This window comes from Lactuca serriola, chromosome 5, assembly GCF_051521515.1.
Source record: "Lactuca serriola cultivar US96UC23 chromosome 5, Lser_US96UC23_V15, whole genome shotgun sequence".
Classification (NCBI taxonomy): Eukaryota; Viridiplantae; Streptophyta; class Magnoliopsida; order Asterales; family Asteraceae; genus Lactuca; species Lactuca serriola.
In genome coordinates, this window is record NC_136412.1 from 267,148,487 (window position 1) to 267,220,575 (window position 72,089).

The following is a 72,089-nucleotide window of genomic DNA, read 5'->3' on the forward strand; positions in this document are numbered from 1 at the left end:
CAACAACCTTCATTTTTTCACTCAAATACTCCTTATTTTGTGAAAAAAATAGCTTCCTTCAATTCTCCATCCAACCCAAAAACTCCAAGAAGAAACAATATTATAAAAGCTCTAGCACTTGGTCGGATCGGTATGGGGGAATCTTTCAAATTTCTTCCTTTTTGAAATTATTGAAGGAGTCGAAAAAAATAGCAAAATATCCAAAATATCTGAAACTACTCATAGCCAATCGTCGGATGCACATGTCGGGATTGAAACACTGCCCTGTGAACTCCGCATGCGGAGCTAAGAGCCCATATTCAACAACGGTCTACCGATGAGAGAGAGTGCCAGTTTTCAAAATTCAAAAATTATACACGTTTTTTTCATTGAAAATTTAAAATTTTATCCATTTTTCAGACGTTATAAATACCAACAATTCTCTAATTTAAAAAAAAAAAAAAAAAAAAAAAAAAAAAACCAACAACAACCACCTTCATTTTTCACTCAAATACTCCTTATTTTGTGAAAAAATGGCTTCCCTCAATTCTCCAAAAACTCCAAGAAGAAACAATATTACAAAAAATTCTAGCACTTTGTCGGACCGATACAGGGGAACCTTTCAAATTTCTTCATTTTTGAAAATTATGAAAGAGTGAAGAAATGGCAAGATATTCAAACTTCGGAATCATTCGTCGGTGGTTCTAAAAGAAGCAAAATATATGAAACTAATCATAGCCAATCTTCAGATCATCGGATGCCCATGTCAAGATTAAAACATTGCCCTGTGAACTTTGCATGCGAAGCCTAGAGCCCAAAGGTCTACCAATGAGAGAGAGTGTGCCACTTATCAAAATTTAAAAATTATACACGTTTTTTTTCATTTAAATTTTAAAATTTTAACCCTGTTTCAACAGTTATAAATATCAACATTCTCTAATTTTTAACACAAAACAACTTTCATTTTTCACTCAAATACTCCTTATTTTGTGAAAAAAGTGGCTTCCTTCAATTCTCCATCCAACCCAAAAACCCCATTAAGAAACAATATTGAAAAAAGCTCTAACACTTTGCCGGACCGATACGAGGGAACCTTTCAAATTTTTTCATTTTTGAAAATTGTGGAGTCGAAAAAATAGCAAGATATCCAAATCACTGGTGGTTCTAAAAGAACCAAAATATCTGAAACTACTCATAGCCAATCATCGGATGCTCATGTCGGGATTAACCTTAACGAAGATGAGCCTATTGAGGTTCCAAAAGCTAGCCGTCCCATGGGAAGAGACCAAGAAAAACAAAAGAGTAAAGGAGTCGCAAGTAGTTCGAGTGACTTCAGAAAAATGACGATCGGGGTGGACAAATTGAAAACTATTTTTGAGCAATATTAGAGTGTTGCAAACGGGAGTGAAGAAAGTCGTGACATGAAAATCTTAATGAAAGATACTAGTAATCTTACCGGGCGTGGAAAAAAAAATTGACGTTAATGGCCAAAAACGTGGTTGCAAAAAGAATATAATATATAGATATATCTATGTTTGGTAGTTTTAGTATCTATGTTTTATTTTTCGTTTTTTAAGTATTCTTGTAATTTTCCTTTAAGTTGATGAAATTTTAATTTTTATACAAATAAGTAGTTTAATTTGATATTTTTAATATAAATTAATTTCTATTATAATTAATCCACCTTAATTATTATCATACAACAAATGAGCACGCAACCAAACAACCACTAATTTTTTCTTTTAAAAATTGATAAATGTGAAATGGGAAATTTATTGTGATAATAATGGCATCACTTTTCGCCTAATGCATAGAGTAACATCTTCGCCACGCGGTGCTAAATGTATCGAATAGGCTTAATAAGCGGTCAGTGTTAATTAAAATCGAAAATAACTCTAAAACTTAACAAGACGATTCTCATTTTTGCACGTGGTCTAGATATAGACTCTCAAAGTCTAACCTTTCCATTTTACTTCGTTGGATGAATTATTTTATCCTAAGGTTTAGGGTCATCCCCACCCCACCCTCCCCTTCTAGAAGGATGCTGCGTTGATCTCTAGTTATTATTGTCAAATTACCAAAATGCCTCTCCAATCTCTGTGAGCGGATGATCCTACATTGTTATGCTATGCTTGTAAATCTTAGAAAAATCTTTATATTTTTATTTTAAAATCCATCAAAATTTTATAACTTTTTTTCTTGCACTTAAGTACAAAAAGCTAATAATTTTTTATAATTAAGTCTCAAAAGTTGGCAACTCCTTACAATTAAGTCCCTAAAAATCGATAATTATTTATAATCTTAAGTTTTTTAACTTAAAACGGTAATTTTTGAGTTTTTATTCAAACAACTGGTCACCAATCTAATACTAGTGTTTTTTCACAAATATAATCAAAATTTAAGTTGGTACAAAACAAAATATGCATTTAGTTAGTTCAATATAAAAAGCACTAATATTCGGTTGATGATCGTTTGATCCGGGATATAAACTCAAAAATTATTGGGTAACGAACTAACGTTGCCAGTTTTGAAACTTAATTGTAAAAAACTGTCAATATTTTGGGTTTATTTGCAAGAAAAAATAAAATTAATCGATTACGAGACTAAAATATAAAAAAAATTTAAAATTTTTCGTATAATTTAATATGTCTTCAATCCAACTAGTTCAACCTTAAGATATTTATATTTAATCTTGCCTAAACTTTAATCGTAATGATAATTTGATTTGAGGTAAGTTAAATATATTTTTTAACCTACCAGTTAAATGTAACTCAATATTGATTTTGCCATAATCATCATTTCTTGTTAACTATTGGCTTTTATCATCTGATATTGTTAATTATAAAAACCAATGTTCTAAAAAGTTCGTCACGGCTTCGCCATGGCGCACCATGGCTCCAAGACTTGTACTTGCCGCCAAGATTTGACAAAATGTCGCCTTAAGCCACATATGTATATAAAAATAAATAATAGTAAAAAAAATATATATAATTATTAATTATATACAAAATTACCGCCTTAAGTCACGCTTTATAAACGACATGACTTGTCACGACTCAAAAAAGCTTGAGGTTTGACATTGCTGTCAAGTCATACCTTACGTTATTTAGAACCTTGATAAAAACCTATCACCAGTAATGCAATATATTTTTAAATTTTTTTAAAGAACATCAATCGCGTTCAAGGTTTTCATAGGCGAATTACCAAATCATGTAACGTTTAACTACGTTATATATTCTAAAAGAACTTAGTAGAGTATGATACATGTCAGAAAATGAAATTAGATAAAGCAACAAAAATTAAGCGTAGAATAAAAACATAGAATAAGAAGTGTTGAAAATGGGGATAATTTTATCATAAAAAAATAGAACAAAGAAACGTAAGTGTGCAATAAATGTTCCTATTGTCTTTTTCAAGTTGATCATGATGTGGAAGGTACTTGTTATCACTTGATAACGTCCTACTTTTTTCATTTAATAATAGGTGGATTAAAATATAGTTATGTTGTAAAAAAAACAAAACAAGGGTCATTAATGTTTTATAAAGTTTTTTTTTTTTTTTGGAACGACAAACTATCATACTTCTAATCTAATCTTAAACATTATTTATGTCTTCTAGTGAAACTTGAACTGATGACCTCTCATTTGAAAAAGTCACTCCTTAACGCTAGGTCAAAGACCATTTGGTTATAAATGGCTGTTAACATAAAAAGTCGTAACATTTATCAATTATTAACGATTTTATTCTAACGTCTTTTTTTACCGTTAGTTATTCCAAACTTGTTAGGCTCTTTTTAATATTAGAAGGTTTCCTTCTATGATTCTATTTATCGTTAATCATTGCTAGCGTGTATGTTGACATGGCCTTAAACACCCCCCCCACCACCACCACCACATTATCATTATTAGGACTCCACTTGTGTCCCACTTCTTCTGAATTGAAACGCGACCAACAAAAATTACAGCACTCTCACCCACTCCCCTTCTTGAATCGATGCTAGAAACCTGCTCTTTGTGACAAAAATGAAGAGAAGAAAGGCCACCTATCCCTTTTTGGAACTATTGAAAGATTGACGAAAACACACACATACAATATGTATGTTGTGTGCATTCAATTGTAAAGCAGAGAACTAGAAGAAATACAACATCGTTGGACCGAGAGAACTAATAGGGGTCGATGGGGCTAAAATGAGGATGACTTGAAACAATTATGTACGACCATTATTCCATGTTCCTTTTTTTCCATTCGTGGCCTGAATCAATTTATGACTATAACAGTTTGGATTGAAGAGGATCTACTGCCTCAAACGATATTACCAAATAGAAAAGGACAAAACTTCAAAAATGGTCTCTGTGGTTTCCGAAAATCTAAAGTTTAGTCCTTCATTTTTAAAACATCACATATGGTCCCTGTGGTTTCAAAACTTTTAACAAATGGTCCTTTTCGCTAACTCCGTTAGCTTTTGGCCGTTAAGTAAAGGGCATTTCTGTCATTTCACTACCATAGGGACCATTTATGAAGTTTTGCCTTATTGAAAAAAAAGAAAAAACATATATAATTATTTAATATAAAAGGGTCCCACCCACCCACCCTTTTCTCTCTCTTTCTCTCTCTCTCTCTCTCTCTCTCTCTCTCTCTCTCTCTCTCTCTCTCTCTCTCTCTTCTTTGGTCCATCATTTACAGTGATGAATCATGGTGAGTTTTTTGAGGAAACCCAGTCTTTATGTCTTTTTTCTACTGGTATACCCCCATCCACTTCTTCCCCAATTCGGATATGATGAACAAACATACACACTTCTTGCCTCTTCGATTTCATCTTCAAGTGTTTAGCTCTCGACGACAACACTCTCCCAGCAAAAGAATTACAGTCGAGGAACACAAAGCCATTAAGCTTCTAGCCGAAAAATCAAACGATATCCAAGTTCAAATCAAGCCACCCCGAAGCACCCCTCGTTTGTATTTCTCAGTCAATCGAACCCAAGTTCCAGTCCCCAACCTAATTCTGTTCATCAATGGGTCCGACCACCGTCATCTCCGTCGTTCTTGTCCTCAAACACATTCAACAACAAAGAAACATCATAACAGTGAGTTCATTCAAACCCACCTCCGAAGAGATTAATCAACCTGATTCCTTATTGAGCTCTTCTAATATGACTTTAAATCATTAAACTTTGATTTCGAAACAAAAGCAAGATTGATTTCCAAAGGTTTTGATTCTCTGGTGGAGCGTAGGTGATGGTTTAGTTGACAGGTGGTTCGATTGAAAAGTGCTTTTGAATTTAGGGAAAAAAACCCAGTAGGAGATGTGGATTTAGTGTATGTATGTTTGTTTTTCAATTGATTGGATGAAAGATGCACAAATGATTTGGATGAAGGTTTAGATGATTTAGTGTGTGTATGTGTGTGTGTTTGTTTTTAGTGGATTTCAAAATTGATGCTTCCTCTACGTCCCTCCATTAGGAATTGAGTTATGATTCAGACATCACTCCAGACCTTTAAATGCATCGACACTTCAGATTTAAATTCACGTCCAGATAACAGTTGATTTTCATGCATCACTTTAGTTCTTCAAGTGCATTGAAGCTTCAATCTTCAAATCCAAATCTATGTATAGATCAGACTTCTAATACCATGAAATGTTTGGTGGAGAGAGAGATAGAGAGATAAAGAGAGAGAGAGAGAGGGGTGGAACCCTTTAATATTAAATAATTATATATATTCTTTTTTTTCAATAAGGCAAAACTTCATAAATGATCCCTGTGGTAGTGAAATGGCATAAATGCCCTTCACTTAACGGCCAAAGCTAACGGAGTTAGCAAAAAGGACCATTTGTTAAAAGTTTTGAAACCACAGGAACCATCTGTGAGGTTTTTAAAAATTAGGGACTAAACTTCAGATTTTCGGAAACCACAGGGACCATTTTTGAAGTTTTGTCTAGAAAAAGGTTGTTCACCTAGTTAGTATGGGTTTGTAGGAAAAATTGGAGCAATTGTGTCAATGAATCAAGTTCCTAATATGTTCCTTACACAATCAAAACTGACACAAGTCTATCAGAGAATGAAATTCAGTCTCTCATAACTTTCCATCCAAAGACGAAACTGGCACTAGACTATTTAAGACTGAAATTTTGTCCCCAATATGTTTCTCACCAAACATAAACTAGCGCAAATAGGTTAGCGACTAAATTTTAGTCTTACGTTTTTTCAGCCTTTAATAATTCACACATTAAAATGAGTTCTAAATAATATATGATACTAATTCATCAATCCCATATACATGGTATCAAAGACTGGTTGATCGGTGTCTGATATTTTAGTCACAAATACATGTTTCCCCATAGCGAACTCTAACAACATCTACAACATAGTTATCTTATTTTACAAGCTTAGTAATCTCTACTTCTGCACCATGAATCTATTTTTCTTCCTCTTTTAGTTTTTTTAGTATCTTTGACTCATTCGTACATTTCTTTCAAATCTTCACACAGAACGTCTACATACTCATCAAATATTCAAGTGTTTTTTTAGTCCATTCAGTTGTGTCCTTCAATGACCATCATCGCTTCGAAAATGTAATATGGAATCTTTGCTGGTAGTGGTTCCTTTAGGCCTATATGAAACGGGTTAATATCATAATAAATATAACAATTTCCCTCTACACAATAACAAACATTATTTGCAGATGAACTCATTTTAAGTAAATAAGAAACTAGTATGATTATGAAACTTTATATAATGCTCAACTAAGGTGGTATGTGGAAACTAAATATTGTTGGGTGATTCTTAAAGTCATGGTAACTCGAAGGTGGTAGGGAAAGTAAACATTGAAGTGTTCATAAAACTCATGAGAACAACAAATCCAAATATAAATTATATTATTTCAAAGGAGATAACATGACCACCATGATTTACCAGTAATTGTAATCAATTTAAATAATCAACGTAAATATACATTACATGCATAAATGTTTAACTAAACCATTTATCGTGTTAAAATGGGGTTGATGTTCAAAAGATCCCTTAAAAAATAAGCCATCCTAAAACGATGTCACATCATATTCATTTGTTGTAGTTGGTATAATCAAATTATGAACCAACATTAATTGCTCCAATAACATAAAAAGAAAGACTCCATAATATCCTAAAGGTCATTTTTGTTGAGGTTTCCCAACAACCAACACTAAAGTCACACCATTTGAGGCTCTTTACGGACGTGAATGTTGATCACCGATTTGTTGGGCAGAAGTAGGTGACACCCAGCTAGCTAAGACACATGTGTGGGACACCTTGCTTACTGGCCCCGAGATCAAACACAAGACGACCGAGAAGATCGTCTAGATACAAGATAAAATGAAGACTTCACATGATTGTCAGAAAAGCTATGCTGACCGGAGAAGTAAGTGTTTGGAATTCCAAGTCGGAGACTGTGTTATGTTGAAAGTCTCTCCTTGGAAGGGTTTTATAAGATTCAAAAAACAAGGCAAGATAAACCCAAGATATATATATATATATATATATATATATATATATATATATATATATATATATATATATATATATATATATATATATATATATATGACCTTTCAAAATTCTTGCAAGGATTGGTTTTGTGGCCTATTGTCACACCCTGCTAAAGCGGAAACACGAGGTGCAACAGTTAGGATTTTGTAAGTGTATTTTAGCACTTTTGTAAGTGTTTTACAAGCTAAAAATTCAAAAACTAAATCAAATTAGTTCTAAAATTTTCCAAACTTTAGATTTCATTTTTTACTATAATCAAAGACCTCCATATAAATGTTCATGAATTTTTGATGTGTCTAGCTATTTTTCACCATTAAATCCTTTGAATAATCATAAAACCATGAAAAAAATAGTAAATATTCATGAAGAATTTTTAAACGTTTTATGTAACTGTTTTACAGTGTCTAGAAACTGGAAAAAATATTAAAAGCCATTTTTTATCAGTAAAGCCTGATTCCTATAATTAAAGTGTGTTTAATACCAAGAAATTCGAAATAAATAGTAAACAGTAAATAAAAATCATAAAACTATTTACTTTATTTAAATGTAATAGAGGGTCTCCTAGTAATTTCACATGATTTTTAGAATAACCTAGATAGTTTTCCCTTATTTACTCCCTTAAATAAGCATTAAATCGTGGAAAATTAGTAAACAGTACAGAAAAATTGTAAACATTTTTAAATTTGATCTAACTGTAATAAAGGATGTGTTAGTAAATTTTTATAAATTTTGGATATGTTTAGATATTTTTCCTCAATTTAATCCTTTAAATATACATTGAATCCTAGAAAAATAGTAAAAGCTTATGGAAAATTCTTTAAATTTGTATGTGAAGGTTACATAATATTTAAAAGCTACGAAAAATAGTATATGTGGTTTTTAAAACTCAGAATCCGATTTTGTAATAAAAATTACTCAAACTTTAGGAAAAGTGTTTATTTACTTTATAATTCATCTCAAAAGTTTTCTAGACTTTATTGACCTCTTCAAGTATTTTATGTGATTTATGCCCTCATTTTCTTGTAAACATTATAATAAATCAAGAAAAATTATTCAACACTTCAAAGTTTACAGATCATCATATTATATTATTAAGATTGTGGAGAAAATCGGATTTTAATGGAAAAGTAGTTTTAGATATTTTCGTGAAGAAAATCTTTATGAACATATTTGAAAGCTTTTAACAACAAACTTTGAACATCAATTATTTGAGATTGATTCCATCACATGCATTATGGTTTGAAGACCATGCATGGGTTTCATTTGTTAAAAATGGTGTTTTAGTAAGAAAATCGAATGCATGCTTTTTATGATCATTAAAACTTGTAAAAACTCAAGTTTTTTGGTTTGACATAGGTTTTGGTCATTGGATTTCACCATCAAACATCATGCATGATGTTTTTGGTGAAGTCCTGCCACCATCACCATCAAATCCTAAGTGTAGATGAACATGCAAATGGTTTTATCATGAAGAAAGATGAAAATGACAATACTTAACAAAAATTCGTAAAAGTTGTTATAGGTCTTAAAGAGATGTGTATCATTTACCTTTTCTGTGATTTGTGGCTTCAAAAACATCATTTAATATTGTTTTGTGGCTTTTGGGGCTGATTATTAGAGGAAGAGAATGGGGGTTTTAGGGAGAAGAAAAGAGAGAAAAGAGAGATTTTTCCTCTCTGGATATCCTATCTCTCTTGTCGTCTCGTTGGGGTATTACTCCACCAAAATCAGTCACCAAACTACTGGAATGTATCTTCACTCATGAAGAATGGTATGGCTAAATGTCTCCCATAAATTGTTCTTCTAAGTTCTTCATTTCTAGAGAGAAGGAAAAAAGAAGTTTTTAGAAAGAGAAGTAGAGAGGTGGAGTGTGGGAAATAAGGAAATGATTGAAGACTTGGGGAAGGGCTTTCTTGGGGAGAGAGGGCCGATTTTGGAGGATGAGAGAGGTTCTCTCTCTTTTATTTGTTTTAAATTCAAACTCTAGTTTTTGTAAACCCCCATTTATTTTTTATAAAATGTGCACAAGCCTAATTTTTATTTAATAAACTCTTGATTTTTATCTTAATAATCGGGGATAAATGTTGATAATTATTTTTTTTCCTCGAGAATATTTCCAAATTTTAATTATTTTAAATTGATATATAAGATTCATAATAATTTTTATAGCATTTTTATGTTAAATCTTATAAATTTGAGTTTTTAAGGCTTGTAGGGTTTTAAGGAATTTGTTAGTCTTTTGGAAACCAAAACAATTAAATTTTGAGAGTTCAAATTATTTTAGGGCTTCATAACTCTTTTCTAGTTAGAAATAATGTTTGTAGGTCGTTTTCGTCAGATTATTGGCATTCTATGTAGTGGTTTTGAGATTCAAGTGAAATTGAGGAATCAAGTATACTAGTCCTAGCTTCAACGTTGACTTAAGTTCCTACGAGACTCTAACCTAATTTATACTGCTAGGTCAAGTGCATGATGTGTCTACATGAATATACAAAGATGCTTGAGTCAAGGAATGACCTGAATTTGATAGTTGTTATAGTTAAAGTAGCTGTAGAATTTACGTATCAGTGTGAAATCTAAGTACACTATCCCTCGTTTCCAATTGTTTCCAAGTTTCTAGTAGGTTATAACTTAGCTTCTAGTTACTAAGTCTAGAATTTTTCATGCCTACATTTATTCAAATCTAAAACTGACTCAAATTTTGACGGTTGTCACACCTATCAACTCAAGTTGCCTCAAGAGCTCTCCAATGTACATGATACTTTTCATGTATCAAGCCTCAAGAAGTGTTTGTCTGGTGACACTCATGTTATCCATGTTGAAGAAATCCAAACCATTTCTAAACCCCACTTCACAAAAGAACCGTTGGAAATCATGGACTAGGAGATCAAAAGGTTAAAACAAAGTCGCATCCCCATAGTGAAAGTCCGATAGAACTCTAAATGAGGACCAGAGTTTACTTAGGAACGCAAGGATCAGATGAAAACAAAATACCTCCAACTATTCAGTAGTGCCCTAACTAAGAGAAATACAAGATATATAATGTGACAACTGTAAAAATTAGGTCAATGTTCGTCGATCACAATTGCTATGAACACACAATGTAATAAACCTAATGTAACATATTCCACTCATTTTAATGTAAATAAAGTTTTATACTTAGAAATCCATCTGAATATCATTTAAATCTCCGATTGGTGAAAATTGTTGACGAACAAACATTTTCATTATACATAAGTAATGATTTGATACATATGACTGAAATACATACATGTATTAGTTTTTATTATGCATAGATGACACACTAAACAAAAAGTACACGTAATTACGAAACTGTGGATGTAAAGAACGTCGAAAACGGAGTTCGTATGCAAAAGTTTCGACCTTCCAAAGAAAATGAATAGTCAAAAAAACAACCCGCGACACGTAAGTGTAAGAACGAAACTTCGAACGCTTAGTACGACACATTAAACTATCAATTTTCAATTCTAAACAATTTTACCTTAAATACAATTCAATCTAGTATTTGTGTAATGTCCCGAAAATTACAATGAGATTCTCATTAAAAATTAGATGAACCAATTAAAACCTTTAACTTAAAAAAAATAAGTGACATTTAGTTGTTTGAAACCATAGTTTTATCAGAGTCAATTTACAAAAGTAGCGGAAATCAATATCTTCAGTGTGTATGTATAGTCCAGTCGAGCTCTTCTCACAAACAACCTACACAACATTTTATCCACAACTGTAAGCATAAAGCTTAGTGAGTTACCCAATATACCACATATTCCATCATATATACAATGCATCCACACAACGTCCTCAGATCTAAAGCCAAACTACCTGCTCTCATAATCACAAGCATACACCATACATAACGGCCCCAACCCAAACACACAAAACGGGTCCAACCCAACGTGCATAACAAGTCAATGCCAAGGGCTAATGTTGTAGGATCCCAATGTAGATGACAAATGTGGAATTTAAGAATCAATACATAATCGATAAGACTCACTTTGAAGTTTAAGCACAGTTAGTATAGATAATGAGGAAAGTACAAAAGATGTAGAAGCATGTATTTGCTTACTCCATTACTCTCTCTCTCTCTCTAGAACAACTCTAGAAATCTATACAATTGGATCTCTCTCCAACCTATATATGAAAACTATACAAGTATATATAGGCAAGATCTACCCAAAAACCCATATCACAAGGGATAAGCCTGAGACACCATCCAATGGAGAGATTTTCACCCTAACACCCCCCCCCCCCTCAAAGCTTGGAATGGATGACCCAGATTCAATCTCAAAAAATGAGCAAAAAGCAAACAAGACCTCAAACGTGACAAATATAGAAGCACCAAACAAATCTTCAAGTCTTTAATGGTCTTCTAATCCGGGTTCTAGAATGTAAGACAATACAATCCAAAGCATCAAAAGGTAATTCGTGAGTCCTCGAGTATCTAAAAATCCAAGGATAACTACCCAATTTTGAGCCAAAAAAACACATCCCATGAATCTTCATTATGTCCAAACCCTTCATAGAAACAGAAAACCCGAAGCACTTCAGAATTTCCAATTTGAATCACTTCATAAACAATTTTTCTTCAAGGTCACATCAATCTTCAATAAAAAACGATCATTTGCCAAAAATGAATATCCAAAAACCTTTTGATTTTGAATACCCATTTCATATTATCTCCCCCTTTTTATAATCAAAATATGATTATAAAACTCCAAATGAAAATGAGAAAGTGCTCAATGTTAATTTGGCATTACAATCCTCCCTCTTGATACGAGACAAAAATGAAGCATCGAATCCGGAAAATTCAAAAAATATGTCAATTTTTTTGAAACTGGACTTCCCGGACACCTTTTCACCTCAAAAATGAACAAAATTGTTCATGTTGCTGGAAAAAATCTTAAAAAATAACACTCTTGAAATCCCTCAAAATATCTCCAAAATTTCGAATGATTCAAGTTTATGGGTAAAAAGTGCTATTTTTCTGAAACTTTAGGGACCAAATGTTAAACATTAAGAGTCTTCTTTCCCAAAATGGTTCTACATTGCAAGATGAATGAATGAACACAGCACAGTCGAAACCTCAACTTTCGACTCGAAACAAAAATCAACTTTCGACTCTCAAACCTTTGAACTTTTGTTCCCAAGCCTTTGTTCCAAAGTTTCACATACTCCAAGTCGAAACATAACTTTCGACTGTCAAACTCGATTTCAAACATTCATAGTCAAAATTTCAAGCTTTCGATCATAGACCTCAGCCCTTAAAGTTTCGTTTCTCTTCTTCTCAATCCATATTCGAAACCTATTCAACAACCTTCACTAATCAAGACTTCAAAATTCGTTAACATGATTTGTCATATACTTTTGACCTCAAAGCCTTTCAAAACCAAATTTCCATCGAAAATCAACTACTAAATATCCATACTCGTTATCATCCATTCACAATCAATTCTATCTTCCCATTCGATACCAAGACTCATCAATTTCATTATTAGCCCGAATTTTCACCTCAAACCTTCGCTTCGTCATTTTGACCATTCAACACCAAAGTCGATTCCAATCCCAAACTTGATGTCTATAACCCTTATCAAATAATTTCAATTCGAACACTCATCAACCAGTTTCGACTTTCAAATCACTGAATCGACAATTGAAAATCCGATTTTGACTTTTCGTGTTTAACTTTTCGATTGCAACAGTCAACAAACGCAAAAATCATGATTCTCAAATAGATTTTCAGATCAAACAAAAATTATTCAAGTTTTCTTCATCATCTTCAACTGTTCTTGTATTGTTCTTCACTAATCAATTACCAGATCTTAATTGATTTAACAATCGAATTTTATGAAGTATCGATAAACCACAATCATCAAAGTCATCAATCATTCATCAAACATTGATTTCCATATAATCATCTTCAAATCAATTTCCCAGACTATACCAACTTCCTTCTTCAAGGTTTTTCAGTAAAAATCATCAAACTTATCATCTTCTGAAATTTCTTACCAAATCGATTCAGGTGCAAGAATCAATTGACATATTACAACTTCAATTTGCTTTCAATCAACCACAAGAACAACGATTTAACAAAATTTCATCATCCTTTCTTCAAACAAATAAATTTTGAGTAGCAAATGATCAAAAGATGTGAGTTGAAAGTAACAATTTAAGATTATTCAATGAATAACACAAATCATTTGTGATAAAAACATGATCACAAGATGTGGATGAAAGTAACAATTGATTTATCGTTGACATAAGAATCCAAATCGAAAGAAGGCAAGAACATGATCTTGAAACTATGAGATTGATTCGAGATATGATGAATGTCCAGTAAAAATATGATCAAAAATTTGGGCTTTAGAAATGAACTATGAACATTATCAGACAATTGTTTGGGCTCAAAAATAAGGATTGAATCAATATTATAAGATTTGGGCTTCAAATTCTGATCAAATTTAATGATTGGTAAACAAATCTAATTTTGGGCTTTTGATGAACAATAGCAGATCATGAAATTGGGCTTGAAAATTGAAAAATAGCTGGATCAACAAGTTTTGGAATGAAAAGAAAATAGATCCAATGGAAACAAAATGATCAAAAATGATTTCAAAGACACAATTCCAAGAAATTTTTGATAGATTTTGAATAACAAAGATAATTGGATCAACAAATATATAACTGAAAGCAAAAAGATCCAATTGAGAGACTCACCAAAAATTCGAATCTTCAAGTTGATTACACACTAAAAATATTGCCATCAATGATCGTTTTCTTGAAAAAGTTGTTAAGCCTTCAAGATTAAGCTCTGATACCAATTGAAGGATCCTAATGAAGATGACAAATATGGAATTGAAGAATCAATGCATAATCGACAAGACCCGGTTTACAGTTTAAGCACATTTGTATATATAATGAGGAAAGTACAAGAGATGTAGAAGCATGTGCTTGCTTACTACATTACTCTCTTTCTCTCTCTCTTTGTCTCTCTCTCTAGAACTACTCTCTAGAAATGTATATAATAGGAGCTCTATCAAACCTAGACATGAAAACAATACAAGTATATATAGGAAAGTTCTACCCAAAAACCCATATCACAAGGGATAAGTGTAAGACACCATCCAATGGAGAGCTTTGCACCCTAACAAGTGTAACACCTGGATTCCATGTATGAATTATATTTCAATTGTCAAATTCTGATTGGTGAAGGGATCACCATGGCGTGGCATTTTGCCAAGATCGCGTTTCCCTTTTATGTGGCTGCCATGACGTGGCAACTCATTTTTGGGAAACCATAATATTTGGATTTTATGCACTATTTTAAGGGATGTGATGGCTAGGGTTTCATCCACCCTCATCCTTCATCACCTTCCAAAACACCCTTGTCAATCCCTAGCCTCACTTTGAAGTTTTTGGTTAACTTTTGGTGTTTTTGTGATCTTGGAAGGAAGAAGATGGAGTTTTCATGCATAAATCTTCAAGAAACTTGTTTCTCCTCCTTGCATACATCTTCTGAACTCATTGTAATTCCTCAAGTTTCCACCTTTTGGCTCTCTCTTCTTAGATCTAGGTTTTGCTTCATGTTTTGGCTCGTTTTAAGTTTGGATGGGTTATATGAGATAAAGTTTGCAAATTTATAGCTCATCGTGGTCCCTTGGTCACCATATATTCTAGATGTAGTAGTTGCTTGAGATTTGGATAATCTTGCATGAGTTTTAGGTCATTTTATCTCCATTTTGACCTAGTAAAATGAGGGGCATGCACAGATCATACATGTTCATAAAGTTTTCATTTATCTGAACTACTAAGGTCCTAAGAGGTATTCCGGAAAGTTGGAACTGAAGGATTAACAGATTGAGGGCTTAACCCAATAAGTTGCCTCTATGCAGTTTAATTGACGTGGCGATTGGTTGGCCACGATGTGGAGACTGTTCTGGTCACAACCGTTTTTTCTGGACTTTGCCACGACATGGTGGCCTGCCTGCCATGGCATGGAAGCGAATTTTGATCAGGAACAAGTAGGGTGGCCACAACGTGTCGATTGGTTGGCCACGACGTGGAGGTTAACTAGAGTTGACTTTGACCATTGACTTTTGACCTAGTTGGACTTATAGTCAAATGGAAAGCTTTAGAAGGTAGATTGAGAGTTTACGTGGTGTGGATATGTAGGAGGTATGTAGTACCCACTGTTCGACTGTGTATGAGCTTGTTAGCTATTGTATATTTTTGTGAGGTGAGTCTCTGTAACGCCTGCGTTTCCTAATAGACATTAATAAAGATGATGAAGTGGTTAGGGTCAACAATTGTAATCTTTTGAGATTAATAAAATAGGGTTATTTGAGTTTTACGTGGTATTTGTATGTGTATATATATATATATATATGTGTGTGTGTGTGTGTGTATACATTGTGTGTTTATAGCTAACTAATAAATTAGGGATAGAATTCGTGTCTAAATAGATTAAAGATTAGGACAAATAACCTGAGAGTGAGACGATGTAGTCATAATAAGGATTCCATAAGTATAAGGGCGCTCAAAACAGACTTATATCAGATGAGTTATAACCTGTTGAAATTTAACGTTTAAACTGGGACGGTTACAGTATCATAAATAGCAAATCAGAGTTAGGATGATTATTAACCTTAGTAATCTAAACATAAGTCATAGTAATCGTTAAAACCGAAAGCATATATACAGAGAACGTCCGATTCTGACTTCGTAAGAGTAAGTTAGGATCTTTAGAAGTTTCAGTGTAGTAGTATATGACTCAGAAACTAAAGTAGAAACCGGTTGATTGTTAGGAAAAACAATCTAAATGAGGGTTGAAGATATCGTCCATATGGTTTCGACGATATAAAGACGATCGAGAACGGATATCATATGAGGAAGTTATGAATTTTAAATGAAGTTTAACAGTCTAACCCTGTTAAAAATATAGCTTTAAAAATAAAGTCAAAATTAGCCGACAGAGTTCAAACGAAAGTTGTAGATCTCGTTAAGTGCTTTCTAGGGATATAAAGAACGGAGCTCGTATGAAAAAGATCTGATTTTCTAAAGTTTTTCGAGAAGCGCCACTTGTAGGTGGGTTGCGCGGCGCACACCTTCTAGAAGGTGGGGCAAGTACCACCATATTCGCGACATGTGGCAGAAAAATGGTAGGAGCGACGTCTCAGGTGTGCGCAACGCACACAATAGGCGCGACGTGCAGTTTCACTATAAATAGACTTCGAATGATCATTAGTTTCCTCACTACCCATCCTTCTCTCTCTCTCTCTCAAAATTCTCTCGATTTTAATCCATTTCCCTAAGTTTTAGCCTTCGTCAAAGCCCTGCAATCTCTGAAGAAGTAGTAACTAGTGAGTAGAAGCTCTGCCAGTTCAATTTCCTAACTTATGTTAGGAAGAACCTCTGTAAGTTAAGATACACAATAGTCTTTTCTGTGTAACTTATATTTACAGTCATAAGTCGTCATAATGAACATATAGATAAGATTTATCAGTAATTCCATGTCGTTATACTCATTGATCTACTTACGGGAGAGGTGTCTAAAATGATCATGTTGGCTTGGTTGTTGATTTCATAAAACCTATTATGCCGAAATGATCCTGCCTCCCAACTGTCCTGCCTAGTTGATCCTTACTTGATAGAATTGAGATTAGTGAGGATATAGACTATTCTTAGTCTCCAGAATCACTAGACTAAAACTTTGTAGTAATTATACTTAGGTCGCGTCAAGGAATATCTGAGGTGTTAGACGAAGCTCTGCCCAGATCACCAGTCACCCATTTTACAAAGTGATTACATAGTTACTTTCATCTTACATATAGACATAAAGTATTTAAGATGATTACATGATATATGTGCCTATTATCAATGTTCCTGATATCTATGCTAGATTAACGAATTATACATGTTTTACTCAATTTTAAAATGTATATGTATTTTATTACCTATAAATATGTTGCATAAAGATATGTAAATATAAGATGACATAGATGATGAGAGATGAAAGGTGATACATATGATGAGAGATGAAAGATTATGTAGATGATTAGAGGCCTTGACTTTAAAGATGATCTAGTTGTCTAGCGGAATATAGATAATGACCACGGACTATTCTAGACAGTCCAGTGGAACGCTAGTAGGCTTGTAACCTATAGGTGTTTTTGAACTTAGTGTTCACCAGGTGTACTCCATCCCCCCATGGTTTCCTTACTAACGTATTTTTCTATGGACTCCCCTAAGCGTTATTGTTTATCCTGATGATCCTTAGGATAGGTCCCTTGAAATTAGATGTTAGGGACAGAGAGTGAGGATAACTGGAAGGTGTAATCGGGTTGATGATTTGGTAATAATAAATAAAGATTTAATTATGTGGGTTGAAAAACCTATGTGCTTAACAGGCCCCCAAGCCTGACCCACTCAGTTTCTTATATTGTAGGAAGAGCATAGGTGTGATGATATGATGAGAGATTTATGGATGTTTATAGGCCATTAGTTTAGATAAACTAGTGAAAGGCATGTGTTATTTTGTTTATGAGCTCTAGCTAACTTTATGCATCACATTCTTTTCTTTTGAATAAAGTTCTTTTTATTTAAAATATTTTTTAAGATATTCAAATCCTTAGTATGAGTCTGGAATCACACGAGTATTCATCCAATTCTCTCAAACCAGGGATCTGATACCAACTTGTAACGTCCCGTTTTTTCATAGAAAATTTTCACTTTTATTATTCAATTAAATCATAAGATAATTAAATTATGTAGAAAACATGATGCCAATGTGCATGTGTGCAGTCAAGCCTTTCCCTTATCACGATCCATAAAAGTACCTGAAAATATTTATAATCAACTGGGTAAACACAAAGCTTAGTGAGTTCCCCAAAATAACATATACCACAATACATATACAATACATACACATAATGGCCTTTAGCATAAAGTTGGTCCGCCCATTGGCCTTTAGCATAAAGTTGGTCCGCCCCTTTGGCCTTCAACATAAGATTGGTCCGCCCGTTGGCCTTCAACATAAAGTTGGTCTTCCCGAATATATTAGCCTTCAGCAAGAAGTTGGTCCGTCCTCAACTCCTCACATAATATATCAACACACACACACACACACACATATATATATATATATAGCAGAAATACATACAACAATCCAATACAACATGCAACTAACTAAACTAATCCATTTGTCTAATAGTATACTATAGTGCAACTACATCCTAACATACAGAGGACACATACTGTAATATATAGTGTAATGAGAAACTTACCTAATTAAGGTGGAAGATCCTTGGGATGCTAGCCCCTGGGCTAACGTTTCAAATTTTCCCTTTTAAACAACCTAAGTATCCATATTATTATGCTTCGATAATTGTTTGTATTTATACTATTTCTTGGATTCCTAAACAATCCCAATGAATATATATAGAGATCTATCAAAAAAGGTACAACCAAGTAAGACCATATCATAGGTAGGGTCCTTTTGGTATATAGAGTATACTATTTGGAAATCTAAATTTAAACAGTTCACTAAATCTAACCCTAGACATCATTCCCGTAAGTATAATAATCGATATTATGACTAGAATCACTGATAGATTTTATTTATACATTCATAGTAACGACTATGAATATAAATATAAGTTACACTTAGATCATAGTAAGTGCAGCTTAAATTACATAAAATCTAGCGAAATTTTGGAAAGTTGCGGGCAGAATTTCGACCCAAAAGCTCTTTTTCGTTGGGCTCTTAGATACCTCAAAGCCTCGCTAAAGTATTCGAGAACAATGGAGTATCGGGGTTAGGGGTACATGAAGCTTTCCACAGGATTTGGGGTTGAATGTGTGAGCCAAAAGAGAAAAAATCATAACATATATATAGGTTGTATGTGAGGCATGTCGCGCCCTTAATTGACGTTGATCCATTGCCTTGTTGCCACGTGTCGTCGAATCGTTGGTCCATATAGATGTGTCGGCTACCATGTAAAACATCTCCATGTGTCATCATATCGTGGCACCATGTGTTACAACCTCGTGGTGCCACTTCATCATGTCGGTTGGAAGACTCGAATATCTCGGTTACATGGCACACTCTGGTGCTACTACGTCATCATAGCAGGTATTTCCCTAAAATCATCAAAAGGCCATAAATTTCGCATATGAGCTCCGTTTTTGACGTTCTTTATATCCCTAGAATACTCTCAATGAACAATACAACTTTGATTTAGGTATCATCAGCTAATTATCATATGATTTTAAATTCAGATTTTTTAGAGCTTACACTATTCCAATAGAATTCGATATAAACCGTTGTTTATAAAATTTTAAATAACAATATATTACTATTTAGCCAAAGTAATCATGATAAACACATAGAAAACATCAATATGATTTACGTAGATATATAAAACGCTAGAATCGGACTTCATATGAAGATGCTATGATTCTTTGAAGTTTTTGTGTCCTTCCTATACAACAAAGCGTGTCGTTAGATACAAATCAAACATATATTTCTTATTAGCCTACGTAATCTAAACAAAAATCGTAGTGATCATAAAATCAAACTCATGCATATAAAGAACGTCCAAATCTGACTTCGTATGAGGAAGTTAAGATTTTTCGAAGTTTCGGCGCAATTGTGTTAACACAAAAATCGAAATTCAAATCGGTTGCTTGTTAGCCAAAAGAATCTAAAAGAGAGTTGAAGATCCCGTGACTAGGAGTTTGTTGATATAAAGACATTCGAGAACGACGTATGAGTAACTTATGAATTTTACACTCCTTTGCAATGTAATCTTCGTAGAATGTTAAATTCAAAATGGAGCGAGAATTAGCCGACGGGATTAAAACCAAATTCGTGGTACTCAGAAATACCTACACTAGGATATACAGAATGTCAAAAAGGAGCTTGTATGAGCGAATACTTGGTCGATGCCATTTCTGACCCCCAACAATCCCCCCCCCCCCCTTAGAAATAGCTCCCTGAGAGAATCGAACCCTCGACACTGGCTCTGATACCTATTGTACGAAATCATATTTATGATATCTTCAACTCTCGTGTATTGTGTTTTGGCTAAAAATCACCCGATTTTAATTTCGATTTCCGTGTCACATATTGTTGTACTGAAACTTTGAAAATTCATAACTTTGTCATATGAAGTCAGATTTGGACGTTCTCTACATGTACGCTCTTGCTTTTACGATTACTACAAAAAAAATTAGATTAATTAGGCTAATGAGCAACCTATCCCCGATTCATGTTTTATGACGCACTTTTGCCGCCTATGGTTGGACGCAAAAACTAAGAACAATCATAACTTCTTCATACGAACTCAGATCCGAGTGTTCTATATACCAACAGAATCGTCATCACGACTACTAAAACTCTCATTAAGATTATTTATCCAAAATAATACTCTATTAAAAACATCAATTTATCGCTCGTAAAGCGTACAACGAATAATTATTACTTACTATATCTTAAAGGTCTAACCCAAATTTGCGGTCGTTACACATGAAAAAATAAACCTTTGCTTCCTCAGGGCACACACTAGCGTGAAAAGCACCTTCCATTTCGGCAATCCATCTCGCGCTAAACAACTGATTCCTATTATCACCAACTGCAGAAATTTGACCTGTCTTCGACCCAATACCAATGACGTCCCTAGATCTGGGATGCCCAGATCCTTTAGCTCCCTGTGCGAATGAACAATTTTCGATTGGTAGCACTGACAATTCTTCCTTAATCATTTCCATAATACTCAACATCACATCATGTATGTCCTATGAGGCCCTAGAAATAATTGCATTACATAATCCCAAATCATGCAAATCCTTTCTAGGGTCGCTTCCTCCTGGTCCCACAACCACCATGTTGAAGATATAATTCAAACATATCATTACCAACATAAGGATATCTTACATCATCCACACACTACGAATTCTAGTTATCTTCGTGGTAATCCTTGATCCAAATACGCATCATGTGCTTCCACTAGTACGGGCCCAATACTACCTTTCATACCTATCGGTATTTGTCCCAAGAATTGCCCCAAAGTTCCCAAGTCATTGAACACAACTAGCACCATGCGCCCAAACCAAATCATAAACTATCATGTACCAATATCCTTACTAGATCCTATCTGGGATCCTACTCGAGTACATGCCCTAACTAGCATATTCAAATGCATTTCCTAGGTCGCTAGGAATTCCACACCTACCTTTCTATCCCGCTATAAAGAAACTCCTATCAATATCAACCAATTATCATATGAATACTAACCACATGCAACTAGAATTAGGCAGTCCTTCAACTAAAAGATCCAACACTACACCGGTTGGACTCAAACAAGAGTTGCACAATAGGCCTAACCAAGCAACTTAGGACTATCTAACCTTAGGGGCAAGCAATCCAAAAGTACTCACATAATAGTTAACTAATATCAACACAGGGTTCAAATCATACAACACAATCAACAGTCGACAATCAATCTAACAAGCAATACCTAGGCTACATGGCATCTGAAATAACATGCAATTCTAACATGCAATTCCTGAAAGATCCATAGCATATGAACTAACATGCAGTTATAACACTTAACATATCAACAATATATATATATATATATATATATATATATATATATATATATATATATATATATATATGGGTATCTTGGGTAATAACTTTCTCTTGAGCTCTAGCTGAGTGTACACATCGATCCTTCCTTTTAAAATTATTTTATTTTTAGAAAATGTTGTGAAAATCTATTGCAGATCCATGGTTTGAGTCTGATATCCCACGAATATTCATCCAGATCCCTCAAACCAGGGCTCTAATACCAACGTGTAACGTTTCAAAAACCATAGTAAAAAATTTTCATTTTCAAAATAAATTTCAATAAAAATCATAAAGTATTCAATTCATTGTTTTAAAACATAGCCATACAATCATAGTATCGATAACGTCTCTCAAACATAAACCGCTAGGATGATGTGTACAATCATGCCTTCGCCTTCCTCCGATACTCTAAAGTATATGAAACATTTAAATCTACAACTGTAAGCCAAATCTTATTGAGTTCCCCCAAAATACCCCACACAATAATACACATAAAATGCATGCACATATGAGCCTACAATCTAACTGGACCACCTTGCAAGGCCTACAGTACACCTGGACCGCCTTGCAAGGCCTATAGTACATCGATCACCCGAGTATCTTAACCTACATCACAAAGTATGACCGCCTCAAGCTAACCATAATATCTCGACATGTGCAAACAATAAACAATAACGATCAAACACAAGTAATCATAACAGATCTACCAATCTAACAGATCACTACTACATAACAACATCCTACACACAAGGATACATACTACAATACAAAGTATATTGAGAAAAATCACCTCACATTCGAGTAGATAAACATTACAACTCACACGAATCCAAGAACTAGTACTACGAGTCACCTATACAAAAAACATGGGACAATCCTCAATCTATTGCCCAAAAACCCTTAAGTTGGCCAAAAGTCAAAGGACAACGGTCAAAAGTCTATCACCCGGGCACCACATCATGGCCAAGCATTTTCCACGTCGTCGTGACCTCACAACAAAATAGTTGCGAAGACTGCCTATCGCCACGTCATGGTGGCCAACCCACAACGTCGTGGAACCTATTATATCCAGCTTAATGCATTAAGCTCTTAATCCTTCAAGCTACTCATTAATACTTTCCAGAAGACTTTCTTACACCCCTAGCATCATAAAAATTATTGTTTTATAAACATGCATGTTCAGTGCATGTATTAAGCTCGAGTTAGGTCAAAATTGTAAAAATGAGGCCACAACCTCATTCAAGGAATTAAAACTCTATCAAACTTCAGATCTAGAACATATAACCACAAAGGGACCTCAAGGATCCATATACTTACCAACTTTATAGAATCAATCAACTCAAACTCTCCCAAACATTAAGAAAAGTGCATATAAGCCTAGATTTAGAAGCATAGCAGAAAAAAAATTAGATCTTGAGGACTTATAAAAGTCCAAAATGTGTGCAATAAGATGATGAGGTGATTTGCTTTTTGGTTCTATGCACCAAGGACACCTTCTGCTTCAATACACCAAAAACACCACCAAAAGCTCAGAAATGTCAGCAATGGAGGCTATGGTTGCTCTCGGTTAAAAAGGATGTGATGGAGGCTGAGAGTGTGCAAACTGTAGCCATCATCCCTTAAATAAGGCCCAAAACCCATAAAATTAGGTTTTGCACCCTGACGGCCACCATGTCGTGGCCAAACTCTTGCCACATCATGGTGCACATAAAAATGCACATTTTCTTTGGCTATGACCACGTCGTGGTGCATCCTTCAGCATATCGTGGTCTCCTCAAAATCCACAATTTATGCCTTTTATTGTCATAAAGTCAAGGGAATTATTTACCTGGAACTTGTGTTACAATAAACCTAAAACACTCATTCCCGGTTCCACATATAGTTCCAATAATAGCTTTGGGTGTCACATACAATTATGGATGGGGATTTATTATTTGTTATAGGTATGCTACATTGCTACGTTCTCTACAATCTTGTTTTGGATTTAGGTTCGTATGGAACTATACCTATATTTAATTGAAATGTTAATTAGTAATATTACAAGGTTCTAATATATATGAAAACAGTTAGTATGAGTACCCGAACGTACCCCGTGAAAAGACTGTCGCGGGCCTCTGTTATACTAGGAAATCTAAAAACAAATATTCTCCAGTTGGTACATCCATTGCTACAAACCCTTCACAACATCAGATCCTATAGGCGGGCGCGATGATCATCCTAATACATTACCACCTATCGTTGTACGTTCTTGTATACTTAAGGATGAGGGTCCCGAAGATGATTCGTCCTTGTCTTGGGTCTTAAACTTCTTCCGGTGTGATAGGGAATGCACGGAACAACGAACATAGCAATCGACACCAGCTAGAAAACGTATAAGATAAATATAATATGGTGAAGCCAGCTTTGACTCAACCGGTCTCAATTTTAATTTTGATGTATGCTTGTCATGAAATATTGTTATAGTCAGATACTTCACTTATAATATGTATTGTATATATAAAAAAATAACATTGTTACCAAATATACTTGCTCGTAATCTAGTACTTCACGTACTTCTCTCCACTTCATCTACTTAATCGCCTTCCAACTTTGGATGGGAAGTCATTCGTACACAACAATTTTTTGTCATACACAACAATTTATGCATTATAGAGTTGTACAATACAACACTTTAAAACATAAATTGTTGTGTACGGAGAAAAAATGTTGTGTACGAATCAATTCCCATTTTGGATATATGATATCAATCTAACTGGAAGATGGGTAATAAATCCTTGCCAACAGCCAGTGAAAATTTCCGAAATTTATATCTAAAAATATTAATAAAGAAATTAGTTTGGAATGCAAAAGCTAAAAACTAGTTGTCAATATATAAATCATACCTTGAATGGGAAATGAAAACCAGACACAATATATATGTAGATGTTGTTGAGGGTTCTCTAAACACAAGACAATTTCTATAAAAATATTAAAAAATTTGCGCATCTTACCATAAGTGTTCGACCACAAAAAACTCTTGGATTCATATCTACCATACATATAATTTAAGTAGAATTTATAAATAACAAATTTGTTAAACACATACAAATATATTGTAATTTTTATACCTATTCTGGGAGGGTGGGAGGGGTACCTATAAAATTTCTGTTCTTTCTCTAAATCCTCATTAATGTACGACATGCCACTGTAACTTTTTTTCTTCTTCTCCTTTCTTAAAACCCTTCACATGAAATGTGAAATAAACATTCTTTCACATCATCTCTATCTGATATGTGGAAATAATTCTCATTATGCATAAATCAATCCAAATAATCAACTGTCAACGAGCTATATATTTGCTATTGGAAACAACGTCGCCAAACATTGAATCAATGCGCTATAGTTCCTTATTAACATCTGAATGAAAACTGTCACGTATGAATTTGGTTAGTAAACAAAATTCTTTCCCTTCTGAACATCACCAATCGATCACCAAATAAAAATCGTATATGCTCCTATGTAATTAAATCAATGTCAAGTCCATTGACACATTTCATAGATGAGGGATATGATATAACATCCTATGTGTCAAAAGAAAATATTTTCATAGACAAAGTTTTTTTTTGTGGTTACACCTATGTGAAAATTGAGGACATTTTAGTACAATAGCTAACTTTTATTAAATCTTGAAAAATAGTTAATGCAATTGCACTTTTTAAATAGAGACTTAATCTATTTTCTACGGTTTTATTAAATATTTTTGACAAATCTACTATTTTAAAGGGAAATTAACTTATCATGGTAATTATCTTTTCGTTTTTTCACATTTAGGTAACTTTTTTTTATACATATCTAGTTAACAAACTTTTTGAAAGTATTTACATATAACCATTATAATCGGCTGTAGCAAATTACAACCGGTCATAATGGTCATATGTTAACACTTCAAAAAAAATAATTACCCTCATAAGTCAGTTTCTCTTTTTATTAAGACAATCGATCATAATGTTTACAATATTAATATATTTAATTCAAGTTCCTTAAAATAATATTTATGACCATTTATGAGCATTTAAATTGGTCACGACCAGGTTAGAGCCGTTTTTGATAGCATATATATATATATATATATATATATATATATATATATATATATATATATATATATATATATATATATATACACACGTTTAGGTTCATTTGAGATCATTCTAATTTTGTGAGACCGTGAGACCAAATCTAAAAATAATTTTAAAATGTAAAATAAATGGAAAAATATTTATCATTTATGTTAAATTAGAAGATTAAAATAAAAAAGAAGACAAATTGAATTATCAGGATAACAGGGGCGGATTTAGGGGGGTTCCGGGGTGGCACCGACAACCCCTAAATTTTCCTGCCGCAGTGGAAAAAATTTCGAAATTTTTTAAAATTTTTGTTTTTTCTACTATCGTGCAACCCCTAATCTTCCCGTGCAACCTCTACTATGAAATCCTGCGTCCGCCCCTGCAGGATAATTACCTTTTCGTTTTCTTTACATCTAGGTAACTTCGTTTTTTAGTATACATTTAAGTAACAAACTTGTTAGAAATGTTTTTATATAACAATTATGACCGGTTGTAACTTGTTAGAGCCGATCATAATGATTATATGTAGGGATTTTTCTTTGGACATACCAAGCTAATACACAATAGTCTGTTATATCTATTTAGTCAACATAATTATTATCATTAATAATTTTTTTGGTTACATTGTTTTCCGAAAAAATAAATTTTCTTTTCTCTTTATATATATATATATATATATATATATATATATATATATATATATATATATATATATATATATATATATATATTATGAGTAGCAGATTAGTTCTTTGAAATGTATTAACTACTTTGGCTTACATGTAACTATTTACATACAGTAAATGAACGATTTATACGATTGTAAATAAAAAGAATATAATATTTGTTCGACTTTTTAAATAGAACTCTTCAAATCTCCAAACAAATTTAGCAATTAGACCACTACAGTCTCTATTATACCCTAACTATTTCAAATTAAAAAATCTATTTTATAGCAAAAGTCAAGGAAAACGTGAATATATTTATTTTCAAATTCTAAAATTATAATAATTTTAAAAAAAATATATGAAATGTATATAGGTTTTTGGAAAGGAATGCCGTATCTTTCATAATTTGACCGATGTGAACTTTTTAGAATTCTTGATGGGTTAACGTTATCAAAGATATACTAAGATTTTTTAGGATTATATATTTAAAGAAGTGGATTTGTTTTTTCTTGGTGGAACAGTACTATGGGTGGGAGTCATGGAGTGCCTAAAGTTAATTATAAAGGAAAACAAATAGATTACTATGTTATGGTATATGCTAATACTTGATGAGTTTTTAGTTTATTTAAATGAATAACTATATAACATTTCTTTTTCTCTGTTTATATTATAGGTCATTATAGGTCATGGACATGTTGAGGCCTAGTTTGTGGGATGTTTGGAATTCTTATGGACAAACGTGAGTTCTCCATAAATCTATGGGATGTTTGGATTTGTGTTGTTTTTAAGGGTCCATAACTTTAATATTTTTACCTTGATAGTAAAATCAAGATTGACAGGTCAATTTTTTTTTAGAAAAGTAAATTTTGTAGCTGTCATATGGGAATATTTTAATAATTTGTATTAGACATAACATATATTTATAAAAAAAAAGGTTTTAAAAAGAAAATGTAAAGTACATTGCCAATAAATACAACACAATTATAAACATAGAAAAATAAAAGTAAGGGCACAATGGTCATTTCAATAAAATACTAACATCAATGAATTGTGAAATTCTATAAAGTTAATTAAACATAGTATTTGATACATAAATGATTATGGTCTGTCAAAAATTATTTATACCAAATATGATATCCATACTAATATATGCAGTTATAATTTAACACATGCGAATAAATATGAATACCGAATGTCCGGCCTACTTGACTATCTTTATACAAAATTAAAGATTAGAGCAATGTAAATTGAAAGTACAATGTTGTAATTAGGTCCACAGTAACAACAAAACAAAGAAAGCTTAAAAGCCAAATAAACAAAACATACTGGAATTGTTAAAGCTTTGGATATGAATCCGACTATTTTTTTTTACAAACATATCACTTATTTATATCATCGTTATTATAGCAATGTAAATTAAAAGTACAGTGATATAAATAGGTTCACAGTAACAACAAAATATTACAACCTTTTTGTCCTTTATTTAATTTTGGGTACATTTAAATCATTTTTTAGATGAACTTAATTATGAAAAATAAGACTCACGGCTATTAGGTTCCTATGAATAATAAATAAACTTGTAATTGCAAATAAGTAAATTTCATGTTTTGAAGGGTATCAACCTATTAGACGTAAGTTGTTAAAGCTTTGGATCTGAATTCGAATATTTTTTTTTAACAAAGATACATGTTATTGTTAATCATTTTTTCATGTTGCCATCGTGTTAATAACTAAAGAGGTAGAAGAAGAGGACGATTAAGAAGAATAAGAAAAAGAAGAAGAAGATTACTCATAATGTTAAATGTTAAATTAATACTACAAATAAATTTGAAACACTAACCTGATTTTTGTTTATGGAAGCGTTGCAGAATTAACAGGGAGGAAAACGATTTTCTAGTAAACTTGGTACCGACAAGAAGGATTTAAGAAAAACTCAAAAAGAATAACGTTTTGAAAGAATTTTATGGAGCAAAATCCTGAAAACTAAATAAGCGTATAAATGGTATAATTATATATATTTCGGAATTTGATAAATAGGGGCAGATTTTTTGGGATTTAATCACTGCAATTTATTTAATTTCTAATCACAATTAACAAACTGCCATATTAAACCGGGTTTTTCAAATTTGAAATTTGAAGAACCGATTTTTCATATTATTTTGAAATCTTTTATTAATTTTAATTGATTGGTTGCATATTTTGAATGCAGGTTTTTCCGGATTTTTGGGGATTTATTGCAATTGCAACTCGATCTTTTGATTTCAGTCTCTTAAAGGGCATTTACGTAATAGGGTTTCATAAAAAAAGCGGGAAAACTTATTGGTTGGGGTCTAAGAGACTGACATGTGGCATGATTGTACTTATTTATTAGAATACGGGATATATATATATATATATATATATATATATATATATATATATATATATATATATGACATCTATTGTGTGGACGTGGATAATGCTATTCTGTGAGAATTACAAAGAAAATATGTTTTTTGTTAATATGAATACGTTCAATCTTATATAATTATTTTAATTATCAAGCATTTTCATTAATTAAATCGTCTATAAGGTTATTATACACATGGGGGGCTTAGAAGGGGGGCAAAGTGGACAGCTGCACAGGGCCCAATTTTTTTCATTATATATTTTATTTAAAAATACAAAATTATAATAAAGATAAGGGCCCTTTTTTCTTGTTCGTCCTGGGCCTTTAAGAATATTTCATTTTTCAGGATCGGCTTATACAAGGAATGTTATCAGGATATTTATTGAGTTGTATTCTGTAAAAATTAAAATAAATAAAAAACAATGAATTATAACAAAAATGAATTAGAATTTGTGAGAATCCATTAAAATAAGAATAGTTCTGTGAGATTGAACGTATTCACATTACTAAACAAATATTCTCTTAGTAATTTTCATAAAATAACATTATACACACGTCTACACAATAGTTGTCCATCTATATTATAACCTAGCCCTATATATATATATATATATATATATATATATATATATATATATATATATATATATATATATATATATATATGGGTAAAGTGAATATACCTAACAACCTTATATAAGCTTAGGTACCTAACCACATTATACTACATTGTTTTGCATTATATTTTCATTGTAATCGTCTAAGGTTCTTAAACTTCAACCCTTAACTTGATTTACTTCCAACATTTTCAGACATTCACCATTATATTCCTCTTACATTATTTGATTTGTAACGGCAGTATATGAAGCCCACTAGGAGGTCTCCGATAGAAAGACATCATTTGAAGAAAGATAATGCTGAAAGTCCAAAGATTTTGGAAGCAATCAAGTTACGAGGTTGAATTTTAAGAACTTTGGGTGAATAAAATGTAAATATGATACAAAATTACGTAGTATGATGTTGTTTAGGTACCTAAGCTTATATAAGGTTGTTAGGTATATTCACTTTATCCTATATATATATATATATATATATATATATATATATATATATATATATATATATATATATATATATATATATATATATATATATATAATTCATCACGTCCTTAGGTTTTAGAGAAAAAAAAATCAAAACAGCCATAAACTTTTTTATTTTGAAAACCTTTACATATAACAATCTTTTTTGTTCGCAATATATTTTTCTATAATATTATTTATATTATTATGTAACCAAAGAAAATACTATTTTGTATTGTTTTAATTTGTCTTATTTTATAAACAAATAAATTAAAAAGTTAGTAATAATAAAATAACTAAAACTAATATTAAAAGAAGTAAAAATGATTAGGCTAAATGATATAGTAATAATGACCTAAAAGATAAAGTTGATGTGTGAGGATGGTATATAACTTAATATTAACAGGACTCTTATGTATAAATACTTAACAAGTTTGTTACACAAAAATTAGTTTTAAGATAAATAGGACGCATGTGATGTAGATTACAGGGATCAGTTTTGAAATTACAAAGACGAAAATTGTATGCCCTTGTAAAATTTAATCGAAAATCTTTCTAGATTATGATGTATTCACTTTATTATAATTGAATAACACGTAGCAAACTCGGACTGGATAATTAACACCACATGTCTCATTGTCTCTCCTTCCCCTAGCCCAGTAGCCCCTAGGTGACCTGCATCTCCTCCTTCCCTCTTTAGGCTCTATTAACTTTCTATTTCTATTTCAGTTGCGCTTTCACTGTGGCATTCAAAACCCAAGTTGTACTCTTACATATGCCTATCACCAAATAACTCTTCTCATTCGTCCACTTCTTTTGATCTTTTCTATAAAATATTTGTTCATTATTCAGAATCTCCACAATCAGCTTCCTCCTCTTTTTCTTCAAGAACTTCCCCTTCATGCTTTACTGGACTGGACTGATAAGTTTTTCGATTTTAGTACTCTCCTGCAGATACTTCAGCTCAAAAATTCATTTTAATGGTATCTTCAGAGGTGGGTCTCTCTCTCTCTCTCTCTCTCTCTCTCTCTCTCTCTCTCTCTCTCTCTGTGGGTGTGTGACTGTGTGTTTTTGTGCATGTCTTTTACCTGGGAGAAAAGATGGATAATCATGTTTTTTTGCTTGTATATAGAAATTTGTTGCACGTGAATTAAAGTTAGGGTTTTATTGGTTACGGAGGGTATGACAGAGCAAAGATGGATGATGATGATGGTGATGGTGAGGGCTTCATACCCAATCCAAATTGGAGTATTGAGTCATTGAGTTTAGATGGATTCTTGTTAAAAAGGCATAACTTTCTTGGATTACTGTCGATTTACCTGCAGTTTGAGGGCATCTTCATCCATTTTGTTGAATTTGTGGCTGTGATCGAGTAAAATTGTATGATAATGGTGAACTTTTTAAAAGCCAAATCGAATTTGGATTTCTCAGGGAAGATTGAAAATTTGAGATGGGTTCTTGTTTAAGGACATAATATTCTTGCAAGTTACTCCATGTTCGTAAAACTTAACCTTATACCATTTTGATGAACCCAGAAGTAAAAATGACTGAAAATGATTAATAGTTTTAAATCCGATTCGATTTGGGGTGATCTCCACAAAAAGATTAAAAAATTGAGATGGGTCCTTTTCAACCTCAATTATTTGCAATTTAATGGAATTTTCTGCCATAAATTAATGAATCTTAAGCTATTTAGAATTCAGTGCAGATTTATGCTTATGAATTTAATTCGCTTTTCTTTTTAACTTCTACAAAAGCTTTACAAATTATAGTTGCTTTTTTAGCGAATTTTTTTCCATGTAATCAATGGAGAACATAGACCGAATTCTCTCCAATTTTCCAATTTCTTGACCATGACTTTCAAATTTGTTATCTTAATATGAAGCTTCTTCCTTTTGTGCAGATCGTTGAAGTTGAAATTACCTGCAATTAAGAGTTGTACCCTGTTCTTCTACACAATTACCCCAAAACAAAAGATCAACCATGTCGAACACCTGGTATTACCCATCAATGCAAGAATACGATGTTTATAAACCCCAATTTCAGACTTTAGATAACATCAACCATGGAAGAAGCAATCTGTTCATCAAACCCGACCCATATTCCACCCTGGAATCCTCCTCCGCAGATAACAGTTGCACCACCATGTACAACTCCTTTTCTCCGGTGACTGAAGACCTGGTCAACTTTAAGCATAAATTGAAGCAATTGGAGACTGTGATGTTTTCAGATCTGTATGAAGATTTGGTTGGAAATGGTGGAATCGAGCTTCAAGACATGGAAATCTGGAAAGAAATGGTGGAGGGTGTTCCAAAACGTGACCTGAAACAGGTTCTAATCGCGTGTGCAGATGCAATTTCAAACAACGATTTCTCAACCGCCGGAATTTTAATATCGGAGCTCCGGGAGATGGTGTCAGTCGCCGGAGAACCAATCCAACGCCTCGGAGCTTACATGCTAGAAGGCCTCGTGGCTCGCCTCTCAGCTCAAAAAACATCATTATGCAATGACCTCGGGAGTGGGACCCACAACCTTTTATCATACACAAACATGTTACATGAAATCTGCCCCTATTTCAAATTCGGTTACATGTCAGCAAATGGTGCGATTGCCGAGGCAATGAAGAACGAAAAGAAGGTCCACATTGTTGACTTTCAGATCGGTCAAGGAAGTCAATGGGTCCCGCTAATCCAAGCGTTTGCTGCCCGCCGGGGCGGGCCGCCCCGGATCCGTATAACCGCCTTCACCGACTCCATGTCGGTCAACGTCGGTCAACGACTGTGTAAGCTCACAAGATCTTTCAATGTCCCATTCGAGTTCAATTCCATTTCCGTTTCAGTTTCCGAAGCCGGAGTTGACCAATTCCGACTCCGGCCTGGGGAGGCTTTGGCGGTCAACTTCGCGTTTGTGTTGCATCACATGGCGGATGAAAGTGTGAGTACCGAAAATCACCGGGACCGGATTTTACGGGTGGTGAAGAGTTTGAAACCGAAAGTTGTAACCCTAGTTGAGCAGGAATCGAACACGAACACTTCCCCGTTTTACCCTCGGTTTCTTGAGGCTCTTGATTACTATAACGCGATGTTTGAATCGATGGATGAGAGTCTTCCAAGAGGGCATAAGGAGAGGATAAATGTGGAACAATATTGTTTAGCAAAAGATGTGGTGAATATAATTGCATGTGAAGGGAATGAGAGGGTGGAAAGGCATGAGCTACTTGGGAAATGGAAGTTGAGATTTAGGATGGCCGGGTTTAACCCGTACCCGTTGAGTTCTTTGGTTAATGGAACAATTAAGACTTTGTTAAAGAAGTATAGTGATAGGTATAGGCTTGAAGAAAGGGATGGCGCTTTGTATCTTGGGTGGATGGATAGAGATTTGGTTGCTTCTTGCGCTTGGAAATGAACAAGATTTGTCTAATTGTAACCATCTTTCTATAAATAGAAGTGATCATTTCTTTATCTACATTTTGAATTTGATCTACTTAAATCTGAAAATAGGGTTCAAATCTTTGTCTTTCATTTGCAGTTTTGATCTTATGCTCGTAGAAAACTTAAATATTGTAGATACGTTTTTTGTTTTGTAGTCTCAAAAAGCTATAGTTAAGATAATGAATGTTTTGAGGGATTGTGGTGCCTACTATTGCCACCCTTGATGTCAACATGTAAAACTTTGAATATTGTGCGGTTGGTCAAGAACATCCATAACAATAACCTTTTTAGTTAACTCTTTTCCTAATATTTCAACATCCATCAACCTAAAATAGTTTTAAAAAATTCTATGAGAGTGAATGATTTTTATCAATTTATTTATAAAATTAAAACCCATTGATTATAATTTATATCATTTTTAACGGCTAGTTAGTGGTTAGAAGTTAATATCATAAAATTAGTAAAAAAGTTTATTTTTTTTGAACGGCTAGTTAGTGGTTACAAGTTAATATCATAGAATTAGTAAAATTCGCTAACGCCCAGATGAGAAACCGGGACCTCCAATCTAAGAAGCAAAACCTCTACCAAGTGTAGTAGTCTCATATTTGACATTTTATTGTTTTTTTATATCAACTTTTATTGATAATTTTTTTGAACAAAAGATGCATTAAATTAGCAAGATGCTAGAGATAAAGAATACAAATTTTAAACATTACAAAATAAAATAAAATAAAAAAAAAGAGAACTACACAAATCCAACCAAAAAACAGAATTAAAAGAACGATGATTAATCCAATTAAACAATATTAACTCAATATCATCCGTCGTTTTAAAAAGAGAGTATCTCTTTCTATTGAACATTAAATCATTACGAGCTTTCCAAATGATCCACGATCAGAGTTGTCATCGACTATTTTGCCCACTATCAAAATTCTCAATGAACGAACAAAATAGCCGATGTATCGGGTATCAACATTCCACAGCCAATAATCTGAAGCATTAGAAAGCTTGATGTTAGTCACAACCCCGACTAAATCATTATTATATATATAATAAAGTTATGAAAAATTTTATCAGTACTTTGATTTCATTGGTTGGAATTTCTTTTTTCAATTAATGTTATAACATTCACCCTTCAACTTTATACTTTTATTCACAAACAACCTTTTCACTTTCGTTTGAATTCTTCATAATCCTTGTCTTTTATTACATATTATTAATATTTAGTCATATTAATATTTTTTTTGGCAGGAATGGTCTCTCAACTATATTTGGGTCATTTTAAAGTTGCTTCCTTTTTGTCTTTTTTGGTCCCTCTACTTCCGTTGGTTATTTGTGGCATTATAGGTTCCTATGTTTTTGTTTAATTGTCACTTTATTAGTTTTGCTTACAGATTCATTGATGTTTTTTTATTTCTTATTTAGTTATTTGTTTATAGATCAGTTAAAGAGGGAAGGAATGAGCAACTCAAACTATAAACATTTTCAAAGAACAAACAACGAAAAAAATTGTCGCATCCGACCCCCGCAACGCGGGGGTTCCCCGTCTGGTTTGAATAAAAATCCAATTATATTGCTTTAAAGAATTTTAGAATAAATCAAAATTTTGGTATTTTTGTATAGCTGATGTCTACATTGGTTCCAATAAATAAATAAATAAACTTTTACAACATTTGTTATTATTTTGGTCCTTGAGCCCTCTAGTTTTACGATCTGACTACTAGATTTTTGTAAATAACAATTTGTTCTTTTTACAATCTGATTATTAGTTTTTTGTAAATAATAATTTTGTCCTTTTGATGCAAACAAGGAAAAAAAACAAAAATATAACAAGTGTAACAGCCCGGATTTCCCAGGTATTATTCATTTATTTATTTTTGATAATTGTGAAGAGACTCGGCGAGTTGGAGCCTAGACTCGCCGAGTATGATCGCGGATTTTGACGCGGGTTTGCGCTTGGACTCGGCGAGTCCAAGGAATGGACTCGGCGAGTCCGCGCTGTTTAATGAAACCCTAATTTCCTGGTCCTAAGCCCTATTTAAAGGACCTTATGGCCCTTCATTGCGGCTACCTTGACCTAGAGAGCACCCAAAGCAGCTGAGGGTTCCTGTGAGTGAGATAAGAGGCCATTATTCATCAAATTTGTGTGTAATTGCAAAAAATGAAGGGGGAAATCAAGCTAGAAGAGTTGGGGAGCTTAGATCTACTTCCATTTCGTCAGGGAAAGCTTCTTGAGGTATCATTCAGAGCTTATTTCCGTATTTTTGTTGATTTGGTTAGATCTAGGGTTTCTTCATGCCTTGTTTGCTTTGTAATTGAAGTGTGAGAGGTCCCATGGGGATATGGTACCTAGATCTGGACCTTAGCAGGTCCAGAGAGTCCCTAATGCCATGCTTTATGTCCTCCCTTTTGGGTTAGAGACTAGGGTTGCCATCTTAGAGGCCTTTTCTTCAAAAAGAGCCTTGTTGGTGTTGCATGGTAGCCAAGACTGTGACTTTACGAGATGAATGAGCTTAGGAGGGCCAGATCTATGAGTGCATGAAACGGATCTGACCTCAGAAGCGAGATTGAGAAGGTGCATAGCATGGACTCGTCGAGTCTGAAGAACAGACTCGGCGAGTAGCATGAAGATTGTCCTTAACCACTCAGTGAGTGGTCCTGCCGAGTTATGGGTTGACTCAGTGAGTCAGGGAGAGTTGGAGAGGGTTGATAGGTGGACTGAGTCGAGCTGTAACTCGCCGAGTTGTTCTTGAGACTCGGCGAGTTGAGTCGTGGTGGCCCCACGATTTATGTCAGGTGGAACTCGTCGAGTCAGGGGCGTACTCGACGTGTCGAAAGAGAATCCTAGAGAGTTGGTGAAAACGTGTAGACTCGCCGAGTCGCTTTAGTGCACTCGCCGAGTCCGGTCAAAGTTGACCGTTGACCGTTAACCGGAGTTGACCAGCGTTGACTTGTTAGGGTTAGTCAACCTTAGTTGGGAAAGTGCTAATTAGAGATGTATTGTGTTATAGGAGGGCTTTAGCTCGGAAGATCGAGCACTAGTGATTTCTGGGATTTGCGAGCTATCGAGACACGCAAGGTGAGTCTTATCACTATACTTTACCTTGAGTAGGTAACTAGAGTTATGTGATACAGTGTTTGTGTGCTATATATGTGTTATGTGTTGCACTGCATTATTCTATGTGATTTATGTTGTGCATGTATACAGAGTTAGAACCTGAGGGTTCATAGAGTTTGGGTGCACGGACCCACAGAGTTATAGCCTCGAGTGGCTAATATGTGTTATATGTGGTATTTTGGGGAAATCACTAAGCTTTGTGCTTACAGTGTTAGTGTTGTTTGTTTCAGGTACTAGTGATGACCGTGGGAAGGCGTCGGCTTGATCTGTACACACGTATGGGATTTTTATGATATGTGATCTTGGGATTTTGTATGATCTGAATTGGAGTTTTAAACTTGATGTTTTATGAAAATTAAATGAAAAATGTTCTTATATTATGCGAAAAAATTATTTTGAAATTTACGGTGTTACAAGTTGGTATCAGAGCCTTGGTTTGAGGGATTCGAGTACACCTTCGGGCGTATTTGAACTCAAACTGAGGATTTGAGAAGTATTTTCAAAAAGAGTAAAAGATTTTTGGAATAACGCAGAGCAGAGTTGTGTGTACGATCAGTCCGCGCCCGAACGGTGATTTCCCAAAATACCCTCATGTTATGTTATATTGATATTGATATGATGTATTCGCATGCTAGAGTAGGCTAGGTATTCCTATTAGGGCTAGAGTGGCCTGATTTGTGATGCCTTAGCCTAGGAAGAGGTGAGCTGCTATGAGATGCTTGAGAGTGAGTAGGTAGCAGCAAGGGGCTTGTGAGAGATCTATTAGAGAGTGGCCTATGCATGATAGAGTACTTGGAAATTGGGATCCGAAGAGGAGGACTTGGGGTGTATTCTGATACGGTGCGGACAATAGTATTGGGCCCGTACTACTGAAAGCACCGGAGCGCTGTACAGCCCAAGTAAGAATCTTTGGAATACCAAGGACCAAGGAGGAATGAGTTGTCGAGTGTAAGTATACTCGAATAGGTTCTAATTTATTGTATGTCGTGTTTCAGAGGTAGATCATGGTGAGGACACGTTTGATGCCTGAGAGCAGTGGTACCAGTGATGAGGAGATCCGCCGGATCATCCACGAGGAGGTGGCTGCGGCCATCAGGGCAGAGATATCAGAGATGTTCGGGTCTATTAAGACCACGCTGATTGAGACCTTTGACGAGCGTTATGCCGCTCTTTCCGAGGCTGCTGTTGCAGCGGCCACTGCAGCTATTGCTGCCGCGAGGCCGCAAGGTGGTGATGCGTTGCTGTTCCGGGAGTTCAGCAACACAAAACCACCAAAGTTTGATGGGACCCAGGATCTAGTGGCAGCTATGAGGTGGATTTCTGATATAGAGGGGTGTTTCTTCACTTGCTCATCTCCTAAGCATTTGAAGGTCCGGTTCGCGCTGAACCAGCTTCGCTTGGGAGCGAAGGACTGGTGGAAGTTTGTGACGGCGCATTTTACGCCTTCTGAGATTGCGGCAGTGACCTGGGAGAGGTTCGCTGCCATGTTCCGAGATGAGTACGTTCCCCAGGTGGAGAGGGAGCGTCTGGCCCAGGAGTTTCTGACCCTCAAGCAGGGTACTGAGTCTGTTACGGTGATCACCAGGATGTTCCATGAAAGGGCGATGTTCTGCCCTGAGCACGTGTCTACGGAGCAGGCACGTATGAGCCGCTATCTGAGTATCTTGAGGCGGGACATTCGGGAGTTCGTGGCGAACTCCTCGTACCGGACATTTGCCGAGCTTCAGGAAAATGCCCGGAAGAGGGAGATTGAGCTAGAGACTCAGGCCAGGGAGGAGGCGGAGTCTCAAGGGAGGGATCGGCGACCGGCACAGTCTCAGCCGGCAGCCAAGCGGGCCAAGCCCGCTGATCCCAAACCAGGGAGCCAGAAGGGGCGCACTTGTGGGAAGTGTGGCAAGGGTCATGATGGAGTTTGCAGAACAGGATCTTGCTACAAGTGTGGCAAGGAGGGGCATATGGCCAAGGACTGCCCAAAAGGGTTTGCGGTGTGTTTCCACTGCAATCAGACCGGACACCGGAAGGCAGAGTGTCTGCAGTTGCGAGGATCATCTCAGGGAGCACCTCAGGGATCTGTCCCTGCCACCATCAGAGCTACCGAGATTCGGCCAGTGAAGGCCGAAGCACCGAGGGCACGAGGGAGAGCTTTTCAGCTGACCGCGGAGGAGGTCCGTGCAGCACCCGATGTCATGGCTGGTATGTATTCTTTCATGTATTTATTTTGATGTTGAGATATTATGCTTATGTTATGTTATGCGTAGGTACTTTTCTTGTGAATTCTGTACCTGCCTTGGTGTTATTTGACTCGGGTGCGAGTCGATCTTTTGTGTCTTTGGCTTTTAATCAGCATATCAGTGTTAGTCATGAGGCGTTGAGTCGGCCTCTGAGGGTTTCCATAGCTTATGAAAGGGTGATATATGCCATGGAGGTTCTCCAAGGGTGCGTAATCGAGATTTTCGGTGTTGAGTTCCCGATTGATCTGGTTCCTATTGCGATGGGTGATGTCTGTGTCATTGTGGGCATGGATTGGTTGAGCAGATTCGGTACGGTTATCGACTGTGAGCGACAGCTGGTGACCATACGAGACCCTAGTGGGGGAGTTCTTTCGGTGTATGGCGAGGGTACGCGTTCAGGGTCAGCGTTTTGTTCGGCCGCTAGAGCGAGACAGTGTCTACAGCAGGGCTGTATGGGTTTTGTGGCTTACGTGATGGATACGCGGGTGGATTCTGAGAGGCCGAGTTCAGTGGAGGAGGTTCCGGTAGTGCGTGAGTTCCCGGATGTGTTTCCCAAGGAGTTGCCGGGAGTGCCTCCTGTGAGGCAAGTGGAGTTCAGTATCGATTTGGTTCCGGGGGTCGCGCCTATCGCCAAGGTGCCTTATCGTCTTGCATCTCCAGAGATGCAAGAGTTATCCTCGCAGCTTCAGGAGCTGCTGGGGAAGGGGTTTATTCGGCCGAGCAGCTCGCCGTAGGGAGCGCCTATCCTGTTCGTCAAGAAGAAGGATGGTTCACACCGGATGTGCATTGATTATCAGGAGTTGAACAAGCTAACGGTCAAGAACCGTTACCCGTTGCCGAGGATCGACGATTTATTCGATCAGTTGCAGGGAGCATCTTGGTTCTCCAAGATCGATTTGAGGTCTGGATATCATCAGGTGAGGGTGCGGGATGAGGACGTCCAGAAGACAGCGTTCAGGACGCGTTATGGGCATTATGAGTTTGTGGTGATGCCTTTTGGGCTCACCAATGCCCCGGCGGTGTTCATGGATCTCATGAACCGAGTGTGTAGGCCGATGCTGGATCAGTCAGTGATTGTGTTTATCGACGACATTCTGGTATATTCGAGATCTAGAGAGCAGCATGAGGAGTATTTGAGAGAGGTTCTCGGGGTTCTGAGATCGGAGAAGCTTTATGCCAAATTATCCAAGTGTGATTTCTGGTTGCGGGAGGTCCAGTTCTTAGGACATCTCGTTAACCAGGAAGGGATATTGGTCGATCCGGCCAAAGTTGAGGCGGTGATGAGTTGGGAGGTGCCGAGGTCACCCTCCGAGATCAGGAGTTTCCTAGGATTGGCAGTGTATTATCGGAGGTTTATCAAGGATTTCTCCAAGATCGCAGTACCACTCACCAGATTGACCCGGAAGGGTGTTGCTTTTTCTTGGGGCCCCGAGCAGCAGGCCTCCTTTGAGACACTTCGCCAAAGGTTGTGCGAAGCCCCGGTGTTAGCCCTCCCGGATGGGATGGAGGACTTTGTGGTATACTGTGATGCATCGATCATGGGGTTGGGAGCGGTACTAATGCAGAGAGGGCATGTGATAGCATATGCATCGAGGCAGTTGAAGCCTCATGAGACGAGATATCCCACCCATGACCTAGAGTTGGGGGCAGTGGTGTTCGCCCTCAAGATTTGGCGTCACTACCTGTATGGGGTTCGGTGTACGATATACACGGACCATAAGAGTTTGAAATATTTGATGGATCAGCCCAACCTAAATATGCGTCAGAGAAGGTAGTTGGACGTGGTCAAGGATTATGATTGTGAGATCTTGTACCACCCAGGCAAGGCTAATGTGGTAGCTGATGCATTGAGTCGCAGGGCGGAGAGCACCCCGCTGCGGGAGGTGTGTTTGAGATTGACCGTGATAGCTCCAGTGTTGGACGTCATTCGTGGGGCACAGGCCGAAGCTGTGCAACCTGAGATGCAGAAGAGGGAACGGGTTGTTGGTTTGGTTTCAGAGTTCGTTACCGATGGTCGGGGGCTTATGACGTTTCAAGGGTGTATCTGGGTGCCGTTTGTGGGAGGAACGCGTACCATTTTGATGGAAGAGGCTCATCGGTCTAAATTTTCGATACATCCGGGGGCCACTAAGATGTTTTTGGATCTGAGAAAGGAGTATTGGTGGCCCTGTATGAAGAGGGATGTCGCATGGTTTGTTGAGAGGTGCTTGACCTGTCGTAGGGTTAAGGCTGAGCACCAAAGGCCGCATGGTAAGTTGCAGCCATTGGAGGTTCCCGAATGGAAGTGGGAACAGATCACTATGGATTTCATCACCAAATTGCCGAGGACTGCCAGAGGAGTTGATGCAATTTGGGTGATTGTGGACAGGCTGACAAAGAGCGCTCATTTCCTTGCTATCAGCGAGAGTTCTTCAGCAGAGAAATTGGCAGAGTTATATGTGAGGGAAGTGGTATCTCGGCATGGGGTGCCGATCTCGATTGTTTCAGACCGCGATGTGCGTTTCACTTCCAGATTCTTGAAGAAGTTTCACGAGGAATTGGGTACTAGACTGCATTTTAGTACTGCATATCATCCCCAGACAGACGGTCAGAGTGAGCAGACGATTCAGACGCTAGAGGACATGCTCCGGGCATGTGTGTTGGATTCTGGGGGTAGTTGGGATGCATATTTGCCTTTGGCAGAGTTTTCCTACAACAACAGCCATCATTCGAGCATTGGTATGCCACCCTTTGAGCTGTTGTATGGGAGGAGGTGTCGAACCCCCATTTGTTGGGGAGAGGTTGGTCAGCGGGTGATGGGCAGTACAGAGATCGTGCTTTAGACGACAGAGCAAATCCAGCAGGTCAGACAGAGGTTGTTGACCGCTCAGAGCCGACAGAAGAGTTATGCAGATAGACGCCGGTCCGAGCTTGAGTTTCAGGTCGGCGACCTTGTACTCCTGAAGGTCTCTCCTTGGAAAGGAGTGATTCGATTCAGGAAGAGGGGCAAGTTGGGGCCCCGATATATCGGTCCTTTCCGTGTGATCGCGAGGGTAGGCCGGGTAGCCTATCGTTTGGATTTGCCAGCAGAGTTGGGGCAGATTCACGACACTTTTCATGTGTCGCAGCTAAGGAAGTGTATAGCCGACGAGTCGGCAGTAGTTCCATTAGAGGATATTCAGGTGGATGCGAGCCTGAATTATGCCGAGAGACCAGTGGCCATCAGAGATCGGAAGATCAGGGTTTTGAGGAACAAGGAGGTACCCCTGGTGTTAGTTCAGTGGCAGCATCGGAAGGGATCAGAGATGACCTGGGAGCCGGAGCGTGAGATGCGTGAGCAGCATCCAGAGTTATTTGCAGAGCGAGACTTCGAGGGCGAAGTCTAGTTCTAGTGGGGGAGAATTGTAACAGCCCGGATTTCCCAGGTATTATTCATTTATTTATTTTTGATAATTGTGAAGAGACTCGGCGAGTTAGAGCCTAGACTCGCCGAGTATGATCGCGGATTTGGACGCGGGTTTGCGCTTGGACTCGGTGAGTCCAAGGAATGGACTCGGCGAGTCCGTGCTGTTTAATGAAACCCTAATTTCCCGGTCCTAAGCCCTATTTAAAGGACCTTATGGCCCTTCATTGCGGCTACCTTGACCTAGAGAGCACCCAAAGCAGCTGAGGGTTCCTGTGAGTGAGATAAGAGGCCATTATTCATCAAATTTGTGTGTAATTACAAGAAAGGAAGGGGGAAATCAAGCTAGAAGAGTTGGGGAGCTTGGATCTACTTCCATTTCGTCAGGGGAAGCTTCTTGAGGTATCATTCAGAGCTTATTTCCGTATTTTTGTTGATTTGGTTAGATCTAGGGTTTCTTCATGCCTTGTTTGCTTTGTAATTGAAGTGTGAGAGGTCCCATGGGGATATGGTACCTAGATCTGGACCTTAGCAGGTCCATAGAGTCCCTAATGCCATGCTTTATGTCCTCCCTTTTGGGTTAGAGACTAGGGTTGCCATCTTAGAGGCCTTTTCTTCAAAAAGAGCCTTGTTGGTGTTGCATGGTAGCCAAGACTGTGATTTTACGTGATGAATGAGCTTAGGAGGGCCAGATCTATGAGTGGATGAAACGGATCTGACCTCAGAAGCGAGATTGAGAAGGTGCATAGCATGGACTCGTCGAGTCTGAAGAACAGACTCGGCGAGTAGCATGAAGATTGTCCTTAACCACTCAGTGAGTGGTCCTGCCGAGTTATGGGTTGACTCAGTGAGTCAGGGAGAGTTGGAGAGGGTTGATAGGTGGACTGAGTCGAGCTGTAACTCGCCGAGTTGTTCTTGAGACTCGGCGAGTTGAGTCGTGGTGGCCCCACGATTCATGTCAGGTGGAACTCGTCGAGTCAGGGGCGTACTCGACGTGTCGAAAGAGAATCCTAGAGAGTTGGTGAAAACGTGTAGACTCGCCGAGTCGCTTTAGTGCACTCGCCGAGTCCGGTCAAAGTTGACCGTTGACCGTTAACCGGAGTTGACCAGCGTTGACTTGTTAGGGTTAGTCAACCTTAGTTGGGAAAGTGCTAATTAGAGATGTATTGTGTTATAGGAGGGCTTTAGCTCGGAAGATCGAGCACTAGTGATTTCTGGGATTTGCGAGCTATCGAGACACGCAAGGTGAGTCTTCTCACTATACTTTACCTTGAGTAGGTAACTAGAGTTATGTGATACAGTGTTTGTGTGCTATATATGTGTTATGTGTTGCACTGCATTATTCTATGTGATTTATGTTGTGCATGTATACAGAGTTAGAACCTGAGGGTTCATAGAGTTTGGGTGCACGGACCCACAGAGTTATAGCCTCGAGTGGCTAATATGTGTTATATGTGGTATTTTGGGGAAATCACTAAGCTTTGTGCTTACAGTGTTAGTGTTGTTTGTTTCAGGTACTAGTGATGACCGTGGGAAGGCGCCGACTTGATCTGTACACACGCATGGGATTTTTATGATATGTGATCTTGGGATTTTGTATGATGTGAATTGGAGTTTTAAACTTGATGTTTTATGAAAATTAAATGAAAAATGTTCTTATATTATGCGAAAAAATTATTTTGAAATTTACGGTGTTACAACAAGGTAACCAAACTTTGCAATTTTCTCTTTTGTATTAAGCGTTATAAGGCTCCTATACGGTCTCTACTTTGGTTTGCCGCGTTGGACCAAGGGAACACCGCACCCACCCTACGGTTTTCGTTGCGGCAAGGACAGACGCAGGATTTCATAGTAGGGGTTGCACGGTAGTAGAAAAAAAATAGTAAATTACACGAATGGTCCCTATGGTTTGGGGTAATTTGCGCGTTTGGTCTCTAACTTATTTTTTTAACTCGCAAGGTTCCCACTATTTGTTTTTGTTACACGCTTGGTCCTTACTGTTTGTTTTTGTTACGCGCTTGGTCTCTATCTTACCTAAAAAGATTATTATTTAAATAGAAAAAAATGATGAGGTATGTTATGTAAGATGAGGGGTAGGTTTGGGGTGTGTTTATTTAAATATATTAAAAAATCAAAGACAAAATAGACTTTTTAGGTAAAACAGGTACCAACTGCGTAATAAAAACAAACAGTAGGGACCTTCCAAGGTAAAAAAATAATTTAGGGACCAAACACATATATTACCGTAAACCATAGAGACCATTCATGCAATTTACTCAAAAAAAATTCGAAAAACTTTTCACTACGACCGGAAAAATCAGGGGTTGTCGGTACCATCATGGACCCCCCTAGGTCCGCCCCTGCCTTGTGGTTTGGCCTCTCTCTCTCTCTCTCTCTCTCTCTCTCTCTCTCTCTCTCTCTCATCATGGTTTTACTCAGTGGCGAGTCTAGAACGTAAAACCACATAGTTTATTATTTAAGTTAAACCGATTATTAAATGAAATAGATTAAAAATATTAGTTGTGGGTTTGAAGTGGGTCTAGTAGTACAAGGAAAATAAAATAAAAATAAAAATAAAATAAAATAAAAATTAAGGTTCTTACAATTACATCCAACTACGACTTATAACATGATATATTTTCATAATTATATGATTACTAATATTTTCTATAACATTTTTTCAATATAAGACATCAAACTATCACTTAAAAGTTGATCACTAATTTTGCTTATACTCTACTGTTGTAATAACGGTTAAACATTTTTACAATTGCACGTCGCAACGGATCGTCAATTGTGGTGTGGCGCATTAGATAGTGATAAACTATTGTGATTTGTAAAGCGGTAATTGAGGTTGAAAGAATCGACGTTTGTGATCGAATACTAATTCACGATTAGTATTTATTTTTTTATTTTGTTTTTAATTTAATTTGTATTGACCTATTCATATTAGATTATACCTTATAATATTTTCACCTTTTAAAATATAAAATATGGGTTGCATAGTTTGGAAAATATAGGATATAGTTCACTACAAATCTTTAAGCTAATTCACAAATTTAATTCTATATATCTTCTTATGAAAAAAAAAAAAAAAAAAGTCGGTTAAGTGACCCATCAAGGTTATATATAGCCTCCCCAAAGGTTTTACTACATCCAAACAACACCTAAATCCTATTTGTCGTGCTAAAACCAAAACATCATTCTCTTCGGCCTACCATTTCATGTGTAGAGTTTTATTTTTATAATATTTTAGTGTATATTATACAATGCTTATTATATTGCAAATTGCATTATAATATAAGAAAATAAGTATTAGTCGTACATTTAATTTCCCTTAACCATATAAATTAATTATATATGAGTTTTATCTAACGATGAGGATGTACTTCTAGAAACCTAAATACTTGATATGTTTACAACGAAGTGTGCGCTTTAAATAATGTTTGGGACTTAGAGTTGTTTTAATGGCTCACGTAACTCTTTAAGATACATCAACTCTCAACTCTTGACGAATGCATGACTTAAGGACTGTTTTTTATTATTTAAGTCGTCATTTTTCTAGGGATATATGGATTCAATGGTCTGGCATTTCCTTTCGCCTCTATCAAGCATCTCGGATTTGATTCTCTATGAAGGTTTATTTAAAATATTTAGAAAATTAAAACTTGGACTTATATACTCTGTTATGATATCCGGATGATATGGAAAGCGCGAAATACTCTAATTGAAGTTAAGGAGCCCCCATTTCAAGACGGCGAATGAGATCCAATTTTTTTCTTTTAAATGGTTCGAGCATCGTGCAAATCTTAGTCTTTTTAAATTGAAATGTTTAGTGTTGCTCTCCTATCAATAGTACTTTGTAATTCCGTCCAGCACCTTGTTAGTTTCTTATAATAATATTCACTGTTGTAAAAGAAAAAGTATTGTATGTATGAAGTCATGTATGGATAAATGATACATGTTTTTAGTAAGTATTTAATTAAAATATATTGTTTTCTTTTTGAAGTAGATAAAAAGTTTGGATAAAAACAAATGACCATTTTAACCTTTCCAACAAATTCAACATATTTAATACACTCTCTAGTTTTATGTAACTAAACTTAAAGGGATCAAACATAATAGCATATATTGTATAAAACATTTTGAGATAAAATAAGAATCAAAGATAACAAAAAATATTGGTGATTTTGTATCACTAATACTATTTAAGTATAATTAGATTAATTTGGTGATCAATGTTACCTTGATACATATCAAACAAATAATAATAGTGCAGAGAGCACATTTGTTTAAGTTTGTCTTGGTTGAAAGTGCACTATTATTTAGGGGTAAAACCCTTGAAATTTATGAAGATAGTTATAATATTGTGTAGTTAAAATAGTAACGACATTTAAGTATATTATTTTATCGAGATAGTTAATTATAAATAATGAAATTTATCTAAATTCTATCTTATATTTAATGACTAAGAGTAAAACAGGTTTAACCAAATAATCAACTTTGATGATGTGGTTTCTACTTACTTTTGGTGTATATGGCATTTTAGAAATTTCTTGATTTTTAGAGCAGATATCCCTAGGAAATCTCTACTTTTTGATGATGTTGTTTACAGGTCCTTTTGGATTTCTAATAGGTGTTCTAAAGCTAAGATTAGCTGGAGTTCTTGGCTTCATAATCCTATTTCTGCTACTATAATGTTTCTTTTCTAGCTTCTTGCTAGTTTAATAAAATCTCGTTGTTCAAAAAAAATAATAATAATCAACTTGGAATTAAATCGGGGGCTAGGTACCATATTTTCACGTAGGAATATTTGATGAACGAGAATGATGTTTGGAATTGATCATTCCTGACCACGACAATAAAATGAGGATGTAGGTGTTTAGAGATGTGGAAGTTCATCCTAGTTCGCGACAATATTAATGTTAAGATGATCAGGTAAGTTACACTAACTTGTTTATTATGTTAGAAATGTGTGTAATGCTTTCCAGACGAAGCCCTTCGGAGAACCTGGGCAACGAACAAAACATAGTTAGTACCAACGGTATGTGTTAGGAACGAATGTGATATATGAATGTTATGTGAAAGTATGTATTATGTAAAGATATATGATTGATATAATTGGTGAGTATTATGTATGATCATTAGAAGTTTTTGAATGCCCGTTGTTTATTAATCTTTTTCGAAACCCTTTAGGTAGAGAAATGAAAGAACTCGATATGACTGCAAACGACATTCGCATTCTTAAGAATATTTGGTTATATTATCATTAAACATTTGTGATTATGAAACATGAGATTGAAAGTTCTGCATTTTTGTTTATGAAACATTTTTAGTAAATTCTGATATTACGTTTTGAAGATTTTAATGAAATACTATCCTGAATGTTTTATTTACAAATTGTTTTTTATATTGTTTTTTTTAAATAGGACGCTAAGAATTTATATAACATTTCACAAAAAAAGGTAATAAATTAATTCAAAAAAAACTTTTAAAATGGTCTTGGAAAATATTTATGATGATTATTGTTGTTAAACAAAATTACTGAAATCTAATTAACAACTATACAATAAGCAATCACTATCATCTTCTTATAAATACTCATTTATAATAATATTTGTTTATAACCCATGGAAACCACAGTTATAAAATAAATTAAATTTTGATAGTAAAAATTCAAAAATAAATCTTCAATTATTTTAAATAAATCTAAGAGATATACCAAATTTTTAAAATTATTATAACTTCAAATTTAACATATAATTAGAAAAAATAAATTTGAATTTTGAAGTGTTACCTAATATATGTCTTTGACATGTGGCATGATATTAATATGGAATTGTATTATTAAAACTATTTTTTTCCTCCCTAATAAATGAAAATAATTGTGCACATGTCACTCTTTCATTAAATTGGACACATGTCATTTTTTGGTATTTTTGAATAAATGTTTTTTTCCATTCGTTATTTTCTCATTTTTTTTTATCTTTTTTCTTAATTAACACGTCATATTTATATCTTAATTAATAATTGACTTAATTGAAAATAGACATTAAATTACAATATTACTACTCATATATTATTTGATAAGTTTCCTTTTAAATTAAAATTTTAAATTTTAAATTTCAAATTTAAATAAATTTTTGTTTAAACCTTGATATTTATTTTTGTATAACATATGAGTTTGACAACTAGTATTAGAATATATGGATATCGATTTTTTCAATATTATTTTTTTTAATATTAGTAAAAATATATTACATATTTTGTTTATAAATAGAACTCCACGTTATTTTTGTATGATACATTTGAACAATATACGTTTGAATGTATTATCATGTTCACATGTAACGAATATCAGAATTTACTAAAGTTCATTAATAAGAATAGAAACAAAAGTTCATTAATAAGAAATGTAAAATACTTCAAAAATTATATTTATCTTTAGTTATTTAAAATATTGATTATCTATCAACATAAGATCAAAAAATAAAATATAAAAATATATTAATTAAATATGATAAAAAATAAAATAAAAATGCAAAAAGTATCATCAATTAATGTTTAACTAAACCAGTGAGACCATTTTTAATAATTATGGTGCATACACAACAAAATCGTTAGGTATAGACTATAGAGAGATGTTAATGAGATAATTTGGAATAGAATCAAATTCATCCAATGCCAACGAGCCTAAGGTTTTGGTGAAGTAATTAAACGATAAACCGCCCGCCTATGATGTATAGAGATGGCCCCTAGTATGGAGGTTATATAGATCGTAGCTCTTGAAAATAGTGGCCCATTGATAGAACATAGAAGATGAGATTGAGCCCCACCTAGAAACTATATAGATACATGACTTTAAACCAAATCCAATAATGACATCATGAGATATAAAGACAAACTAATAAACCACCACCAATCCACCATAGACATCCAAGTGTTCTTGGTTGATTTCATAAGTTGAGACTTGAGAGCAATGGGAGGGTGTCATCGAGCTTGTAGTGTCCAAACATTTAGGGGTATTTGGATTGTGAATTGTCTTTGTTTAATTCAACTCTGTCAAAGAATTTGGAATGTTTAATCTTTTTGACTATTAGGATTTTGAATCAAAGTGGAATTTGTTTTCTTGATAAATTTTTGTTTGGTTTGTAAATCATTTTGAAATGTATATATACACTTTAGGTGCTGTTTGTAGTGGAAATGGTTAAATATCTTTTGTCTTTTTCCAAGTTTGCGGAAGAAGACGTGCACTTGCGAAACGTCTACCCGCCAGAAGGGAAAAGTGCTCAAAAAATACTTTTGTAGAAAAACAAACGAGGCCTAAGAGTGTAGAATTCAATAAATCATCAGAACACATTCTCCCAAACAAGAACACCAAACCACTTGTAAAAGAACGATCTTCTACAATGGTATTCCAAGTTACATATGGATATTCTTCAATGGCCCAAGAAAATCCAACATACCAATAAACTTAAAAACCATACTTTATTTTACTTGATTACTCTCCATATATGCTGACAATAAATTATGATAGAGTTTCTCACGGGGGAACAAATTTTATTACTAAAGTTTTTGGATACTTTATCGATGTAATGAAATTGAGAGATTACATTCCCTTTTGTTCTCAAGAATATTTACCAACTTCATTTTTGCTATGTGCCAAAAATCAGTTTGTCATCAAAACATATAATAAAATAGTTATATTATACTTATTTGATTCAATTCTTAACCAAACAATGGATTTCAATTTCAAATCCTTCAATCCGATGTCGTCATAAAGTTAAAAGAAATTAATTATTTAAATATAAGAAGTGGTTCATAATATCTATAGCTCATCCAAATCATCCGATCTTTAATCTGCCAATCATAACAATTTTTTTATGAGTAAAAATAAAATATAACAACACTATGTGACTCGACTACCATGGAGAAGACCTAAGGGTAGAATTCAATAATAATAATAATAATAATATATTTAAAATAGACAAGCGTGGAGCAAAACCAACACACTAAACTTCTTACTTTGGGAATAAGCATCAAGCAACACTACAATGGTAGGTTAGAGGCTGACTCAGTTAGCACCAGATTCCACCGGTTGAGGCCTTGACCCGTCATTGGAATCAGCATTTCCGGTTCCCGTCCCGATTCCAGAGATGTTTGGAGTCACATTCCGACCACCAGCCGGGAGATCATGATCATGCCGCCCCTCGTAAGTTGTAATCACCACCTTTTCATCATGGGCTGCCCTCTCCACATGCTTCTTTGCTGGACAACCAGCACTTGAACACCGATAATAGCTCCTGCATTAATTAAATTATTATTAGTAGATAAGATATAAAATATTAAAAAAAAACAAATAAAGTTAAAAAACTTTTTTAATAATGTAATTGTATTGTTACCTTGGATTGACATTTCCTTTGACTAATTTCTGACCATATTTGCGCCACCGATAACCATCGTTTACAATATCAACTGCACTTGTTGTGTGAACAACTACTCGAGGCTCACAGTTTGTCTTTGTTGAAATCCCTTCATTCTCTCTCTTCCTGAAAAAACATATATAACAAAACTGGATAGTTAAATAATTTTATTTTTATTTTTTAAAAAGTATTAAGTAGTGTAGTGTAGTGCGTTCATTAACTTACTGTCTCTTGGATTCTGATGAAATGTCATTATTACCCTCGCTTCGGGAAACTGCCAATTCTTGGGAATTATCAGGTACTGGAACCAGTTGAAGCTGATTGGTCTCGGGTTCATGAGATGCTGCAGGATGGACTGATGAATGGTCTTCACATAACATTTTATTATTTAGTAAACAAATAAAAACTAGGGTTATTTCCAAAAAAGCCCTTACTTTTTTTTTTTTTTTTTGATTGAATAGAGAGTGATGTTTCCAAAAAAATGGGTCAAAAGATAAGGGCTTTCTTGGAATTAAGACATAAAACTTTATATAGTGAATACCTTCAGATGTGACTAGAGAAAGGTCATCAGATGCTTTTGATTGAATAGGCAAAACAAATGCTGAGCCTTTAACAAGAGTATTTATAGGCTTAGGATGTTCATGTTTCCATAAATAATTTATTTCTGTGATATGCCCATCATGTGAATGTTCCACTTGTTTTCTTGCAGGGCAATTACCAAATGTACATTTGTAATAGCTTCGAACAAATGTATTCCCTTTTACAAGTTTTTGACCATATTTTCTCCAATTATACCCATCCCCTGTAGGTTTCTCAGGTAGTTTTGAGAAAGTGATACCTTGGTCAGACTGTGGTGTAGGGGTAAGATTGTCAATGTTGCGTCTCAGAGGTAATTTATCCAGCCCTTTTTCTGGCCTTATTGCCACAATATAATTTTCTTGATCAGCTTCTGATATAGATCCAGGAGGTGGAGGAGTTTGCTGTGATGTGTTAGAGGAGGCTTTTTTGGGTGTTACAGGTGGTTCTTGATTGGAATTTGAGACATGGGTCCCACTATCAGAACTTGGGCTTTGATGCATGTCATGTATAGGCTCTGGGTTCCTTTCTTGATTAGAGAGTGATGGCTGTTCTTTAGATTCAGGGACAACTGTCAGCTGTAGATTGTTGGATGTGTTGTCCATTATGGTAATTTCACTTCCATCTTGGTTGCATTGTGATTCAGTTTGTTGGTTATCTTCACTTGGCTCTTGAAACTATCGAAAAAAAATAACTAGTTGGTTATTTGAACTTGAGATTAGGTATAAATATCTATCTAAAAACACAAAAGGACTACCATAATCAGATAAAAAGAGATGTTTACTGTTTACCAATCTAGAAATCATAATTCACTTTCCAAAAAGGTCCATGCTTTCTTCTAGATGAACCATATCCCTTATTTATAGCATGATTACAAGAAACAACTTTGAAAACTGCAGCTCGTGAAAAGTAATTTTGATAATAACACAAAGACATATCAACGAAATCAATGACTCTGAAAGGAAGCCTGGCACCATAACCATACTGACCGATCAACCGATTAAAAGATCAGATTTTCAAGCCAACAATAATCCCAAAAATCCAGACGACTGGACTAGGTTGAACAACGTAACCCCGATGTAAAGTATCAGTAAAGACTTAAACCCTAAACACGAGTATAAAATTCTACTCGTTAATCCAATTCAAAACCTAGTTTATTTTTCTCTACCAGAATCGGCGAAAGTCGAAAATTACAAACTAGATATGAAACCCGAGGAGGTCAAACCTTTTAAAAGTCAACAACATCAAACTGAATCATGGACTTACAGAGTTTTAACTGAATTACTAGTCTATCAGGGCTAAAATCAAAACAAAGCAAAAAAAAATAACTAAAACAGCAAAATCCTAACCAAAACCCTAAAAAGATACCTTTTTGGTTGAATTCAGCGTGTCAGCGTGAAAATCGGAGCCGTCGATCACACCGGAGCTACAAATCGTTGCCGTCGAGCTTGGTGAAAGCGTTGGTGAGTGAATTGTTGAGTAGAATCGAGCAAACTAGTTTAGGAAAAAGGGAAAAGCGATGGATCGAAGGGAGAAGGGAGAAAGGAAGTGTTTGTATGTGGTGGAGTGTAGGGAAGAATCTGATGTGTTTGGTTGGTAGTTGGATAAGTTACATCAACTTCCCCTATACTTCTTTGATTAATACAACTTGTCCCTCATTTATTTAACACATCTAAACAAAGTTTTCGCCGGCGCCAAATGAAAGTTGTACTTGTACCCTTTAAACACTAAAACATCAAGAAAAAAAATTGATGTCTCTTTGTTAATATGTTATTGGTAATTTGATGGGAAAATAATTTAGGAGGTTAACTACCTTTTATCCGTATCTACATATTGGCAACGTCTTCTTTTTTGTACATAATAAAGCAACTAACTTGTTTTAATTGTTTAAATTACACCAATGTTACCGGTTAATACATGTTTTAACCGGTAACTCAAAGGGAAAATGACTTAGGAGAGTAACTACCTCTTATCCGTGTTCACATGTTGGCAACTTCTTATTTTTTGTACATAAGAAAGCAACATATTTTTTTTAACTGTGTAACATCCCAAAAATAATGACCAAAAATTTCGTTTTTAATTTAATACTAAAACCATTAATTTAATACTCCGACATCGGGTCCCGCCCGACATCAGGCCCTACCTGGCATCGAGCCTCACTCGGTATACATGTCTGTCTCTCTTAGGCCCCGCCTGTCTCCGGGTCCCGCCCACTAAACACATACAATCATATAACATGCTAACACATAAAGAAACATACTTTATTATATCCATGTCCTAAAAAACATACTCTGCTAATAATGAGATACGAAACATCGTCCGTACTCAGCTAGTGATGAGATATGGGACCTCGTCCACACTCACCTCCTTACCAGGCACATACAAGTATCACACAGACAACAAGTATAATCTAACATGTAAACATTCCTCGGGCACCCGCCCGACATCGAACCTTGGTCTGGAAAAACATACTAGCATACAATGCCTAGGGCTAACCCCCGAGTCTTCCTACTCATAGACTACATGGGCTGACATTGTGGCCTTAGACCCATTCACACAGTGAGGAGACTCACCTTGCACTGCTGAAGCCATGCCTGGAACTAGTTGAGTACGGACGAAGTTCCGTATCTCATTATTAGCAGAGTATGTTTCTTAGGACAGGGATACGGTAGAGTATGTTTATTTATGTGTTAGCATGTTATATGATTGCATGTGTTTAGTGGGCGGGGCCTAAGAGAGACAGATCTGTATACCGAGCGGGGCTCGATGCCAGACGGGGCCTGATGTCGGGCGGGGCCCGATGCCGGAGTATTAAATTAATGATTTGACAATTATTGTTTTAGTATTAAATTAAAAACGAAATTTTTGTTCATGATTTTTGGGATGTTACACAGTTAAAACAAGTTAGTTGCTTTCTTATGTACAAAAAATAAGAAGTTGCCAATATGTGAACACGGATAAGAGGTAGTTACCCTCCTAAGTCATTTTTCCTTTGAGTTACCGGTTAAAACAGGTATTAACCGGTAATATTGGTGTAATTTAAACAGTTAAAACAAGTTAGTTGCTTTATTATGTACAAAAAAGAAGAAGTTGTCAATATGTGAACACGGATAAGAGGTAGTTACCTTCCTAAGTCATTTTCCTTAATTTGATGGATGAGAAATTAAATTGCTTCTTATTTTTTATGTCTACAAATGTTCCTACCCAATAAAATTAGTGTCATCTTTTCATATTTTTTTTAACTAACTCATTAAGGATATATTAGGAATATATCAAATAAAATTAAATTGAATGGTGATTTGTCATAATTTTAGTGGGTAGGAATAATTTTAGGCATAAAATGTAGGAAGGTAATTTAAGTTCTCTTGATGGATATTTTCAAAAAGTGAAATCAAATATCCTTTTTTTTATTCATGCTATCTTACTACACATAAATAACATTTGTCATATTTAATAAAATTAATAAAATTTTATTACATTTGTCATCATCTAAAATTAAAAGGAGGATGGATAGAAAGAATAAATACAAAGATATTTAATTTCTCTTTCGAAAAATAATAAGAAAAAATGCTTCCAAAAATCAATATAAATATCTAAATAGAAACAATCTTTGCGGCCATCACCGACGAAATTCATGGTGGTCTCCAAAAAAAATGTCAAAACGAACTTGTTTTCGCATATTTTGACTACGAAAATCCCGCCTGCAAAATTTTTTATTTTTTTCCACTTTGAACTTTCATAACTCTTTCATATGAAGTCTCTTTGAGTTGGGGGTTTCTTCATTGTGTTCTTTATAATATGGCTAACCATGGACATGTCACACTCCAAATTTGGAGATCGGGAAGTCAAACTTTTTTAAGTCCAAAGCTACTCGGTGAAAATATAAAAATGACTCAACTTTGTGAAGGATCTTATATGCTCAAGAATCATATTAAAGTGATATTGTTAATTAACATATGATAGTAATGGGTCACATTAACAACTTGATATGATTGATTATTTATTAGAAATTGATTTTAATAAATATTCAATAAACTCTTATAATTAAATTGGAAATTATTTATTTATAGGAAATAAGAAATTTTCATTATCAAGTAACATTACATAATTCATAAGGTATGAATTATTAAGTCATGTACAACATTTTGGACTAGATAAATTCTTTTGTATTTTACCAAAAAGTTAAAGTTTATATTTTATAAATTTGGATTATAAAATATAAAACTCATGATTTCTTTTTATATCTTAAAGGCCAAAAATAGATGGATGGACAAGAAATCTAGGAAACAACCTGCTTGTATTAATTTATTCACAAAGCCATGTTTTTACTTTTATAGACTTTTGTTGCTAGAGACATGGTGTCTTTAAGCACAAGACACAATAGGTAAAGACCTTACTTTAAGTTGAAGAAATTACTAGCTTTTGGCTCTTGTTTTTTCCTAGTAAAAAACGTGAGATGCATGGGGATATGCATTTCTCTCATTTCGTTCATTTTGTGAATATATTGCTTGCATCTTATACTCTCTTGAAGTTCATATCGGTTATGATCTTCAAGCTCAATAGATTAAGAGTTTTCTGACAAGACTAGCATCTTAAATGAAGTTGACAACTTGTTTGTGTCTCAAAAGTTCTACATTCTTCATTAACTTCCAAGCCTCTCAAGAGGATCCAAAGAACTACAAAGGTTGTTGTTTGTTCTTCTTCTTCTTTGGTTGTGTTTGTTATCTTTCTAAACTCTACAAGAAGATCCTTGGTGGGTTATAAACTTTTTTTATGGTATTCAAATCATTAAGTCTTCCGTTGCTAAATATTGTGTTTTTGAAACTAGTTGTTGAATAAAAACCCAACAATTGGTATTAGAACCACCTTGCAAGTTTGGTTATATTTTTTGAATTTTGGAAATCTTAGTTTTTTGAAAAAATGGATAACTTGGTTCTGTATAAAAACAAGTCCATGCATATTTTCTATGACAACTTATAATTGTTATTTCATATGACAAAAGTTTTCATGCATCTTTTGTCATTTTAAACTTGTCTTAGAAAAACAAATGTTGTTTTATGAGTATGTTGATATGTATGATGTGCATAAACTAGCCAAGAACCATTTTGTTTGTTGTGTTGGTTGTTTTTAAAAATAGTTGTAATAATTTATTTATTCGTATGGTATGTAATAAATTAAATAGATTAGTTTTGTTGGTTTATTTTTGTAAGTAATAGATTAGTATACATTAAAGTCCCAATATTTTCATCGATTTGACAAAAATTCCTAAACTTTATTTTTTTGACAGTAAAGTCCTAACTACCGACATTTTTTTACACGTTTACCCTTTTTTCGGTTAGCTGGTAATTAGCACTCTATTGTTAAAAAATAAAGTTTAGGACATTCTTGTCAAATCGTGAATTGGGACTTTACTGTCAAAAAAATAAAGTTTGTGACATTTTATTCAAATCGTTGAAAATATTGGGACTTTAATGTATATATCCCTTTTTTGGTTACAAATTTAATGTTATAATAGTCTTTCAGCATAAGAGTTATTGAAACTTGGTTTGGACAGCTAGATCATATTGAAATTCTTAACGTTTACTTCTTGTTAAATAGCTTTTTTTAATCTCAAGAAACCAATATTGAAAAAATGGAGATAATCAATAAAAAAATAAAGAACCAGGGTTGTGTTGGCCTTTTGCAGTCCTAAAAATGGAGAACTAAGAAACCGGAAAAAAAAACTACCCTTCTTATCCCTTCTCACATTCACACCCTTTTAACTAGACGTGTGTTATTTGTGTTTATACAATATGTCCCCACTTATCGGTTCAACATTTGGCGGTGAACCAAAAAGAAAGTTTTACAAGTCTTCACACCCTCTCTCGCTCTTTCTTTTGCATTTGTTTCCCCTGGTCATGATTGTATTAGGGTAAAGATGATGATGGTAAGAAAAACATTGGTGCTTCGACGAAAATCACAATTAAAAGTTCTTAGGTTACGGAAATACACTAAAGTCTGAATATTTTTAATTAGGGATGAGCAAAAGGACCGAACCGGCCGGAACCGGCCCGAACTGAACCGGACCGGGGAACCGGCTTCGGCCAAAATCAAGAACCGAACCGGCCCGGCGGTTCTACCGGTTCCCGGTTTCTACCGGTTCTTGTCGTGTCTTCAAATGTTGGAACCGCTCCTTGAAAAATAGCATCATACGGTTCCGGTTTTTGCCGGTTCTACCGGTTCCGGTTAAATCGGTTCCGGTTCCTACCGGTTCCCGGTTCCAAAAATCCACAAAAATAACGTCCCGGTCCCGGCCCGACCGGTTCCATCGGGTTCCGGTTCCGGTGCCGGTTCCGGTTCCGGTACCGGTTCCGGCCGGTTCCCCGGTCTATATGCTCATCCCTATTTTTAATGATTTGACACGAAAGTCCTAAACTTATTTGACAAGAAAGTCATAAACTTTATTTTTTTTACAGTAAAGTCCTAATTATCGACTAACCGAAAAAATGGGTAAATGTGTCAAAAGTTGTCGGTAGTTAGGACTTTACAATCAAAAAAATAAAGTTTTGGACTTTCTTGTCAAATCGATGAAAATATTGGGACTTTATTGTATATATCCCTAGATTAGTTGTTAGAAATAATTTATTTGTATAAAAATGTAACAAGAAATGAAGTTGGAGCCATTTTTTGGAGACCAAGGTGCAACTTTCGCAAGTATAAGGTGTGCAAGATTTTCAGTAATAGTTTCCAAACTGTCGCTAAATCTTGTTGTTGTTGTTGGAAGATTTCTCAAAGGGCTATTGAGCATTTGAGACAATTTCTGCAGCGCTTTCTGAAATTGTTGCATATTGCTTTAAAGAAGTTTTTCCAATCTTTTGCAAGCAAGGTGTTTTCTCAAGTGGGAGATTCTATAACATTACAAGAAGATTTTTGGTCCCTTAAATGTCCCTTTAGGAATGGACTTGGTACTTTTGTGTTGGCTCACAAAAATATTATTAGTTGGTTATGTTTATGCACGTATAATTTTATGCATGTTTGTGTTGTTTATTTTATGCAATTATTATGTGTGGTTGATAAATTAGTTTTTCACATGCTAAAATAATTTTAGACAAAATAAACACCACATGGAGTTTGGTTTTCAAAATTTATAATGTGGACATAAGATGTAACAAGTTATTGTTTTAAAATAAAATCTGGTTTTATAAAAATGTTAATAACGTCAAATTTTGAAATACTCAAATATAAGTTTAAAATTGTGATTTTTGAAACTTATACAAATTCCAAATATATATAAGTAATAAAATGAAGTTATATTAAAGATATAAAAAAGGTTCAAATGCACTCAAACTTAATACCGGTTATTAAAATTGAATTGCATTAAATTATATAAAAACTAGCTTTTTATATAGAACCTTTTAAAGTGATATTCTTTTTGAAAATTGATACCATGGTTTACTATATTCATGTAATAACCATGATATCATACGTTTTTAAAACTAGAATTATAAAACATATAAAAGACCCTTTTACAAACCTCAAATCTATGCAATCCATCTTGAAGAACACTCGCACATCTCTTGTATGCACTAGTAGGATAAAGGATACATAACCGCTTAGTGTTATCTTTTGATGGTCGGGGTGTCTTCCCGATTTCTATAACCAAGTTATAGGTTGATCACACAAGTTTTTTAAATTGGATGATTTGATCGAAATCATTTGTGATAAAGGATACCTAAGCAAGAGAGTTTCGAGGCATAGATGGGATCAAACATGTTTAATTAAATTTGTTATTAGCGATCCCATAAAGTTAGGACTTATATAGTAAGATATAAATGATAATCGATATCTACCAGGTTGAATTCAAATAGATGGGATATAGGATATCTAACCATTTATTTGTTTTGCAACTTGGATCCTAGACTTTGATAATTAATGTTTTTGAAAACTAAAATGGTATTAATTATTAAAGAGTTTAAATATTGAAAATACTAAATGAATTTTGTTAAAACTTTGTAGTTAAATAATCCATTCTCATTACCATGAAATTGTCATTTTTCTTTAATGATTTAATGAAACAATAACATTCACTAGATACAACTTCAATGAATGGGTTCATGCCTTAAGAGACAATCTCACAAGAGATATGAAATTGCATACACTTAATGGTCCTAGTCCTAAACTATTTGCTTTGAGCAATAAGCCTGAACATAATACCTAGTAAAGGCATCACTATGATGCTAAAGATGTTTCTAACACCAAACTAGGAATAGTTCAAAGCCCAAAAGAGTCACATTGTGTGATCTAGGAGGCCCATGTTTTATGGACCGAACACCATTATGCCCACGAAATCCAATAAGGCTCACATAGATTGATCTTGTTTCTTTTGTGGGGAAACTGGACACTGGAAGAGGATATGCTCCTCTTATCTGGAAAGAAAGTTTAGAAAAGACTAGTACTTCAGGTATCTATTAGATAGAACTCATATTTTTCATATAACACTTAGGTACTTGGTACTTAAATGTTAATCTAATATTTGTAATTGGCTTGCAAATATTTACTGAAGAGTAATCAGCTGAGCACAATCAAGTCGGAACTGTACTCTCTGAGTTTAGTTTATTAATTATGCTAGGAACATAATGCATTTGTATTATGAAACAATGTTTGTTTTGGAACAACGTATGTTTTAATTTAGCTTGCATAAATATTTGCCTCAGTTAATTTATGAATGATTGACTATTTACTTAAATCGTTTTTCATAACGGTCACTTTCATATTCGGAAATGATTAAAATTCTTTTTTCTGAGACTAGATCTCCTAATAAAAATTATAAAGTAAATATCAATATTTTATAAATAACAAGTTCTATATGCCAAATACTTTTGACTGAAAGTTGTTTTAAATCAAACTCATCTTTGACACTGTTATCTTTATTATACAAATCACATTCACATATTCCAACTTCAAGAAATTGATTTTTGAAGGCAAATAATGTAGTTTATTTGGCATATGTAAATATTATTTATATATAAAGGATTCGTGATGATATTTTCATTGAGTAGTAGAGAAAAAAAATTATTAAAGGACTATACACTATGGTATATAACTTCCTTTCTAATGAATGTCTAATATTTAGTACAAGATACCAAATCTACTTTATTAACAACTATAGTATTTATAAATTATATTTTACATGTTAAAACATAATTATGAAATCTTTGTTTAAGTTTTCAAATATAAAGTTGAAATACAAATCGGTAAGAACTATCTAAGGCCTTAATGATAATAAATGATTAATTAAATTATACTTGGTATGATTTTCTTTCTAATCGGTAGAAATGTTCTCCTTTTATTTCATTGGGATAACACCTATAACACTATCAATTGTACCTTGAGTACAAACACCAACTAACTAGTAGATATAACATTTTCTTCATAAGATTTTGTATGGAAAGGCTCCATACCTATCTTACTTAAATGTTTTATGGATTTAAAGCCTATGTTTGATGAAAGTTTTTAAACCCAAAATCTACTAAATACATATTTGTATATGATACTCTAAATGTGGCTTAGATTATTAAAAGTAAACCCACCAAGAATAAGTTTTTCTTATTCCTCTAATAGTTGAGTTAGCAAAAAGCAAGCCTCTAATGACAAAGGAAGTGGGAGGTACATGGAACTTGAAGCAGCTCAAGAACCATTACTTGATGTAGTAATATTTGGCACTAGTTTTAACAAGGGATTGCTAAACCTGAATAATATTTATTCACAAACACAAATTGTTCTCTTTAGTGATAAAAATCATCTATGAATTGAGAAATGTGTAATCTCTTATTGATGAGCTTTTCTTGATGATTTCGAGGAAATCCATCAAATACCAAGATGTTATGTCAGATCTCGAATCTGATTAATGACTTAGAGTCATGAACATGATATGTAATCCATGTATGATAATCAAGGATGGTCTTGGTTGAAATTCCTCTCTATAGCAAGGCTAGAAGGATAAGGTGATTCTTCTAGAAAGAATACATTACAAGGATAACTATACATATATAAAACAAGACTTGTTATAAAAGGATTTTCTCATACTTATATCATTGATTGTGGTCCTTATCATACTCATGACATTGACTATGATCAAACATTTTTTTCACAAGTAGCTATGATTAGATTAATAAGGATATTGTTTACTATAAGTTCATATTCTCAATATGAAATATAGCAAATAGATTTCAAGAAATACCGCTTTTCCTAATAGACATCTACTAGAAGACATCTATATAGATTAACCCAGAGGTTTTCTTAATCCATGTTATCCTAACAAAATGTGTAAAGCTTGAGGTCCACTTGTGGATATAAAGCTAACATCTCCATGTTGCAATCATCATTTTAATGTAAAACCACAAGGTATGTTTTTATATCAAAATGAATAGAACATGTGTGTTTAGTAAGAACTAGTAGGAGCATAGTGATATTTCTAATCTAATATGAATGAGACATATTGAATCATGAGAAATTACATTCTGACCATGCCAGGCCCTTTCAACTTGACTCAGAATGTATTATTAAAATGAAAGACATAGGAATGACAAGATACATCCTTGGAATGTAAAATCTATTGAGTTAGATAAAAAGAATGTTAAAAGTTTTATATATCCTTATGCATAATGTCACACCCCCAAATCGGAACGGCGGAAACGATCGGGGGTGGAGGACGTCATGTTTAGTATCACAACACATGCATCATAGTAATCAAAGTAACAAAAAAACCATTGCATTTATATGAATGTGCTTACAAAGTATGTGATTCACATAAGATTGACTCCAAAAGTAAATAACAAAACAAGACATGAAGCTACTATGCTCCATCTTCTGAATCCCAGTGCGCGTACCTGTCTACTAGGTTCCTAAGAATACAAATTATTTTGAAAGAGTAGATCAGCATTTAAGCTGGTGAGTTCATAAGTATTTAAGTGATGAAAAGTAAGTTGTAAGTTCTTTTGGAAAATTTTGTCTGTTCCTCCAGAAAATCCTATATTTTCTGATATGATGAATGAAAGTAAAAATGACTCTACAATTCCTTCTGTGAGTACTAAATGGATACAAGTTATATACAATTTAGAGTAAACAGACAATCGATTGTGTGAATCTGCCCTAAGCTCACAACCAAACAAGGAACATGAAATGAGGCGGAAGTCACACATCCCAATGTTTGTTAGATCTTCACTGTATATAACCCTGGCGTATTCATTTGGTAATTACGGAGATAACTGTAATAGTTCTTTATATTTGATGAAAACATTCTTTAAGAAAATCATATATTTCCTTTAGTAAAAATGGTAACCACAATAGTTCCTTCTATAATCAATTAGTTTATACTAGCTATATATAATCTAATATCGAACGGACAGTTAAATGGGTGAATCTGCCCTAAGCCCACAACCAAACAAAGAACAGGAAGTAAGACGGAAAGCACACATCCAACTGCCTATCAGATATTAATTATACATAACCCTGATGTATAAACTAAGGTATTATAGAATTAACCACTAAAGGTCCTTTGAGTTATACTGGTTTAATAAAATGAATTAAACCCTTTGGCTGATAAGTTTCTATTTTAGCCTACTAAATGTTCTATATGAAAAGTATGTTTTTGTACGAGAAAACGGTATATTGAATTTGTATACTATGACATGGCCCATACCTGGTACTCCTTATGATTACTTGGTGTATACGGAATATATATATATATATATATATATATATATATATATATATATATATGTATATATATATATAGCTAAGATCGAATAGATAGTAGACTGGGTGAATCTGCTCTAAGCCCACAACCAAACAAGGAACAGAAAATGAAGCGGAAAGCACACATTCTACTGTCTACCGGACCCGATTAATATATATCCCTGATGTATCTATCGAGGAATCATAAAGTTAGCATTATAGGCCCCCTTTTAACTGAATATACTAAGAATCGACTGTTCTATTTGTCTTTTGTAATGATGTAAGTTTTCCAAGTTTAAGACTATCTTTACTAGAAAATAGTTTGCATTACCTTTTATGTGAGAAGATCACTATATGAATGTAATGGGAAAAATGAAAGTATTCAGTAATATTGTATAAAGTAACTACTGAAGCACTAACTACCTTAAAACTAGTTTGTTAATAAAGGTTAAAATGTGATGTGGTTATAACCATACTGATTGACGAGTATATAACACGACGACCTGCTGGCGTCGAAACTGATGTGACATTTGTCACCCCTTGGCCTGCCGGCCAAACTGTAGTGAATAGTCGGGATGCGGGATTGTCAGTCTCGTATAGATCTATACACACAATGCTTGTTCTCCGTCTAGGAGACTCTGGTTACAAAAGTGACCTAACAAGTATAGTGCTAAGCCGTGAAGTAGTTTCACATTAATGTTATCTTGTTCTTGTAAAAGGTTGTATGTTCCTTTCTGTTTTTGTTATTGTATGTTCCTTTCTGTTCTTGTTATTGTATTTTTTGAAACCCTTAAACTACACCTATTATATTTTACTAGTATGTTTGTTTTGTATTGTCCCTGATTTGTAGAAAATACTCAATTATCTACTGAGTTATGATTATATTTTAAAAACAAAGTTTTATAAACAACAAAGTAACATAACTTTAAAAGAGTTATTGAAATGATTTGATCACTTATAAAAGCATAAGAAATCCTTTAAAATGATGGTTATCACAGATAAACATTTACACAATATCATTGTGTTCAACTTGTATTCCTCCCCCCCCCCCCCCCCTCCCTTAAAAGCATTTAAAACATTTAAAAGATTGATTATAGGGCTATGAACTCACCTTATGTGGGTGATTCAATTGAAGATTCGCGTAAGGATGAGAAGTTCCACGAATGAAGTCCTGTGGCACAAACGAGTCCTAAATGACATATATTGATACATATATGTATATAATTAGTGCCTAAAACAACTAATCATGAAGGGAAACAACCTTAGGAACTAGGAAAAACTTGATATGAAGTGTTACAATCATATGTGATTGATAAAAGGGATTTCACGGCCACACTAAGTGTGTTTACGACCACACTAGAGTTTACGGACAGAACACATGATGTGTTCACGGCCCAAGCTTGATTATATGAAGTGGTTGTGGTCCTATTCTTGGTCTTAAGAAGGTTCACGGCCAAAATCATGACTTTATGAAGGGTTTACGGCCAAAGGAAGAGTTTACGGCCGTAACCTCTTGAGGATTATGCACTAATTGTTTGTTTCATGGCTAGGAATCAAGTGTTTCTTATGGGTAACAAGATGATGGAAGAGATACTCACACTTTAGAGGTCTTTAAGGTGTTTGCGGCCCAAGAAACAAGTAGGTGTTCTTGGTGAAAAGGATGATGATTTGAAGATTTAACCCAAAAGAGTTGAATTCATGGATGAAATCAAAGGGTTTTACAAGATCAAGAAGAATATCAAGAAACAATGGAAGAATCACATACAATATTGAAGAGAAATGGAAGTGTTCTTGATTATACTTGAGAGAGAAATGAGTTTCAGCCTTGAAGATGTGAAGAATGATGAAGAAATGAAGGAAATTGATACATAAAGGGGAGGGGTTCACGACTGCCTAGAGTTTACGGTCGTAAACTCTAGTTTGCGGCCGTAAAATCCTTGTGATGGAGTTTCTGGATCGATTGCAACCCAATGAACTTTATCTAACACATCCCTACACACAATCCTTAAGTGTACTAGGCTTAGAACACTCAAACAGACCCCTAACAATGCTAAAAGATAGCAGAAACACGTTTGACATTTGATTGGATTGATTGGCTTTACCAGATAGAAATTTTGGGGTGTCACACATAAATTAAAATAATTGAAATGATTTATATTCGATTTGCTTGGAAAATGAATCCATCATTTATGTCATATTATACATAAAACCTAGTATATGATCATTATAGGAGCATATCATAATATACAAATTAGATACATGGTTAAGTCACCGAATGACTATAGGAACATTGTAAGAGTACTTTAGAAGGACTAAGAGAATGTATATGAGACATATAGTTTAGAATAAAATCTTCATGTAAAGTGCTACATAAGATTCTAATTTCTCTCTCTCTCTCTCTCTCTCTCTCTCTTTATATATATATATATATATATATATATATATATATATATATATGAATTATAATTGGATTATGACTTTATTGTGGAATTAAGAGTAAGTTTTGTTGGAATGAGGTCCAACCAAAACAAAATGACACAATATACTACAATATAAGAATACACTAATGTATAATTTTAAATATAATATGATTGGATGAATGAGTTCATTGAAAAACTATGTTGATTTCTGCCATTCAAAGATCACATAGAAATCTTTTTGACTTTGAGAGTATGCTTAATCAAGCTAAGAAACTCTATGTCACGAAAGAACACCAATCATGTACTCTGAGATATTTGACTATATCAAGAGTAAAGTCAAATATGGAGATGATAGTATTCATAGAATTCACACAAATTAAGTTTAGCCGAACCCATTAATAAAGTCTTTCTTCTGAGCTAAGTATGAGTGGTCACACTTCAGCTATAATACTTAATTATTCTAGAAATGGGATTTTAATTTGGATTTAGTATTTGGATATTGTAACATTGTAACAACAACTATTATATATTGTTTTGATATACTGGGATATGATCATAACATCAATACCTTTTGTGTTCTATATTAACATGTTTAATCCATGAATAATATTATTATTCTAAAAGTTCAATGTCGGTTATAATTGTGGGAGAAATTATGAAATAAGACTAATATTAATTGGATTGGTTGACTTTCATTGGATGAAGGTTGGCAATGGGTTGTAACCAAGTTTCATAGGCTCTTGTCATAGAACTGGTCTTGAATTGACATGCATCAAGATCATCTTATGGATCACTATCATGAATGATACTTTATTAAAGGTACTACATGTGTATCCTTAACACCTAAGATACATAACAGGACTTAAGTTATGGAGTGTTGTGCTTAGATATGGTCAAACGTTGTTCCTTAATCGGGCAGTTATAAAAGTTATTTTCAGGTATGGTATGAACTATGCAAGAGGCTTATGTAGTCAAAATGGGATTGTTCCTCTTATGTGTTGAGAGTTAGAAATATAAGGCGCCTTACCAAAAGTTAAACACCAAATGATATTTAAAACTATTTGTATCTCATGTTCAACATGATGTCTGTGACAAAGGGATAACTGATAAACTTACCTTATACACCAATTGTAATTTGGAGCTTTTTAGGAATTCGATGTTGATAGAATGGCACAAAGTCGTATGTTGATGAGGGCAGTGAAATGGTGGTAGACGTTCACCACTTTCTATATCAGTCGAATATGAGTCTTGCGCAAGTGAGAGATTAAAGGATCTTATATGATCAAGAATCATATTAAAATGATATTGCTAATTAACATATGATACTAATGGGTCACACTAACAACAACTTGATATGATTGGTTGTTTATTAGAAATTGATTTTAATAAATATTAAATAAATTCTTATAATTAAATTGGAAATTATTTATTTCTAGGAAATAATAATTTTTTATTAGCAAGTAACATTACATAATTCATATGGTATGAATTATTATCATGTACAACATTTTGGACTAAATAAATTCTTTTGTCTTTTACCAAAAAGTTAAAGTTTATATTTTATAAACTTGGTTTATAAAATATAAAACTCATGATTTATTTTTATATCTTAATGGCCAAAAATAGATGGAGGGACAAGAAAGTTAGGAAACAACATGATTGTATTAATTTATTCACAAAGTCATGCTTTTGTTTTTATAGACTTTTGTTGCTAGGGACATGTTGTCTTTAAGCACAACCCTGCTTTAAGTTGAGTAAATTACTAGCTTTTGGGCCTTGTTTTTTACTAGTAAAAAACATGAGATACATGGGGATATGCATTACTCTCTCATTTTGTTCATCTTATGACTATATTGCTTGCATCTTATACTCTCTTGAAGTTCATATTGGTTATGAACTTCAAGCTTAAGAGATTAAGAGTTTCCTTACAAGACTAGCATCTTAAGTCATGTTGACAACTTTTTGGTGTCTCAAAAGTTCTACGTTCTTCATCAACTTCCAAGCCTCCTAAGAGGATCCAAAGAACTACAAAGGTTGTTATTTGTTCTTCTTCTTCTCTGGTTGTGTTTGTTTTCTTTCCAAACTTTGCAAGATGATCATTGGTGGGTTATAAACTTGTTTTATGTTATTCAAATCATCAAGTCTTCTGTTGCTAAATATTATATTTTTAAATAAAAACCCAACACTTTGAACCTTGATAACTCTTGTATACGAACTCTATTTGAGTTGAATTTTTTTCATTGTATTATTTGTAACAAGGGCTATCAATGGACATATCACCTCGATATTTGGATATCAGAAAGTCATATTTTGTAAGCTCCAAAGTAGGGTACTTGTTGGTTTTTCAAGTTTTTCAAATATTGTTATATATATATATATATATATATATATATATATATATATATATATATATATATATATATATATATATATATATATATATATATATATATATATTGGTTAAATACATCACAAAACTAAGAAACCACTTGAAAAGTCTAAAATCATAGCCTTCATCACAAATGCCTTCACAAATGCTAACATCAGTTTCAATATTTCCATACTCAACACGGGGAAGAAAATATATCTTGAACCACTTGATTTCTTCACAACTTGCACCAAATGAACCAAGAAAGCTTGAGATTGAACCCTAAGGTTTTTCTTATCCTTGAATCGCCATTTCATAGCCTCATTTCTTCTCTTTATGTTGTCCCTTGGATGAAATGAAGATAGTGTACACTTATTTTTGGATTTTTCACATTTGGTCCCTCTAGTTTGCTCATTTCGTCCAAAACTCACTAAACCTCAATATTTGTGACTTTAACTCAAGTTTTGACATAAGAAGTCCTTCCTCAGCCATTTTATAACCTAGATAGTCCCTTCCATTGAGTCAACCCTTTGGTTAACTCACTTTGCCAATTGACACGTTTGGGCATCTAACCTTTAAAATGTTTTTATTTTCACTTCTAATTTTCCTCTCATCACATTTGAATTTCCTCGATGGCCACATCACCTTGGTCGTTTTACACAATTAGTACAATTAGTTAATGATCTAAGGTCAAATGATTAGAATAATACCAAATCAACAAACAAAAATTAACCCAATATATAAAGAAATAGGGTGTTTATATAGTCTAAAATGTTGTACAAACTATAAATTTAATGCTGAAATAACGCAAATTCAACTTTGATACCATATGTTCTTGGACTGGTAATGTAACGTCCCAAAATTCACGACCAAAAATTTCATTTTAATAATAATAAAACCATCATCCAAAACGTTTTCATAAAACCATAATGTAATCAGAGTATGTCAATAATCATCCAAATACATCAAGTCAACAAAATGTGGAACAATATGGTGTGTGCGATGCGATCATCCCGAGATCTTCCCATTCGATCCAGAAGTACCTGAAATATAAACTGAAAAACTGTAAGCATGAAGCTTAGTGAGTTCTCTAAATACCTCATACCATACATATCAAACATACAATGGACCATGCCCAACAACCATCAAGCCACGCTCCGAACAGATCTGTCAGAACATGAGATGGGTCCCGTCCGTCACATTCATCAGGCCCCACCTGGCATCGAGCCCCGCTCGGTATACATATAACATACTACACATGCAAGAGTCACACAGACAACTAGCATCCTAACATAATAAATCATGGGCCAGAATTGTTGTCATCGACCCGTCAAGCACAGTGAGGAGACTCACCTCAAACAGCTGAAAATCAGCTAAATGCTTGGACTATTGATCCGAAAAATCCTCACGCTAAACAATCAAACAATACCCTAATTAACAATTAGGTTAAAATTCATAATCGGGGTCCCCGACCCAACACCCTCGGACTCAAGGGTAAAAGACTATTCTACATTTTCCCTTATTGGTACCAACTAGCTTGGCCTCCCCAAATTCATTATCATTTTACAAAATTTATTTATGCTTGTTTTAAAAATCAGAGTATCCATTTTAAAAAGTAGTATTGCGGAATTTGTTCCCAAAAAAAACATGATAATAATATCATCAACGCATTTCCGAATAAATGTATTTTGTTTATATTAAAACTTTGAGATGTCATTGTCAATACAAAAACATAAGCATAAACAAACCTTACATTCATTTACACTAATGATCACATCTCCTTTAACTTCTCAGTGTAATGTAGCTTCGTATCGACACTTATGATACAAATAAACTGAGTGGGTTAGGTTGGGAAACCTACTGAGTACATAGGGTTTTCAACCCATAATAATAAAGTTCTTTGGTTTCATCATCAAACAATTAACCCAATTACTCATCCCCCCATTATCTTCTTTATTCTTAATTATCTTCCCTAAGAATCATCTATTCCTCAATATTTATTCCTAAGGAATGTCCTAAGGAATAGGCATGAAGTCCATCGCTGCCAGGGTTTATATAACAGGCACTAAGTCCATAGTTGCCGATGTTATCTGTTAGGCACTAACTCCATAGTTGTTGATGTTATCTGTTAGGCACTAACTCCGTAGCCGTCAATGTTCATTTGTAAGGCACTAAGTCCATAGCTGCCAATGTTCATCTATAAGGCACTAAGTCCATAGTTGTCAGGGTTTTTAGAGTACATCTGGTGAACACATTGTTCACAACACCTACAGGTTGCGAGTCTGCTAGTGTTCCACGGGACTGTCTAGAATAGTCTGTGATTGTCATCTATACTCTGCTAGATTACTAGGCCATCGCTTGGGTCATCGTTTCTCATCATCTTTCACCTCTCATCATTTATATCATCTTTCATCTCTCATCATTCATCTCTCATCCCATCTTTCATCTACCCATCTTTACCTATCATAATTATAGGTATAAAATATGTATACAGTTTAAATCAAATAAAACATGTATATTTTGTTCATCCAACATAGATATAAAGAACACATATAATATGCACACATAGCACATAATTTATATTAAATACTTCATATCTATGTGTAAGATGAAAGTAACTATGCACTCACTTGTTAAAGTGATGATTCCAAACTCGGGCAGCGCTTCGCTTCTAACAAGTATATTCTCCTTTGACAAAACCTAGTATCATTACCGCTAGATTTAGTATAATATTTATAGCAACTATTTATGAGAGATATTGTTTTATAAGTGTTAAATAATACTTTTCAACCACTATGTACAAACAGGGGTCATACATGAAACACCGGAGGGCGGGACCATTTTGGCATTATAGTTGTTCTGAAATCCAACAATCCTATGCGACCCTTCAAACCAGATTCCCCGTACCATGAGCAATTAAAAGGTACTATAACACTTTTATATTTTATAATACTTGCATATATTGTTCATAATAACGATATTAAACTTAAACATAAGTTATACTTAAAGTAGGGTAAGCATAACTCACTTACTAGGAGGTTTCGCTAGGAACCGCGCTCTACGGGGGTAGAACTTTAGAGCCGAAACTCTTCTTCTCGGAGCCTTCTAGTGCTCTGGGACGCGCATCTAACACTTAGGAAGTGCTAGGCAGGGGGGATAGGTTTGTAGTATTGAGAGAGAAAGAATGGGAAAGGTATGAAGAAAATGAATTATTTGCACCTCTATTTATAGGTTGTCTGGGACGATTCGCGTCCTGAATTTAAAATTCATGTCATGACCTTGCGTAAGCACCAAGGCTGCGCCTGGTGCTGACACGTGGCAAAAATAAAATAATAGATAAACCAAATATCTATGAGTAACATAAAAAGTGATTTTTTGATAAATTTCTTTTTAGCCTTATCCATCTAAACAAAAGTCGTGGTATACGTTAAACCGAGAAGGTGCATAAAAAGAACGTCCAAATCTGACTTCGTATGAGGAAGTTATGATTTTTCTAAGATTTAGCATAGCAATGCACAGCCTGAAATTCGAATTTTAGATCGATCGATTTGTAGCTAACACAACCTAAATGAGAATTTAAGATCTCATTAATAGGATCTCATCGATAAAAAGACAGTCTAAAACAAAGTCCGTATGTAGAAGTTATGAATTTTACACGGTCGTTAAATAGTGTGATCTTCTTATACTTTAAATTTAAAATCAGTCAAGAATTAGCCAACAGAGTCAAAATGACAGTTGTAGATCTTGTCAATACCTACACGTGGATATAAAGAACGTCAAAAACGGAGCTTGTATGCGAAAGTTACGGAATTTAGAAGTCAGGTTGGGCTGATGCGAAGTGGGTGACGTGACGTGATTTGAGTCATTGCTTCCTCCCTACGCCTTGCCACATGGTGGTGACACATGGCACCCCAATCGTCGAGTTGGAGGCTCAGAACTCTCTGAGTTCAGCCATTTTTCAGCCTATAAATACCATGCGAGGCTCACTCATTTTCCTCACACCTTAACCCTTCGCTCTGTCTCTAACT

General features: G+C 34.5%; 2 protein-coding genes across 6 annotated transcripts; one reads left to right on the plus strand and one right to left on the minus strand.

The window, feature by feature from the left end:
- The first annotated feature begins 31,023 nt into the window (after positions 1–31,023).
- SCL21 (SCARECROW-like 21) lies at positions 31,024–33,858 on the plus strand. Of its 2 annotated transcripts, none has more exons than XM_079002369.1 (2): positions 31,024–31,392; positions 31,530–33,858. In XM_079002369.1, exon 2 carries the CDS (start codon positions 32,381–32,383, stop codon positions 33,800–33,802), a length of 1,422 nt encoding a protein of 473 aa, XP_078858495.1. In that variant the 5' UTR covers positions 31,024–31,392; positions 31,530–32,380; the 3' UTR covers positions 33,803–33,858. The 2 variants fall into 2 exon arrangements, with proteins under 2 accessions (XP_078858495.1, XP_078858494.1); XM_079002368.1 differs by having other exon boundaries at positions 32,301–33,858.
- Positions 33,859–50,331: 16,473 nt separating this feature from the next.
- Positions 50,332–53,179, minus strand: ZAP1 (zinc-dependent activator protein-1). 4 transcript variants are annotated; one of them, XM_079002371.1, is made up of 6 exons: positions 52,927–53,179; positions 51,524–52,235; positions 51,208–51,349; positions 50,962–51,108; positions 50,585–50,862; positions 50,332–50,419 (listed from the first exon to the last, which is right to left on the minus strand). In XM_079002371.1, the coding sequence occupies exons 2-5, from the start codon at positions 52,161–52,163 to the stop codon at positions 50,634–50,636; spliced, it is 1,158 nt and encodes a 385-aa protein (XP_078858497.1). In that variant the 5' UTR covers positions 52,164–52,235; positions 52,927–53,179; the 3' UTR covers positions 50,332–50,419; positions 50,585–50,633. The 4 variants fall into 4 exon arrangements, with proteins under 4 accessions (XP_078858497.1, XP_078858499.1, XP_078858498.1 ...); XM_079002373.1 differs by having other exon boundaries at positions 50,332–50,862; positions 51,208–51,325; XM_079002372.1 differs by having other exon boundaries at positions 50,332–50,862; positions 51,208–51,337.
- Between the last annotated feature and the right edge of the window lie 18,910 nt (positions 53,180–72,089).

Bases quoted from the DNA above. Each gene is read 5' to 3' on its own strand.
- SCL21 (XM_079002369.1), top strand. From the start codon at position 32,381: ATGTCGAACACCTGGTATTACCCATCAATGCAAGAATACGATGTTTAT.
- ZAP1 (XM_079002371.1), bottom strand. From the start codon at position 52,163: ATGGACAACACATCCAACAATCTACAGCTGACAGTTGTCCCTGAATCT. The intron at 51,350-51,523 runs GTATTCACTATA...TGTTATGTGAAG, and splicing joins TTCTCTAGTCACATCTGAAG to ACCATTCATCAGTCCATCCT. The intron at 51,109-51,207 runs GTAAGTTAATGA...ATGTTTTTTCAG, and splicing joins TCATCAGAATCCAAGAGACA to GAAGAGAGAGAATGAAGGGA.